The 72,089-nt window shown below is 43.2% G+C and overlaps 1 protein-coding gene and 1 long non-coding RNA gene across 29 annotated transcripts in view; both read left to right on the top strand.

Moving 5' to 3' along the window:
* The first annotated feature begins 12,839 nt into the window (after nucleotides 1-12,839).
* LOC135236264 (uncharacterized) lies at nucleotides 12,840-46,816 on the top strand. Its single transcript, XR_010324538.1, has 2 exons — nucleotides 12,840-13,727; nucleotides 41,856-46,816. It is a non-coding gene; the product is annotated as an uncharacterized LOC135236264 (long non-coding RNA).
* A 10,273-nt stretch (nucleotides 46,817-57,089) lies between these two features.
* LOC135236950 (latent-transforming growth factor beta-binding protein 4) overlaps nucleotides 57,090-72,089 on the top strand; it is a 135,546-nt gene continuing 120,546 nt past the window's right edge. For 27 of the 28 annotated variants that reach the window (XM_064303582.1, XM_064303574.1, XM_064303601.1 and 24 more), the window contains exons 1-2: nucleotides 57,091-57,705; nucleotides 71,331-71,401. In XM_064303582.1, the coding sequence (XP_064159652.1) occupies nucleotides 57,398-57,705; nucleotides 71,331-71,401 (379 nt within the window). In that variant the 5' untranslated portion in view covers nucleotides 57,091-57,397. Of the gene's footprint in view, nucleotides 57,706-71,330; nucleotides 71,402-72,089 lie in introns of all 28 variants that reach the window. The other variant, XM_064303596.1, reaches the window with a different exon arrangement.

The following is a 72,089-nucleotide window of genomic DNA, read 5'->3' as shown; positions in this document are numbered from 1 at the left end:
GTTGTGTGTCTGAATGAATGATGAGTGAATTTGCATCACGTCAGCTGGAGAAAGGAACCGAGGTTTGCATCCTACCACAAGGCTCTCAAATTTATACGGCTTTAGTATTGATTTCATTTCCAGGTACCTCCCAGGAGATCCCTGGCTTTAGCTGAACTTCGACCCTTACTCCCAGAAAATCCCAATTTGCCATTTTATGGATGTAAAAAAAGATTTTATGCTGTGATTGTGTGTGTGTGTGTGTGTGTGTGTGTGTGTGTGTGTGTGTGTGTGTGTGTGTGTATGTGTGCGTACATATGTGTGTATGTCTGTGTGTTGTGTGGGGGGTTGCTACAATTTTGGAGATTTAGTTATCCGTACAGTTGAGAAATCTGGAGGAGAAAACCCCACACAAATGAATAACCTCCCATCCCCCAGCTCTGATTAGTTGTTGTGGTTAGGAATTTGTATCGCCAAGGCATGGGCATGTTGACTAGCACGAATGCATGTGAACTCCACTGTACGCCTTGGTTTCAAACAAATAGGTGAGTGTCAAAAACACACTTTTTCTGAAACACCCTTTCAGAAAGGGAGTCTTGGCTGCCAGAGAATTAGCCATCCCATGGTGAAATTGTATGTAAACAAAGACCTTGTCTTTTTAAAATGAAAATTACAGAAAACCAAAGCGGAGATCCCAGATTTACTGTTCTTTACACCATTTATTAAGGTCCTGTTTGTTTTTTTCCAGTGGAGGTTCCCTTCATAACAAATTAGGACTCAGAAGCTCAGCCAAGAAGCTCAGCCAAGCTGAGGGTCAGGCCTCATATCTGTGTCACATGATGTCATTATCCAAATTAGGAAAATTATGGATAACTTCAGGAAATTATGCCCAGTTGTGTGAAAATCTCTAGAAGATAGAATGAATTTGAATATTTGATAGGGGTGTAAATAACTTGATTGGGCAGTTAAGCTACAACTGCACATTTCACATTTCCCCGTTCTATTTCCTAGTAGTGCTTCTTCTTAAAACGGTAAATAGGTACCCCATGCATTCAAAAGAAGTCAGGGAAATGCATCCAGCATTGTCTGATAATGGACTTGTGAGAAAAATAATTGTCTACAAGGCCTACACAGCAAAATCCTTAATTGGTGACCTTTCTGTGTATCTAAGCATGTCAAGACCAAGGAAGATGCAGTTTTTCTTTCCAGGAGAGCCTCCTCTGACTATAATGCCTATTATGTCTCCAGAGATTTTAATTGGCTAAAAGTGTGGGCTTACAGGTGTATGACCTCACAGACACATTGAAAACACATATATGACCTCACAGGTGTGCGGGCTTACAGTTATCAGATTGCATCCTGAGCTAGATGTCTCCAAGAGTCTTCCTCAATGAGAGTGCCCTACTACTGAAAATGAACTGTAAAGGGGTTTTGAAAGACGGTCAGCAGTTCTCTAGTTTGATTTATGTGAATAGAGAACTTTACAGACCATTAGGCAGTACGCAATGGTGTCTGAAAACGTCAGTGTGCATGTAAATGTCTACTACAGGATATGACATCATGCCGTAGAGCACCAATAAGACAAATCGGTTCCCTCAACTGAATGACGTTGGTGCTTAGCTCAGCAAGACAAAGGATTAACAGCTCCAAGCTCCCAGCACACCTTCTCCCATTCCACAGAAGCCACTGAGAATCCAGGGCCTGGACTATTGATTATGTTCAATAGATCTACATTCAGCAATGTAATTTAGAAACATATCAACAACCTGAGCAATCAGCACGGTCATTTCATCTTTACCCTCCAAAGCTCTGGGGTAATTCTTATAAACTGGCCTGTACTCTAAGCCCTGGCAGTTATTGCCAGTCTCCACCATTTATTCTGAGGAAGCTTCTGGAAGGAGTGAGAGCTGATCCATTTCCGTCGGCGGGTCTGCACCAGAGGAGAAAATAACGGGGCCTTGCGTCCCTCAGAGTGGACGTCCTGCAGACAGATACCGTATTGACCTTCAGAGCGCTCTGCATCTGGGAAATCAAGCTCAGCTGTGATCAGAGGGTCAGCCAAGCATCCACGCAGTGTCCCCCTGTGGAATGCAGAGGTCTCTCTATTTTTGGCCTTTATCTGATATATTTATCATAGGCAGAATTAATACAATTTGTGATAGGATTGTAGCTGCCTTCCTGATATACAGGATACTTTCCTGTAACCTTGGGGAAAATATTCCAATATTCCGTAATAATTAAGGATATTATTCCAGAGCACTAAATATCAGGACATTTTTGAGTATGTACTGCATATCTTTTATGTATGTAATGTATCTTCATAACATTTTGTTCTAAAATTAAAAATGAAACATACAGCAGAACCTTTTGAAATGTCAAAACAAATGCAATGTCCTGAGCAAACTACTGTACATTCAAGTACATTCTATCTTTGAAACGACACATGACTCCACACTATCAATCTGCAAAAAGCCTCTGATTCACAACTGCAGTGACTTGAAATATAACCGCAGGGTAGCTTGTCCTTGACACAGTGAAATTGAGAAATGGAAAACAATGTTTTTTTTTTTTTTCCAAGAACAAAAAGACTGTTTGGTTCTGAGTATGATCTCATCTCTGTGGATACTATCCTCCCTCTTCAAGGTTGGGGCGTAGGGGGGAAACCATGTTAGTGTTGCCTGCTTCAGCTGTTAGATGCTTACCGCAAAAGAACCTTTCTGAATGTGGAAGCTTACAGTACAGCTGCTTTCATCTCCCACTGAGCGCTCTCCATGGCAACAGCAGCCTCATCGCACCGGGTCATAAAAATCCATAAATGAAAGGAAGCTCTTCGATCAGGGATATGGCGGAGGGGGCAAGATTGGTTTCTATGATTGAGAGGGCAGCCAGCGATGCATTAGTCCTGGTACATGCTCTGCGCAAGAAATGAAAATGCTAGATATAGACATACGCAAGCTCTTTGCTAGCATACCATACAAGTGTATACAAGCTTCTTTTAGGCCTGTTTGAGGATATATACTCCTAATCCACAAGGTGGCAGCCTAGGCCAATCTCATTTTTCAAAGCAGTTTACAATGGAAATGATCACTTCTCTTTTTGCTGTTGTTCGTTGAACAAGTTTGTGCATGTACACATGGAATTGAACCACACTTTTGTGTCGCATTACAGAATTTGGACTGCACATTTTGTTGCGTAAGAACGCGAGAAACGCCCTTTGCATTGCTCGTCGCATGCGTTCCTTGCAAAGAGCACGTAACAGGCCTTATTCTGATGGTGCGTTCGGCTTCAGGTAGTGCAGACTCCTCCTCCAAACAAGCTTGAAGCCTTGTGTGGCTGCTCTCGCCTTCGTATGCTGGTGTGATTGAGCCACAGCCATCTGGGACTGCATCGGGTGCGTTCCCACTGGGGCATAACCATTTAACATGGTCCCAAAGTTAGCACAGCAGGGACTGGAAGCCTCAAAAAAGATCCCCGTCTGCACGGTACTGCAATGGGTAGCACTTCCAGCAATACCCGGGTTTGAATCCCAGCTGGGGCCTTTGTGTGTGGAGTTTGCATGTTCTCCGTGTGTCTGCGTGGGTTTCCTTCAGGTACTCTGGTTTCCTACGTGAATGGTGCGTGTGCCCTGTGATAGATTGACAGCCTGACCAGGGTGTATTCCTGCCTCTCGCCCGATGCACGCTGGGCAAAGGCTCCAGTAGGCTGAGTAATGGATGGATGAACGGACAGAAGCTCTAATTCACAGTGATGTGGAAACGCGAATGCAGAAGTACAGCAGAGGCGATCAGTGTCGCAGTGGAAGGAGTCATTAAAAACCCACATCGTCATGGTAAATTCCATTGCTTGGTCGAAGGAGTTTGAAGATAAGTAGATTTCAGTAGGAACAGGATTCCTGAGTGTAGCGTTACACGTAGCAGGAGTAGAGGTATTTGATGTAGAAGAAACGCTCTGAGCTGAGGGTTTGTTGGACCAAGATGCAGTAGATTTGTATTTAATGGGGGGATGACTTGGCTGGCTAGATGTTTTCATTATTATTGTTATATCATTGTACACTTTTTCATCTTGTCCTTATATCTTCCTGTTCTGGTGTAATAAAGTGAATACAACCCCTCATTTCATTCGCATGACTGGTCCCCATCAATGTCAAGCTTAGGTCTGGATGTCGTATGGATTGCTTGCTTGGGCCTATCATAGGAGAAAAAGATAATTTCCCCTCATTGAAAAAAGATGTGTTCACTTGAGTATATCTCCAAAACACAAGTGTCATTTCAGGAATACAATCATACAGTACATATCTAATCTTACAATAGATTGCACTCAATCTGCAGCTTTAAGAGCTTTAAGTGTTCACCTAACTTGATATTTTCAGTTATGGTGCTGGTTGTTCCAATCATGCATGTTGTGCAAAAAAAATTCTATTTCTCATCAACTCAACTTTAAAAAAATTTTCTCATCTTCTCATTCACATTTTATAGGGGGAAAGTTTTTTTAAAATATCAGTAAGGAAAATCTCATTGCAGATTAGCTTAGACCTCAGACACTCTCTTTAGTCACTTAGGAAGGCCAGATGTGGCATGGAAGGTCTGTTATCCTGGTTTTAACTTTGACTTTGCACTTTAACACATTTTTCACCACACTGCAATTCAAAATGAAACAAAAATTCTGCCAAAGACATGGTCTCTTTTGAGATATCAAACAGCTCCCTACGACCTTTTCTCACTATCATACATACTGGTAAAATAACTCTACAACATGCAATGTATCGTAAATGAATTCATACCGCAAATTTATCCCAGAAAAAGGCATTTTGAAATAACTCCAGCTGTTGTATATATTCCCTGTATGTATAGGCAATGCTATTGTGAGAAAACAGGAATCCATACTGCTATTGGTTGGGGCCTGAGGGAGCACCATTAACGTTACTGCCAGGGTCAGAGGTCACGTATTAAAAGAGGCCTACACAACGCTACGTTTTACGTGGAGACCTAGAGGCAGGACTGTGAGCATCACGCGCTTCCTTCACTGCCCTCCGCCTCCCCCGAAATCAATAAGGTGTCACATCGTCTGGAGGGTACAGGAGTACAGGAGACATCCATCACAGCCGTAATGGACAACAAATGAATACACCCCATCGCTGTTGGTTACTCTAATCACTATCGACAGCCCTGACCATTCCACACAATTAATGCAGATTGCCCATTTTAAAGGCTTAGCCTACTGGCCGACACGCACCTCCGGGCGGGTCAATAGGCCGGATGCCGAGGGTAAATTCTGAGGGAACTCTGCAGAAATGTTCATACGCAATACGAAGGTATCAGAATGAAATGGGATACTCGCTTCCTCTCATGCACGGATCCGAAGTCTGAAGGTCACCCGGAGTGGGGGGGAGACACTCGAGGTAGCTGAGCATCTCTCCCCTGCATTATGACCACTCATCCAATGGTTTCACTGCTGCACAAATGAACATCGCGTTTCCGATTTCAATTCAGTCAATTTGCGGTGTTAATCCTTGTGCTGCGTGTCATGTAGGCTGTGATTCCATCTTATCTAGCCACAGTGGCGCTCGTTGTCTGACACTGTATGGGAAGAAAATCATTGGAAATCTGCCAAGGGAGCCCATGGTGGTGGAAGCCTACAGTCGGGTTAGCCTACAAAAATATGTCATCAGTGTACCGCTCTGTTGAATAACCATAGCAACAAACGATTGCATCTCTTTTGTTAAAAAGACAGTGTGTACCGCAGGTTTCCGTAGACAGTAGAAAAAGATACCCAGCACCGTTCTGTAACAGGGATAACTGCTTTCTGAGAAAACTCTGGTGCACACGACATTCTGAGGGGGTAAAGACGACTTTAGGGTGAACTTTGATCACCTTGGATTTCACCCAGATTATTCCACCATTAGACCTAATTAATTGTGATAAAATGGAAGTCAGTACCTCCTTAAAGGTGTGACACTGCATTTTAAATTAGGCCACTTGTTTGAATCCTCTCTGTGTGTCTGTTAGCATAGGTATGTGCATCACGCTGGAGAAATACAGCATCAAACAAACACTCACGGTATCGCCATAGTGCTTGATACTATGAGGAATCATATCAGATTTGATCCCAGCCCGTGGGGCTCATCCATACACTTCAGCTGGTGCCTTAACTGAGAGAGCCACCCGAACAGCCCCCGCCCTTTGGGTACTTTATTATTATTATTGCCAGTTTATTAAAGTGTTACAGAGAGTTCAGAGAGAGTGTCTGAACATCAACAGACACGATCAGCTTCGCGAGATCTATGGAAGATCAACTAAGACAAACTGGACGAGTTATGAATGAGGTTGCAGCCAGGCCATTAGGCTGTGCTGTGCTGCCTGAACGCAGTGGTGTTGGGAAAACAAGGGAGCACCTGCAGCATGCTGCCCGGTGTGCAAACGCAGCAAGCGTGCCGGTTTCAGAGCGCGCAGCCGCGTGCAGACGTCCCGCCCCCCGCAGTCCCCCCGCTGCACCTTTGCGTCCTCTGCGCAGGCCGGACGCGAGACCTTCTGCCCGCTCGCCAAGCTTTCTCATTACGCTCACAAAGAGGAGCGCCGCTCATGAGCGTCCTGGCTCTGCTGGCCGTGTACATTTTTTATCATCCCTGTGGCGGGCTCAGTCTCGCCCCCAAAGGGGAGGCTCGGTGTGCGCCCCGAGTTCCGCGGGAGGGCAAACAGATTTAAGCTGTGTCAGTGGCAGAGAGCGATACTCACCAGGTCACTGCTCCAGGGGACCTGGGCGCGCAGAACCTTCTAGAAGAAGCAGCAGGCCACAGCTGCGGACGGTGAACTGGTGCCAGACCTGCTCTGTGTGAGGGTACGCGGCCAGCACACGATGCTCCAGACACTGTATCGCTGCTCTGTCCATGCAGGAGACCCAGCACTGCGGGTGTGCCTGTTTCAAACCCACCCATGTCCTCTATCTCCACATAGTCCAATCATGTGTTTCCACAGGAGAGCCTATCCTCGCCACCTTAGATAGTTGAATGCCTTTAACTCCTTCATAGGAGCGTCTTATCTACGCCAGATTTCAAAGAGCGATTTAACTTCAGCTTCAAGAACTCTTCATGATAATGCTACCATATGCTACTATAATGTTCCCAGAGGTAAAATATAAATCTTCATGTTGAGTGTGTGTCTGTGTGTGAGAGTGTATGTATGTTGTGTGTGAGTGTGTGTGTGTGTGTTTGTTTGCACATTTGTAAACGTGTGTTTGTTTTTGTGTGCTGTCCCAATCACATTATTCCAAGAAGTAGTAGACAGGATACAAACTTGACCTGTGTCAATCAAATGCCCTTTTACACTGTTGAATTTTAGGCAGTCGAACCACAACAAAAATTCAATCTTTGTTCTGTGGTTTCCTTTTTGTACTATGTTTTATTTATTTATTTATTATTATTATTATTATTATTATTATTATTATTATTATTATCATTCAGTCTAATTAGTTTCATTTCATTACAGTGTTTTAATTATCCTCCCTGCTGCACAGGGTACGCTTGTGAAAGAGACCTTGATCTCAAGTTCATTTCCTGTATAAATATAAAGGGTTTAAAAAAGAAAAGTCAGCAACCTCTCTGAACACACGGTGTGAGATGAACCTCTCTGTGAGATGAGAACCGCTCAGAAATGGTATGGGATGCTGACCAATCATTCAGTATGTGCTCTTATGCTCTGTGACTACCACCAAAACATAGTCCAGCCACTATATAGTTACTGCTGTTCATAAAGAAAAAGTGCTTATGATTACACAAATTACTGAAATATCATTTTTACATGGATGGATGAGTTTGAGCGTGCAAGTGTGCGTGTGAGTGTGTGTGTGTGGGCGTATATGTGTGTGATTGTCTTTTGACTGCCTTTGGAGTCATGCATTTGTCACGGGGGCAACTACAGCTGTGCCAATGAAGGTGAAGGAAGCCATTATGAGGCTGAGAAATAAGAAAACATGTCATAGACATAAGCCAAATCTTAGGCTTACCAAAATCAACTGTTTGGAACATCATTAAGAAGAAAGAGAGCTCTGGAGAGCTCAGTCATTGCAAACGGTCTGGCAAACCAAGGAAGGTCTACAGTTGATGGACAAAGAATTCTCATCATAATGAAGTAAAACCCCCAAACACCAGGCTGACAGGTCAGAGACAGTCTTCAGGGGGCAGGCGTGGATGTGTCAGTGACTATTCTTCACTGAAGTCTTCATGAACAGAACTAGAAAGACTACACTGCAAGATGCAAACCACTAGTTAGCTGCAAAAACAGGATGGTCAGGTTACAGTTAGCTAATAATAAGTGCCTAAAAGAGCCTGCAGAATTGTGGGAAAAGGTCTTGTGGACAGATTAGTCCAAGATTCACTCGTATCAGAGTGATGGCCAGAGCAAAGGAACTACCCAAGATCCAAAGCACCCCCATCATCTGTGGAATGTGGTGGTGGGGTTGCTATGGTTTGGGCACGGCTGTCACAGGTACTGGTTCATTTCACTGATGATGTGATAACAGCAGCAGTATGAATTCTAATGTGTACAGAAGCATCTTTTCTGCTCAAGTTCAAGCAAAACCCTGCAAGCTCGCGCCTATCTAAGTCTTCTTCTTTGCCGTATTTCTTGCAGCTTTAGTGCCTATTTTACTTGCACTGCAAGCCAATGGTATTAGGCTAACTGTGGCTTTTAAAAAAACTAAATGTAGAAAAGATTTCAGTCAACTTAACTACCCCTCAATCTCCCTCCCACCCTCCATTTGCAAAATGATCGGATAGACTTCCAATAATTTGTTTAATTGTAATTAAAGCCAAAGGAGGCTGTTTTGAGGAAAGCTCTGTCTAAGATTGCTTTTCATTAATGGCAAAAAATCCAATATGTTGGTCTAATGGGTCTTTGAGGCAAATTTGTCCTTTGTGAAGAGGGATATCTACTGACATTGATTGCAAGTCTTTAGGTAAAACAGTGCAGGAGTCGCTGCTTAAAAATCATAATTTCAGGTGACTATTACAGCACCATCAAGTGGCTCATCGGAACCAAATTTGGGACTGTATTGTTGGGTGTCACCCTCTAGCAAAACCAAGTTTCATGAGAATCAGAAAAAGAGGATAAACTACTGAGCAAATAAATGAATAATAAATAAATAAATTAATGCACAGACAATTGGGAGAAAATGTAATATTTAATACCTTTTAAGAAGAGGGCTCAAATCCAAATTTGTATGCACAGTCAATGAAACTGGGAGAGCATTGGTGGCTCAGTGGTAGAGCTCTTGCTGCCATGCTGGAGGCCCGGGTTTGTTTCCCGGCCAATGCTCCAACCCAGCCACTGAGGATGCGCAAGCCAGTGCATTCGCAGTGCCGGTCCCAAGCCCAGATAAATGGGGAGGGTTGCGTCAGGAAGGGCATCCGGTGTAAAACATATGCCAAATCAAATACGTGGTTCGGATGATCTGCTGTGGCGACCCCTAATGGGAACAGCCGAGAGAGAGAGAGAGAGAGAGAGAGAGAGAGAGAATGAAACTGGGATCTCTGTTGATTCCAGCGCACCTGTATTGTATTACTGTGAGAACAGCAGATTTGACTACTGCATGGCTGTTTGACTCAAACAGGAAATCAAATGCGGATGGAATTAAGGAAGCCCTTCTCACATTCCCGCTGAAATCCCAGCACCACCTCCCCATCTCCATCTGTGACTCCTCTTCCAACACAGTGACCCCTCCCTTCCCTTTTCCGCGGTCTAACTCACATGTCATCAGCGGGCTTGCTTGTAATGCAGGAAGGGTGTCCCTAGAGGCTGTTGCCTAGCAACCGCCTGCTGCTTGATTATGGGTTAAGTCAGACGCAAGGAGATCCAGCCAGGGGTGGAGGAGGGGCTGTCTGTGTGTGTGTGTATGTGTGTGTGCACGCGTGCGCTTGTGTGCATGTTCATGTGTGTCTGTACGCATGTGTGTGTGTATGTTAGTGTGTGTGCACGCACGCGTGTGTGCATGTGTTAGTGTGTGTCTGTATGTGTGTGTGTGTGTGTTAGTGTTTGTGCATGCATGCGTGTGTGCATGTGTGTCCATTTCTGCTTTTTTTGTATGTTTGTTTAAGCATGCTTGTGTGTGGTGTGTCTGTTTCTGCGTGTTTGTGCGCGTGTGTCCGTCTGTTTCTATGTGTCTGTCAGTCTGCAGGGGGGAGCAGGGGAGAGCGTCCCTCACTGAGAGGACGCGTTTTAAGACCTCAGGGATTCTTTTCTTCATTGTTTCAGGGGAAAGAAAGGGAGACTGGACAGCTAATCCCACCATGACGTCACGCCCCCTCCTACGCCAACAGCTTCCAATTCTTTCTCTCCCTTCCTGAAGCCCCGTCTCTATCTTTAATGGAGCCATAACGTGTGAGAGTGGAAGGTGCCGCACTACCTGCTGTTGCTGCTCGTAATGGGCAGGGGGACGTGACTTCACTGGGTACAACATTTTTGCTGGGGGGTGCGGAGGCTCTTGATATAAATGCGAGGAGGAAGGAGCTCCGTCTGCGTGATTTAAGCGTAGAGGCGTAAGACGTCGTTAAACCGCGTATTCTTTGGCCTCTAACCGCACTGCGTGGATTCAGAAGCTGTCTTTTCACGGGCAAGCTTTTCATTTTCATTGCACGGCAACCGGAATGACAGCAACAAGGGCGGGTTACTCCCCGTGCATTAATGCTCATGAATCCACCTGGGGGGATTTGCCATTTACAGCCCTTTGCAATTGTCCGTCCTCTGTCCCCTTCCACTCTGTCCCCATCGTGGAAGGGGACAGAGATCATAAACGTGCTGTGTGGCGTCTGTCATTCAAGTTTGCTTGACATTTTGCGCTGCCCCCTTAACCAATAGAAGGCAGTGCAGCTTGACCAGGCAACATAAACACATATCTGCGGTCCGCTGCACCAGCCCTGCCCCACGTACCGGTGTCAACCGCTGGCAGACCCCCCTAGCCATGCCAATTCTCATGCTCTGCCATGGGTTAGGGTTAGGGTTAGGGTTAGGGTTAGTGCCAGATCACTTTTATAAAATATATATCTATATTATAATAATTCATCATAGAAAGGGAACGCAACAAATTTAAAAAGCAATGTTTGTAATAGATTGTGCAGTGTGTCCTTCCACTGAGTTCACCTGGTTACTGAGCAACAATAATTTCTTTTTTGGATCTATTTTACCTGGCTACATATAGTGTGTGTGTGTGTGTGTGTGTGTGTGTGGGCGTGTGTGTGTGGGTTTGTGTGTGTGTGTGCATGGGCGTGTGTGTGTGGGTGTGTGTGTGGGGCGTGTGTGTGTGTGTGTGTGTGATGGACATATGATAGGAAAAGCAACATGCTTGTGCATTTGCTATGAAAGAGGACACTCTCTGAAACACCTGCATCCCTGATGCTTGCTCTATCACAGGGATACCTTAAAGGCCCTTATTACCACGGTATTACTGTTTAAATTTAACACCGGGTCAAGTCCCATCTTAAACTAGGTGCAGAATGGAGAGGAAATGGCTTCCGAGGTATTTATAATTATCACTTACTTGTTGGAGAGCTTCAAGGTAACTGCTCAGCTTTCATAGCCATGTTGTGCCTGTAAGGTGCATAAGACAGCGGCTAGCATTAGCCTGTGCTGCAGCCACAGCTGTGCACTCAATCACATCTTTGCAGGCTCAACACTGGTCCACCGAACGGTACATCAAATGGATGGATTGAGCGAGCATGGCAATTATTAGACTGTCACATCCATGTTATGTAAGGATTTGCCGATTTGTGCTGCGCCTGTTGAGAACTGGTGCCAGTGAACTAATGGATTTTTGCTTGTGCTGTGTCCATTCAAATTGACTGCGTAGTTTTCACTATTTCTGACAAAACACCCGGTCTGTTTGCCTCTCCTTTCGTAGTGAAATGAATTTTTCTGGATTCTACATTTTGGAAAAGCATTTTGCCTTTTCCCTAAGTAAAACAATTTCCTTTTGCATACCTACTGATTGCCTAGAAGCTATAGACGTTTTTATATGATAACAACAGTCATTTATGAAGGCCAAGCCTTTATTATATCGAGCTTATAAATGCCATGCTAATAATGAGAGTCCTCACACAGAGTATCATTGGTCATTATGAAAATGACAGTCCGCACAATGAGCTCCCCTCTGTATGTGTGCACATGCACTTGGAAAAGCGATGCTGTTAGGTGATCGTTCGACCCGGCTGTTCAGAAAGGAGCGCTGCCACGCCTGTGCATCCGTGAGCTACGGGAACATGTGTAATTCATACGCCAGCTCCATGAATGAAATACAACCACAGCATGCCAGCCAGTGAGAGGCTGCTGTTCTAGGAGCTTCGAAGGGATGCGGGAGGGAGAGGGAGGGAGGGAGGGAGGGAGGGAGGGAGGGAGCAAGAGGGAGACATTCCGAGATACAGACAGAGAAAGAGAACAACAGCATAAGGAGAAATGAACGTGGGCTTCAGCACGAGTAGAGATTAAAGACGGAGAGAGGGAGGGGTCTTACGCTGAGGAGGAGTAGGAGTAAGAGAAGGAGGGAGAGAAGCGGACGAGTGCAGGCATAAGGCTAAGCCACACCTTCCCGCCCGTCTCTGGCCAGGGATGCGTGGAGGCTGACGGTCACCTGGGCAACGGCGGGGGGAGGCGGAGGGATGGGGCCGGCAGCAGCAGGTATCTGGCAGTCTCTCTCTCTCTCTCGGTGAAGAGGGAAGCGGGGGGCCAGGGACGTGCCGCCAATGAGCCAGAGCGCTAACCGCCGCCACTCGCCGGAGCTCGCCGGGATCACCGCGGGCGTCGCCAGGGACCCGAGGTCAGGCAGGGACTCGACCTGACCCCGGAGCCCGTCCCGGCCTCTCCCTCTGATCTCCCACCCACCCCCCCCCCACCTGAGTTTCCTCCACCTCCTGCTCTCTGGAGCAGACTCTAGTTATTCTCACGCTCCAGCTCTGCTTCGCGTGTACCGCTCACCACAGCCCCCCCTTCCCCTTCCCCCACCACCCAATTTTCCGAGCGTCTTCCCAGGTGACGGCAGCAGCAGCGGTGGCTGTGGAAAGCGCGAGGGAGGCTCCTGGGCATTTCTGAGGCGCGCGGGGAGACGTTGGAGTGCGTGACAGGCGGGGGACGAGTCCGGACCTCCTGGCGATGTGACGCGGAGAGGAGCCGTTAACATCGCCCGCCACCGGCACAGAGGGAGGGACCATGCCCCGCTCGAATCCGCGGCGACGCCAGGACCGTGCGAGCGGCGCTCCCGACGCGAGACTCCTGATTAAAAATTCACCCTGCCAGGCATGTTCCAGAGACCGACACCAGCCACCGGCTCCCAGCGCGGTGAAAACAAACTGAACGCAGCCGGGTCCCCGGGGGGCCACAGGAAACCAGGACTACTCCTGCAGTCGCGACAAAAACGTGCAAGGGCTGAGAGCGTTTCCATGGGAGACGCCATGCACTGAAACGTCCTGTTGCTGCGAAAAAAAAAAAAACTGCACATTTTCATTTTGAGATAAAAACAGTACAAGTCGAACCCCTACGGATACACAGACCCCAGGATACCCTGCCAGGTGTCTTCTTACTACAGACGGAAGGAGGAGGGAATCGAGCAGAAGAGGCACTTAAATACCCAGGGGGAGAAGGGACAGTGGTGTGCAGGGGTTGGGGAGGGGGGGTGGGGGGGGGATTGTTCTGAGGCGGCATACATGGAGTGGGATCTGGAATAGAGAAGAGAGAAAGAGAATCTCTGCTCCTCTCCTGGTGCAATGTGTGGTAAGTACTAGTGTGTGTCTGCGTGTGTGTGTGTGTGCGTGAGTATGTGTATGTGTGTATTGTGTGTGTGTGTGTGTGTGTGTTTGTGTTTGTGTGAGTGTGTGTGTGTTTGTGTACATGTGTGTGTTTGTGTGCATGTGTTTGTTCGTGTGAATGTATTGTGTGTGTGTGTGTGTGTGTGTGTATGCAAAGATTCCTAAGGCAGTCCCCGTCACAATTAAGTCTCAATGTGCCTTTGTGAGCACAGAATATGAAAATTGTGTGTGTGTGTGGGTGTTTGTGTGCGTGCGTGTATGTGTGTGTGTTTGTGTGAATGTGAATGTGTGTGTGTTTCTTGGTTGCATATTAATTTATTCTTAATCATGCACCTCCTGTCTGCAAAGCAAATGTTCCATATGTGAATTTAAAGGTATTGATTGATTGATTGATTGATTGACTGATTGATTGACCATATATGATCAAATACAGTATATACTGACCAAATATCAAAGCATATGGAAGTTCTTGTCCAGTCAATGGAATGAACGCTATAGGCTATTTCTGAAAATCCTGTATATCAGAAAGGTACAGGTAGGAAGTGCAGAGGTAATTATCACTAGAGAACATTGTGGTTGTGAGCAGTGAGGATGGAAGGATGAGGTAATGATGTGGGGAGAGGTAGGCACTGAGGGGCCATTCCTATCTTACACGTGTCCGTTCTGGGGTGGGCCGTCCCAGAAAATGAGCAGCGTGTTCTGATTGGTCGACCCGTAACGCAAAGTGACCGAAGCGAAGCAGCCGCTCGGTTGGCTTGTTTTGGAAGTGTCTGGTCGTCTGAATGGTCGTCTGAGTGCCTATAAGATGTTCTGGTCAGTGTTCCACTGAACGTTGTTCTGGTCGTCAGACTCAGTGTTCCTCTGAATGTTGTTTTGGTCATTGGTCTCAGTGTTCCTCTAAATATTGTTCCGGTCGTTGGTCTCAGTGTTCCTCTGAACGTTGTTCTGGTCATTGGTCTTAGTGTTCCTCTAAATGTTGTTCTGGTCATTGGTCTCAGTGTTCCTCTGAACGTTGTTCTGGTCATTGGTCTCAGTGTTCCTCTAAATGTTGTTCTGGTCGTTGGTCTCAGTGTTCCTCTGAATGTTGTTCTGGTCGTTAGACTGAGTGTTCCTCTAAATGTTGTTCTGGTCATTGGTCTCAGTGTTCCTCTAAATGTTGTTCTGGTCGTCGGACTGAGTGTTCCTCTAAATGTTGTTCTGGTCATTGGTCTCAGTGTTCCTCTGAAAGTTGTTCTGGTCGTCGGACTCAGTGTTCCTCTAAATGTTGTTCTGGTCGTCGGACTCTGTGCTCCTCTGAATGTTGTTCTGGTCGTCGGACTCAGTGCTCCTCTGAACGTTGTTCTGGTCGTCGGACTCAGTGTTCCTCTGAATGTTGTTCTGGTTGGCTTGTTTTGCAAGTGTCTGGTAGTTGGACTCAGTGTTCCTCTAAATGTTGTTCTGGTTGGCTTGTTTTGCAAGTGTCTGGTAGTTGGACTCAGTGTTCCTCTGAATGTTGTTCTGGTTGGCTTGTTTTGCAAGTGTCTGGTAGTTGGACTCAGTGTTCCTCTAAATGTTGTTCTGGTTGGCTTGTTTTGCAAGTGTCTGGTAGTTGGACTCAGTGTTCCTCTGAATGTTGTTCTAAATTGGCTGCGCCTCAGCGGATTACCCAGGTTTCTGAAATTCACCAGCGCTCTCTCAGCTGGGGTGTGCAAGTGGACCTGTCCAATGAGGGGGAGCAGGACGAATGACGAGTATGTGTGCTCTGCAGGCCCTGTAAGCCCAGACCTGAAGGGGGTGGGGCCAGGGGGGGTCAATAAGCTATCCAGCTAAAATGAAGACTTTATTCCTATTTATAATTTAACCTTGGGGTGTCATTCATGTTGCATGGCTTTTGTTTCATTAAGATGAAATAGGTGCATGGTAACATCCCTGGGCTTCCATGGACAGAATAACTCAAATGTATAACGTGATATGTAATGATATGATATGATATTATAAGAATCTAGGGAATTCCACATTGAGCTTTAAAAATCTGTGTTCTATATGGAAAGCACAGAACCTTCCTCCTCCAGCCAATGGAACAAGCTGTCCCAGACACCAGCCATAGCTTACTGTAAGAGATGGGAATAAATTAACGAACCTGTGTCATACAGGTTATGAATAGCAGGATCTAAAATACCAGGAGACATGTATGTTCATGTGCCATGTATCCTCAGTAGTAACTGCAGTGCCTATAAATTGAATACAAAGCTACACTATTGAACCATAAGAATAAAACAAGATAATGGGTTTCGAGTATATAATCTTGATTGGTCCATTTCCGTAGACTAATTTTTGCCTCTTGTTTTTTTCTCTCATTTACGGACCGCCATGGACAGGCAGTCCCTGCAGCAGGCTTCCCTTGTTTCCTGATTATGCCGGTACATCCCTTCAGAAGAGAACACTTTGCAAAAAGTAACCACAGACCATAAACTTCATTATTATGCAGTGAAATTGTCATTGTGCGCAATTTGACATGATATTGAATAGACTTTTATTCCAGGAAAGGTTTGCTTTTTCAGACAGGATTTTGTTTTTCTCAGTTGGCTTGTTAACACAGTGTTTATCCGTTTACAATGTGGATTATGTTTCTAGGTAAGCATGGCTAGCTCTTAGTGTTTCAGTGATGTAGCATTTATACTCACTGGTCTGGGAATTCTGTTGCTCTGTATAACGGCATCAGCTGAACATAATATAATTTATATTTAATTAATCACAGGCTAGTCTGTGATTAATCATGATGAATTACAAGATCAAAAAGTATTAAGGTTTACCTCCAATAATTCAAAATTTGCCTCTATTCTGATTGAATGCAGTTGTTTTTTGGGGGGGAAGGACTGAGGCATTGTTCTTGAAGTGGGCCAGTGCTCTCCCTGGTGCACAGTACACAGTACCGGAACTACTTTTTGCTCTTTTGAGTACTGACTTATTTTAAACTCTGGGTACCCTTGTCTGCCTCTGTCAGTGCTTGTATTGGGCTGATACTCACTTGATTTTTGCCCACATGGACATCGTCACTTGCATTCTGCCACTTGGTACTGGATCTAGGTACACAAGCTAAAGTTATTTACCTCAATAAGACTATCAGTTATAGACTGCCAGTTTGTATCTGAAAACATTTACTATTAAAGGGAGTTCTTATTGCGCTGGCTAAGAGATTAGCATTCTGATGCTTCCTGATACATTTACAGAATTTAGAATTCTGAGAGTATCTACTAGAGGTGCTTTCCAAACTTCTTGTACAACTGCAGATTAGCTCTTGTGAAATGACTTGTACTTTATTGACCCAACAGTATATTTTTGTAAACAGAATGTGTCTCTTCAACGTTAGCATAGCTGAAAAATGGGATATTCTAGAGCGGACTGTAGGCTGCACCATGCTGGGACCTTTAGATTTTGCTCATATGAATACTGCCACTTATATTTTTCCACTTCAAGCACTGTGCTTCACTCGACTATGAAAGGACGTAGGGGGGCCGCATATGCAAGGGGTGGGGGGGGCAGGACCGAGTTTGAGAACCATTGTTCAAGGGAACCACTGCACATTGATCCCAGATGTGTGTCATTGTTTTTCCACTGTATGTCATTCTGGAGAAGAAGGACTGCTAAATGCCTGTAATGTAAATACATCCCTGTGTAGCTGCTATTTTTTAAAATCAGAATTTACCTATATTCACTGGTGCTTTTACAGTCCCCTCTGCAGCCTAAATCCAGCTCTCCCCAAAAAGTGTCGTCCTAATGAGGCAGCCAATGTCTCCCCAAGCCCCAGAGAGAGAGGAGAGGAGAGGAGAAGGGGCAGAAACAGTCCCCAGACATCACATAAAGACATCCTCAGAAAGGAGGTCAGAGTCTGAACAGTGGCAGGAGGTAAAATAGGACGGAGAGGTCGTCTGTCGGACAGGTGAATCTGTGTCAGTGTGCCCGCACGGCCAGACCATCATAAGTCACGGGGGGAGGGGGGGAGAGCGAGCGCAGGAGGGTTTGACAGTTTTCACTCCAAGGTCTTCCTTCCCAGGGGGCAAAAACCTCAATATAGACCTCTAGAGGGGTGGAAATCTAGGCTGAGAGACGTTTTGGCATAGACGGACTAGGTTAACCCCTTATATAGGTCATATCAGCTTTTACCCGGATATAGCCGGTCTATGTCCTAGTTGGCTAGAAAACTTACTTTTCAACTGAGCGTAGACCGGTGTTTCACTGACTTTTCGGTTACTTTTCACCACAAAAATGCTTGGTTGCCCGCCACCCGTCCGGGCCTGGTACATAATGACTCAGCCGTCCATGCTACAATCATTCCCTCCCTCGCTGAGGAACATCTGCGCTTCTCTGGGCTCCTGCCAGAACACAGGCATCTCCCCATATGGCAGCTCCAGGCACGACCTAGGCCAGTGGGTAGATGCAGTAGATTTGGTTGCATCTGCTGTGTATTACAGCATAGCTTCCTGTGTGATATGGTGTTCTGAGTAGATGCACTACCAATAATACCACAGATGCACGTACATTCGCTTTTAATATGTAACAATCCCTATCACTTCTCTCTCTGTCACTCATACACACAAAAACACACACTCTATGTTTTAATCACCAAATACACTCCCCTATTTGAGGATAAATTAGTCAATCAATCATCATTCTACCAATGCAGAGAGTCAGCATCAATTGCTAATCTTCAGCTGCATTCAATATCACGATATCTGATTATGTTGAGCTTTGGGTAGTACTCTGTTAAAAAAGTCAATGCTCTTGGTATGATCCCAACTCAAGCAAGACTGAGTTTTTACAGCGTGGCTTCTACAAGAGAAGGTCCAGGTCTCGGTCTGCACCAGCAGACAAAGCCATGACAAAACATGCATTTCCAGTGGTGATTGGGTACCTTCTGGTGCCGTCCCCCTTTGTTCTGGAACTTTCCACACAGTCCAGAATGTGGAAATCCAGGAATACAAACAGCCTGTCATTGCTTCGCCCATTGCTGTCACCGCTGTTTAGCTGATCATAATCTTCAACTTCCATTTGGAATCTTAGGAAGCAACCACAACCACCCACAAAAGGTGCACGTTCTGTCATTAAACCTGCCAAATGTATCTCAGCTTATTGTGTCAGAGGAGTGAAATAGTGATTTCACACAAAATGTAAAGCTATTCATTTAAAGGGCTTCTCCTTTTAGACCGGATACACTGACACCAGGACAGAAAGCTAGTGAGACCGATATTAAAAAGACGACGTAGCCAGTATGATAGCATAAAGGTAAGGAGAGGTGTGTTAAGAGATTTGATTGTCGTTTGCGGAGCAGCAGTGAAACAGATTCCCCCAGGGTAAACTGAATGAGATGACGAATCCGCTTTGTGGCGTACATTTGTTTTCAGCCATTAGTCACATTTTAATTTAGAAAACCAGGGAAAGCCTGCTTTAATCTCCCCTAACGTGCTTCAAACTTCTGATGTGGGGAATACTGTAGGTATAAAGAGTACATGCAAACATAAGCATCTCTGTTCAATCAGATGAACAGGCTGGAGGCATCCAGCATAATCCATTCTCATGAGTGTTGCCTTATGAGCCTGCTGCAGATTCATTATGCACAGAATAAATGTCATGATGTACGTAGCGCCAATTAAACGCATTACAAGAAAACTGTGAGAAACAGAGATCAAAAAGTAATTTTGATTAACTACAGAGACAATGTATACATTTTTTACATGTCAAATGTTGCTGACTGCTCACACTTGCCATGTGAAAATGCAGTGGCTCCACTGAAGCATGTTAGCTCGGAACACATTTTATTGCTTGCAATACTGAACAATGATTGCAAGCAACGTAGGTATTGGAACAATATATAGTTGCTAGATTTATTTTTAGTTCATCTACAAGGACACAACAGTCAGAACTCTAAATCACCATTTAGCCTGTTCTGGGGCCTTCAAAGGTCTAGGCCAGATCAGCCTCGAAATAAGAGACAGAGAGCAGGATCCGGGGGGTAGCCATTGGACGTATAAACGTGTGTGTGTGTGTGTGTGTGAGTGAGTGTGTGTGTGTTAATAAGTTTCCCTTATTACACAATGGCATACCTCATACTTTTAGAATTCCATACCTTATAATTGGTTAATACACCTGTGTTAATACAGGGCCCTATGTTGGACGTTCTGGGTTGAGCCTGTCATGACCCCTGTCGTAAGTTTGTCGTTGTTACGTATTTCGTCCTTTCGGTTCGTCAACTGATTGGTCGTTTTCGTCTGCAGTTACTCGGCTTGAAAAAGCCGCCGTTTGCCAATTACCAGTTGAGAGTAGCTCTTCAAACTTGTACTTAGTGTGTTGTGTATAGTGATTGCTTTGTTTGGCTTTGCTCTTTTTTGGTTTGATTCCGATTCACTTCTAGCCCTTCTGGTTTGTTTGCTGATTTGATCTTGTGTATGACCACTGACTTGTTCCCTTCGACTCCGATTCTTGCCTTTGCCCTTCTAGTTGTTTATCCCATGATTTTGTGTGTATGACCATTTGCTCTTGTATTCAATTCCGATTCTCGCTAAACTGCTTTTACTTTGTTTGCAGATTGGATTTTGTGTTTAATCATTGGCTCATTCTTGACCACGACTCTCATGTTTCCCTCTGCTCTCCGTATAGTGCTACAGTTAATTAGTGTGTTCCCAGCTGGACTACTTTCCTTCCTTCCATTGGGACACAATTTTGTTATTTTTCCTTTATTATTTTTGGACGTTCTCTGGGTGGAGTTTTAACTCAATGGTGGGGGCCGCCCCATGCCCAGTACCCTTCGAAGACTAGCCAGCAACCAGTTAGATTTGGAAAGGCAGATAGGGCCTGGAGTTACTGGTCGGTTTTCTGTACATTTCCCTAATCCATTCCCAGTGGTTAAATTGGGGGTGGAAGCGGGTGGACGGCGTCCACCCACCTTTGGTAAATAAGTAAATAATTTTGACCGGCAGTTTTACAAATGACTATGACAATTCAGTCCATTTTTCGTATGCTCCAGTCCGTGTGTTCCCTCTAGCCAGTTACTCGCTCAACCAATCAAAAATCCGAAGAAAAAAAACTCAGGAAGAACAGTCGTTTATATAGACAGGCACAGAAAGAAAAATATCGTTGATTGTCTTGATTGTTCGGAAGCGGACGCGGTAGGTAATTTTATTAACATGTAATTTCATCTATGCAACACTTTAAAGACAGATGAATAAACAGCTCCCACGAACGCCGGCTATTATTAACAGCAACTTTGATTGCTTGAGCAAAATCAGCTGGTTGCTGGTCAGCAGCTAAAATAGGATTGAATATTTAACGTTTTATTCAGCGGCGACTGGTGAGCTGAAAATTGGTGGGGCACAAAACTTTCCTTTAAACTAATCATCGATCTCAACCTGTTTTCATTAGTAATTTTCCTTTATTATCAAGCGTGCCAACGATCGGACTAATCAAATGGCAAGTAGCCTAACACACAGCGTCTTCATACCGTGTTAGGGGGATTAAATCATAAATTCAATTTATCCATTAAAAATCTGTTTTAATCACCAAGTAGTCTACACTTAACAAACAAGATACACCAGTCTGTTATCTACCGTGTTAGCTTTCAGAATAACCAGCGAAAACAAAACTTGCACTTCAATTTTGTTTACAATCTACACACTGCAGATATGCCATGAATACGAGTGCGGAGAAAGAAGTGCATGTATCCGCAAATAATGTTGATTACAAATGTGCACAATTTTGTATGGCAAATTAAAATAAATGTAGGCTATAAGGTCTAGGCTTGTCATGGTTCTGTGTTTTCCTGTCTGTGTTTCCCTTGTTGGGCGGCACTTCTGTTTTGTGTCCTGCTCCCCCCTGTTAATTGTATTATTGTTGTCTCGTTATTCTATCATTGTTCCCACCTGTGTCTTGTTATCCCCTCCTTTTCTGGGTTGATTGTTTTTTGAGTTCACCTGTGTCTTGTTACCCCCTGTCTATTTAAGTTCTTTGTTCCCTTGACTCAGGTGCTGGTTCCTTGTGTTTGTTTGACTTACATGTATCTGCCTGCCTGTGTTTGTTTCCTACTTGTGTTTGATCTGTTTGAATGTACCTGCCCTTGTACTCTGCCTGCCTGTGTTCTGTTTTATTAGATATTTTTTGAGTTCGTGTTTTTGCCCATCGTGGCCTTTTCTGTTCCCTGCTTGTTTGCCTGTCGTGTAAGTAAAGTCTTTGTTAATTTTCCCTTTTTGAGTTTGTGTTTTTTTTTTTCCCTCTGCGTTTGGGTCCCCCCTACCCGTTACGTGACAAGGCTACTCGCTAAAACTGCCTATTTGGGGAGAGCTGGCTATATATGATAGTATTGAGTAGCCTATTTTGTGGATTAATTGTATTGATACTCAAGGAATATCAGGGGAACATTCCGCCACTGCTTAGTGATTAAAACAGATTTTTCTAAATCGTATTTAGGCTATCATTTAATCTCCCTAGCACAATGTGAAGAAGCTGTGTGTCCCTTTCCAACCGATTAGTCAGATCGTTTGCATGCTTGTATGTGCACAATACATTAAAGATACAACTATTTTGAGCTGAGACATTCATTGGTTTGTACCTTTTTTCACCCACCTCCCACAGGGTCCACCCGCCTCCCAAATCCCAATTTAACCCCTGCCCATTCCCCACTCATTTCCATTATTATTCATCCTGTTACAGTCTGATCTTCAGTGAGGTTTGGTCAGGTTTCTTCAGAGCAACATAGTTCAACTACTTGAAATCAGAATTCTGTACGTCTGTACAGAAGTGAAATAACATCAACAATGGTTCGGAAATAAACAATATATATTTACTGGCTATGATAACGAATACATGAATAAGCTGAAAACTGAAAACAATTATTTGCATAATACAAGGAATAATATATGATTTGTAATCAGAGGAAATGATAATTATGCAATGGTTAAATATTGAAGTTAACAGTAACTTAACAAATGTTAATTTGTGTGATGGGTTAGTGACGCGCTACTCTATATTACGGGGTTAATTTGTTTAATCAGTCTCATAATATGAAATTTTATCAATGTAAAACAACAAGGACAGGGAATTTGCTATTCCAGACAAACATACGCAAAGCAAACCAAACACAACAAACAGCAGTTAATTGCCAGCTGTTCAAATGGCTTTGTCGGTTAACTTATCACTTATGGTGGCGCCTGGCAGAGATCTGCATTCTACTGAGTGCACTCTTCTAGTTCTGAAATGTGTTTGTCTCATTCTTTTCTGTGTGGGAAAGGGTGGGCGTGGCTACAGAGCCTGTGATTTGGGATCAGATTCCAACAAAGTGTTGCTAGTTTGCTGCAATGGCAGATACTAAGAAGCCTAGATACAGCGAAGCAAAAAGACAAGCCGGCAGGACTCATTCAAAAACTAGAGTCAAACTTGGAATTGCTTTCTTTGGTGATGTCAGCTGGAGTTTGCCAAGGGGATGAAAAGCAACATGGAGTTGGCATTTTTTTTTCTGTTGGACCTGTAAGTAACATTACTTTTAGCTAGTTATCTTATGCAGCTAGATGACCATGGTTGGTTAGTATTCGTATCTAATTCTGTTCTTCTCAAATTCTGTTCTTCCCCCCAATGGGAAGAGCTGTTACTGTTTGTAGTTTGCAACTTAGCTAGCTCGGTAATTCACCTGCCTGGGAAATGAATGAATGGCGAAATGAATTTGATACTGCATGCTTGCTATCTAGCTAACTTTACATGTAGCCAACTTTACTAACAAAGCTGAAAAGGCAATGGATAACTTTATGATATAGTCATTCACTTTACAAGTATATTAGCTAGCTATGATGGACCTTTGGCCTGCTAATGTTACTTAATCCACACGCAATTCTGTGTTTACATCCCAATTCTAACTAAATGTCCAGGGGGGTAATTCAGGAAGCAGGATTACGGAGTTAGCTGGATAACTGCATGGAGTAAAACCCAGAACAGCTCTTTTTCAGTCCATGTTCCATGGGGACGGTGTTGAGTTTTACAAAATGCAGTTATGGTAAATGGACTGCATTTATATAGCGCTTTTATCCAAAGCGCTTTACAATTGATGCCTCTCATTCACCCATTCACACACACACCAACGGTGAAAGGCTGCCATGCAAGGTACCACTCAGCTCATTGGGGTTAGGTGTCTTGCTCAGGGACACGTCGACACACCCAGGGCAGGGGATCGAACCGGCAACCCTCCGACAGCCAGACAACCACTATTACCTCCTGAGCTATGTCGCCCAATGCATTTTAGAAATAATTTAAAACTCTGTCTAGATTGGCTGTGATTAAAGTTTGAAAATTAATGGAATATTATAATAAAACAAATATTATAATACATTTTATGAATACATTAAACTTCACAATAAATAATACATTTTAGAAGTAGCTTAACCTTTAAAACTCCCTTTAAAGGACAGACAGCATGGAACAGGCGAGTGTCTTAAGTATCTTTCTTCTGGCATAGGGCGTTTGATGGTACTGGCTCTCTGGCAGTGTTGGGACAGTGAAGGCCAGGGGTGCAGGTTGCTCAGCTTATTTTGTTCTCTATAAAAAGTATTGCACGGATGTGTTCAAGATGCTCGAGGGGCTTCCAGTTGGTCTGTCCTTCTTATTGTTGTTGTTGATTAGCCTTCCAGCTGCACAATCTCTTTATGGTGTTACTGGAGTCCAGTAGTAAATTATTGCACTTTACAATGGTCATTCTCTTTTGGCATCAAGATGATGAATCCACTGAGCTGGCTTTCTTTCCATCTGAGTTCCATCTGCATGCCAAAAAATGGCTGAAGCATCCCGAGTCCTCTGTGCACTGCCTGCACTATCATCTAGTATCAGTATAACAATGGTCAACACGAGTGGTACCATAAGTAACCAGTAGTGATGTCTCGTGTTGTAGTCTTGTCTTGGTGCAGCCCGGTCCCATATCTTCCCATCCGATTTGACCAGTAGTTAAAGATTTCCGAAATGGACTTCACAGCTATACGATGCCTCAGTGCTGTTAGAGATGCCCAAACTCTTTCTCAACTGGCAGGTCCTATCCCTGTTTGGTCTGATCCCAGAGGATAAAAGGACATCTTCTTCAGTGATGATGTCATCATCCCGATAAACGTCCACCGTTGTGTCACTGCAATGAAATCCTGAAACTAGGCAGGTCAGAATAATCTTCCCAGGGTTCAGGGATCTCTTAGCGAATACGGCAACCGTGGGCTGAGCTGTCTCTTGGCTCTCCTTTGCATCAAAGGACAAACTTGTCTTCAGGTGATACACACAGATGTAATCAATGTAGTCCTTAGTTTTCATGGTGATGTCTTAGTCTCTGTTCCACTTCCTTGTAATGGGGACTGCAGATCCTGTTGAAGCCACCCACTGAAGCCTGCTGAGGTTGAAGGACAGGAAGTCTTCTCCGTTCCATCCGTACTGAGCAAAGGCCCTCGTAAGTCTTAGACCAGAGTCAGGGTTTTGCTCAATCTCACAGCCAAACCTCCCCTGCAGGATGGCAGCACCAGTCATGTTAAGTCCTGTGTACTTGTTTAAGATATCAGTTCTGCCTCTGTTCCAGTGCTCCATATTAATTTGTTTGACAGACTTCCACAGAGAGCGGCCTCGCTTTTCACGCATCCATGCCATTGCTGTTGTAGGAGTCGACTGGTTTTCCATCAAGCCACAGAACAGAAGTAAACTCATCAGTAGTCACTGTAGTGTAGGTACCTAAAAGGGAGTGACTAACTGCCTGAGTGTGCCAAACGAGCCACGAACCCAATAATATAAATAAATATATTTTTAAAAATAAACATCAGGCTACGTCCTCGCAATCAGCTGCTCAACAAACTTAGAAGGAGTGGTCCACTATCGTCACGACATACTCAGTAATCCTGCTGCGGGCCTATCCTATCTAATCTATGGGAGCTATCCTATTTGATTGATATTCTTGCTTGAGAGAATTTTTCCCTGCAAAACATCAGATTTTGCTCAGTAAAAATTGATTTGAACTAGGGTATAGTTTTGCTGTAGATGCAAGATACTCTTCTAACAGTAGTGAAAACTGTAAAATTCAAAGCCAGATACAGTAGTTGTAGGCAAGATGAAAATGAAATAAAACTTCTGCAGATGCAAAAGTTTTACATATAAAACTAATCAGATTGTCATTTTCTAGGCAGTGGTTCTTGCTACTCTAGCAGAACATTCACTCCCTTTCACCATGGCAACAGTGATCATGGAGCTAGCCCAGGCTCTGACTGCAGACAGAGCAGCACTGAGTGGAATGAAGCTGCTGCACACATCAGCAGCTTGCAAAATACTGCACAGACTGGGGTGTACATTTTCAGAGTGGACCTTCAGTAATACACTAAAGCATCCATTTGGTGTGAGTATGACAAATTGTCATAAGAAAGTGCTTTCCATCTTGGTTAGCAGTTTCAACCTAGACCAAAAGGCAGCTAATGTGGAGTACCTTTGTTCTTTAGAAGTATTACAAGTCACCTCATTCAGTTTGGAAAAGCTGCTGGTTAAGTTTGTTGAAGATAACAACATCCCATGGGCCAATCTTGTGGCCATGATGGTGGATTCAGGTGGTGTAATGAGAGGCAGCAAGATGGGGTTAGAAACGAGAGTTTCTCGAAACCTCTGCCAAAACCTACTTGACATTAGCGATGCTTTTTGCCCCCATATCCACAATGCTGCAATGATTTCTGCAACTCATTTCAGTAACCATCTCAAACAGCAACCTGCATGCAGACCATCAGTGGGCTTCCGACCAAGTGAATTAATAATATTCGATTATGAATTCTCAAACCTACTTGATGTACATGTTACAAATAAAAAGGTGGGTAAACTGAGTTCAGGTGGGTCTTTTTAGTCACTAAATCCCTCACTATGAAGTATCATATGCCATATCTGACACAAATGTGTTCCATTGTCTCCCTCTTTTTGTCAGTTGATGTACCTCAAAGAGACATGCTAGTACATGAACGTTGCTGCTTCCGTGCCCTAGAGGTTTGTTCAGCATCGCTGGTGTTGGCTTATGATGTTAGCATCAGCACCCAGAGACTGCTTCCTGCCTGGACCACCGATGTCTAGGAGAGAGAAAAAGACTCCGGGGAGCTTCTTTATAAAGGCTGCATCCTGAACCCCTCTGTCACAGAGGTAGGTCACTGAAAGTCTGCCAGTGGAATGAGTGGCACAAATCCTCTTCATAAAAAAAGTATCCCAAAACTTAGCAGACTACCCAAGAAATTACTTTGTGTACCAGTGACCAGTTCTCCCTCTGTGGGGGTATTTAGTATCAATGGCAACATTGTGTCATGCCAGATTTGAGAATTAATTATCATCAAGATATATATTGTATATCGCCAAAAGACTTTAAAATATTAAGATATTATGTTTGAGCCATATTGCCCTGTGTTAATATTTGTCACAATGAATGGTTTCAGATCTTTAGACATTGGCTTGATTACAGCCAGCCCTGTTAAATCGAAACATCCCTCATATCGAACCTTACCATCAGTGTGAATTAGTCACCACAAAGTTTCTACAATCACACTATGCCACGATCAAAGGAAATGTCAGAAGAAGTGAGAGCAAAAGTTGTTGAAGTATATCAGTCTGGAAAGGATTACAAACCCATTTTTATAACTCTGGGACTCCACTGAACCACAGTGAGAGCCATTATCTACAAACAGGGAACACTAGGAACAGTGTTGAACCTCCCCAGGAGTGGCTTTTCTGTTGACCTGTGTTTCAGCTGCTTAAGCTATTCTTTCAACAAGTGTCCAATCATACAGATACATGCAGAGAAATATGCCGTTGCAGAGCAAGACCCAACTGTCCTTGTCTGCCGTGGACCCAGTTGTGAGAGGGCACTCAGACTGGGTTTAATCTTAATAAGCTAACACTAATAATTAGTCACCTGCTATCATTTGATGCTCACCCTCACCAGGAGATCCTTCTATGCAGTCTTGACCAGATCCTGTCCACTTTTAGGGAGGGAAATGACATTGTGAGCTTGCAGGCTTCAGTCTTTGAAAGGGGGAAATATCCAAGCCTGTGCCCATCTATAAAAGCTGCCCTGTCCTCCATGGTGCTGTGGTAGAATCATCATTCAAATTAATGGGTGACATCATAAACCCGAAAAGCACCAGCATGAACATTGCCACATTCAGTGCCATCCAGACAGTGATGTACAATTTGCAGGCCAGGACGCAGAGTGCCATAGAAATGTTAAGGAGGGATGACACTAAATTTAGGGCAGCAGACGATAGGCTGTGTGGAGACATCAGTTTGGTAGAGACAAGGCCCAGAGACTAGAGCGGTTGCTCAGATTAAGAGAGAGAAGGTGGGACATTGACTGTCATTCATTCTCAAGCGCTGCAGAGAGAAGAAGAGAAGGGGAAGAAGATGCGGCAAGTAGGAAGCATATGGCTAAGCAGAGAAAATCCTTCAAGCCAAAAGACAAGTAGGCCAATGATGCACTTCCACAGGATGCGCATGAAGTCTGTCTGCTCAGTGGGGTGGATGGGTTCACCATGAGTTATCTCTTTTGAACTTTTTACTGAGATAAAGTTTGTTATTTACATGAATGGCACCTCAAAGTGCACCAGAAATGTTCATGTTAAAATCACTAAAATTTTCACCTGGGGAAGGAGGCCCCTGGATCATCCTGTGGGTTTGGTTTCAGAACCTGTTACCTTTTTCACCCCTTATGAATTTGCAGGTCTGGCTCTAGCTACCTTGCTCAGAATGAGTAAATTAAAACAAACCGCTAATAGGGCTTTTAAAATATTATCGGCCTGTGTGGGAAAAAATGGTTTCGATCAGAACTTATGATTAACATTGTCTGTGGCTTATTTCATCTCGATACTTCTGCTGTTTTGTCCCACGTATGGTACAAATGTCATAATAAAATTATGAACATTCTCTGCAGATATTAAGATGAAAAACACAGGGCCAAGTTACAGGAAATTATTTAGGAAACATTGGGTACCATTGCTTTGGAATTCAGATCGTTTGCTAGCTTGCAACGAGTCGACCAAGTGAGTGTATAATGTTAGAGCAGACGGCACCGAAAATTAATTTGTGTGAGCTAAGAGAGCCAATATTTTTTGTTGTAACTAGGCCGTTTTGATATCAATACGCTTAACGGCACGTCTAGAAGTTTTAATCAATGGCTTATAGGCAGTGGTTTATATGCGTGAGCGACTTGGAATTTTTGTACCCTGGCATTTTGTACAAAAACATATTTTTAAAATATTTTAATGTGTGTGTGTGTGCATGCCGATGAATGTGGATGTACTTGTGTGTGGCTGTGTGCATTTATCTGAGAGAGAACAAACGCATCCTAATTGGTTGTGCGGCCCCACCCATTTTGAGCTTCATAAAATTCTACTCTCCCGTGATTAAATGAAGGGGCTTAGCCAAGTGATTGATAGTATAAGGGCTCATTCAGAGAAAGATACTGTACATGACCCAGCAAGAGCAGGAGATAGAGGACATGACATGCATGACACCCATCAATGTTTTGCTTTCACTTTTACAGTACATTGTACTTCTATCAAGTAGGCTACATCAAGTCAAGACAATTCTAGTTGCTTTATACTCTTCTGCTGAGTTTCCCACTATGTTTAAAGTGGTGAGTTCAATGGAATGTGTATATATTAATTTCATTTCGTAGTAAAATTGATCCTTGACTGCCTTAATAGGCATGACTGATTAAAGCACATAATGCTGCCAGCTAAGATTTGACAGACATCCAAAGTGGACTTTATATAGAGAGTCTGGGTGTGTCCCTGGGCTGTTCATCCAGATTCCCTAATGAAAGGCCCTTCAGGGTGCCTTGTGAAGGGGGGGCATGGTGAACATTCTATAACAACCATCACAAAAACATTTGCGATGGCATTTTTTTTTTTCTGAAAGTAATGGGCATTTCATTTGAAGAGGCCAACCATATACTGTAATAATAATAATAATAATAATAATAATAAAATAATTTTATATAAAGCTTTTCTTAGTCTCAAAGACGCTTTGCAATACATGACTTGTCAAAAAAAAAAAGATACAAATATACAATAAAAAAACATACAATGCAGAAAATGCAGTGGGATCAGTGGTGCAGAGGGGGGGTGATGGAGAGAGGGGGAAGACAGACATCAAGGGAAGGCTAGGGAAAAGAGGTGGGTTTTAAGGCGTGATTTGAAGGAGGTGAGTGAGTCAGAGGTACGGATGTCAGGGGGGAGGGCATTCCAGAGTTTGGGGGCGGCAACTGAGAAGGCGCAGTCGCCAAAAGTTGGGCGCTGAGAGGGGATGGTGGTGAGGAGGCCGGCAGTGGATGAGCGTAACTGTCTGGGTGGCTGGTAGGGGAGCAGGAGATCAGAGAGGTAAGTGGGTGCAAGGCCATTTAGGGATTTGTAAACTAGGAGGAGGAGTTTGAATGTGATGCATGATGTGATTGGGAGCCAGTGTAAATCTTTCAAGACGGGTGATGTGAGACCGGGAGGATGTGCGGGAGAGAATTCTTGCAGCCGAGTTCTGAACCAGTTGCAGTTTGTGTAGGAGGCGGGAAGGAAGACCAGTGAGGAATGTGTTGCAGTAGTCCAGTCTGCTGGAAATTAATGCGTGCATGAGTTTTTCTGCATCGGGATGGGTGAGAGAGGGTCTGAGTCTGGAGATATTGCGTAAATGGGAAAATGAAACCTAGACAGGGTTTTTTTTTAAATGTGCTTTTCAAAGGAGAGGGATGGATCGAGTATGACACCGAGGTTGTGGACCAGGGGGGAGGTGGAGACTGGGGTATCGTCTATGGTGAGGGAGAAGTTGTGTAGTTTTGTGAGCTGGGGTTTTGGTCCGATGAGAATGATTTCAGTTTTTTTCACAGTTGAGTTTAAGAAAATTGTGTTGCATCCAGGATTTGATGTGTGTCAGACAGTTTTCAATGATGGCAGTGGGTGGCTGATTAGTGGATGTAGAGCTGATATAGATTTGGGTGTCATCTGCATAGAATTGGAAATTGAGACCAAAGCTGCGGAGGATGGGGCCAAGGGGAAGCATATAGACGATGAAGAGGAGGGGACCAAGATCAGAACCTTGTGGGGCACCCTGTGTGACAGTGGCAAGATCTGAGGTGTGACCATGGATAGATATAAATTCTGACCTATTTGTGAGGTATGAGTGAAACCAGTTGAGAGATGGGCCAGTGATGCCTAGGTGAGACAGACGGGTGAGGAGGATGTTGTGGTTTACTGTGTCAAAAGCGGCAGAGAGGTCCAGGAGGATGAGTATGCTATATGCACCAGAGTCAGAGGATAGAAGGAGGCCATTTACCACTTTGGTGAGGGCTGTTTCTGTGCTGTGATGGGGTTGGAAGCCAGACTGAAGGGGCTCAAAGAGGTTATTGTCAGACATGTATGAACAGAGTTGGGAAGCAATAACTTTTTCCAAGAGTTTGCACATGAATGGGAGGTTGGAGATGGGGCGGTTGTTGGAGAGGGTTTTTGGGTCCAGGCCAGGTTTAAGGATTGGGGTGACAGCAGCAGTTTTGAAGATGGAGGGGACAGCACAGTGGGTCAGGGACAGGTTAATGCGCTTGGTGAAGTAAGGGCAGAGAGTAGGGAGGCAGGCTTTAATTAGGGCAGTGGGGGCGGGATCTAGGGAGCAGGTGGTGGATGTGGCAGAGGAAATGAGTTTGGTGAGTGAAGCACTGTCAATCTGGGTGAAGGTAAAACCAGGGAGGGAGAAGTTGCGGTGGCAGCAGTAGTACAGAGTAGTTAATCTAAAGGGGGTGTGGATGAGGTGAGAGTTTGGTGTATGTTGGTGATTTTGGTGTGGAAGAACTCTAGGAAGGAGTTGCAGAGTGATGGGGAACCAGATGTAGTATTATTTACAGGGGGGTTGAGAAGTTTGTTAACAGTGGAGAAGAGGGTGCTGGGGTTTCCGTAGTGAGAGGATCGGGCAGCGATAAGGGCATCTCTACATGTCTGAATGTGGAGTTGGTGGGCTTGGGCATGGACAGTGAGACCAGTTTTGTTGTGGAGGCGCTCTAGGCGAAGGCCGGGCTGCTTCATGGGGGGTAAACCAGGGGGATGGAGTGGAAAAGGTGACCAGCTGTACAATATATTTAATTGAATGTATTTTTAATCATTTAAACAGTAATAAACAGTATATTAACCATTTAATAAAGAGCCTGGACAGTCACACCATAATAAATGTGTAATTACAATGTAACTACAAGTGTAGATAGTACTGTTTGCATACATATAGTTGTACCTGTCAGAGAAAAATCAGCAAGTATGTCAATAATTATAAATGTATAAAAATCAGATTACCATAGCAAGCAGGAACAACTAACTGCCAAGTCACATCAACTCAACCTAACTTTGCCCTCCAGTTGCACTTGGATAACATATAGATCGCAATAAGAGTTTTTTTCTTCATTAGGGTGTTCTGTTCTGTGTCTAAGTAATGCTGTGAATTTTTAAGAAGCCCCAAATAGAATGGACCTAGCTTGAATCATATTGGCCATCATGCCAATACTAAACATTTACTGAATTTACTGAAAGAAACTGTCTACATGTGGTTTGTTGAGAATTCACACATTTTAATGTTTATAGATAGTTTATAGTGAAGTTTCGCCTTCCTTGCTTTTGGCGATTCCTGGCTGGAGTCGTGCAATTTTGCTCTGTAAAGCATTTTTGTGACAGATCTATGTAAAAATTGCTGTACAAATAAAATTGATTTGATTTGACCTTAAATTCAGCCAGTTGTTTTACAGTCTGTTATTAGGCTTTTCTGTAAGGTATTTCAACGTTCACTTTCCAGTTCTTTTATGGTGGTGGCACTGTTTGAGCAGAGTTTCAATCAAAAGTACAACTTTACCTTGATTAATGTTTGGGTTTTAAACCTTTCTTTAGTTTCTAGTGTGATCTGCCAATGCTCAGGTTGAAGTTACTACACTTGTTAAATCTCTGACTCTGCAGGTGGAATTATCAACAGATGCCACTGAGGGATCCTGCAAACCAGCAGCTCCTGTGAGGCTGATCTTGGGCATTGCTCCAGTTTGATTGTTAGGATACCCCAGACGAAAAGCAAGACATCCTTGCCTCAGACCCAGCACATCCCCTCTCCTGAATTAGGAATAAATCCAAGACCTGTCACCACTTTAAAGCTAAACTAAATTAAACCCCCAATAGAGAAAACTGCACACAAAGGGCATTTGATCACATAATTTCTCCTAAGATTTACTGTTCAATTTCCCCAACCCTGCCTGGTGATTCACCTAAAAAAGCAAGAAGCAATTGTCAAATGGTGAGATTACTTGAATAGAATTCATCCATCCTATTATCTATACCCGCTACACAATCTACCTTTGCATGATTTTTGAAAGTGCTCCTCTCAAAGTGCGGTATCGGTTGGGAATTGATGAAATAATACTTGTCTGACGATCAACATGGCTACCATGTGAATATGGCCAATCCAAGACCCAATATGCTTATTTTTGTCAGCTGTACTGACAAAACATTCATGTCAGCTGAACTGTTTGGAACAAGAGGAGGTACTGCATGGAAATTTAATTTGCAATACGAGGGCAGGCATGCCTCTTGACATTATGGAGAGAGGGTCACACTGGTTGTTTATGGGATGTTTCAAACAATAAATCTGTAGATATGCATAAATCATTCAGGTTATGAATACAAAGGGATGCCTGATGTGCGTTCAATACCGCTTTGGAGATTTTTTGTTACGTGGAAGGTTAGGCAGCGGCTGTCAATGTGATAAATGAACCATCTTGTTAGTCACAAATCAAAAGAACCCTCCATCTGTTCACAGAATGATGGAATAGTGGTATCACTGAGCTACTGTGCACACTTTGCAGAGCATTAGCGTGAATGCTGGATAAACCCCGGGGTTGTGGGGTTTGCATGGTGGAGGTGGCAGGCATGGTTGTTGTGTACAAACCCATTTGTGCAAGCAGATAAGGTGCAAGGACTGGCCTTGGGTGAGAGGGGGCCCACTGTACGATTAAATAACACGGCGAGCAATGTGACTTCTACAGGGCCAGGATGTCATCTGCACAAATTAGGGTCTATTTTTTAATCTCCATGACACAGGCAGAAGGCAGGGGGTGTGTGTGCAGGGGGGGGGGGGGGTCCTTCTACACGCCAACGCTCCTCCCCCGTCATCATCAGCACGTCTCCTGGGGGTTCCGCTCAATCATGCCCCCCCTCCCCCCGTTCCTTCTGCCACCCTGTGCAATGTGTGCACCAGAGGTTGGAGGAGGGCAGATCATTAAGGCGCATCCCAAAACACGAGAACACCCATGTGTATCCTAAAACACAAGAACACCCATGTGCATCCCAAAACACAAGAACACCCATCTGCATCCCAAAACACAAGAACACCCATCTGCATCCCAAAACGCAAGAACACCCATCTGCATCCCAAAACACAAGAACACCCATGTGCATCCCATAACGCAAGAACACCCATGTCCAATGAGGGCAATTTGCAGAATGTTTGCAGCTCAAAGAGAACAATTTAAAGTTATTTTTATGAGAGGAGAGAGGGTGCTTAGCAGAGACTTATTAGCTCATGAGGTGAAATGATCACGCCTTTTGTTAAGCCAGGGGACTAATGAGGTTTGGGAGGAGGGGGGGGAGCTGCTAACTAATAGTGCTAATAATTACTTTTTAGCACAAATGAGAATAAAGCAATTTCAGTAATTATTTCCCTAATTGCGGTTGTCCATTCCTAGTTCATTCATCCATTATCTATCTTGCTCATTCCTGATCAGGGTCACGGGGGGCTCGAGCCTATCCCAGCATGCATTGGGTAAGAGGAAGGAATACACCCTGGACAGGTTGCCAATCCATCGCAGGGCACTCAAACCATTCACTAACACACTCACCCCTATGGGCAATTTAGATTGCAGTTAACCTCACCTGAATGTCTTTGGACTGTGGGAGGAAAGCGAGGGGACCCAGAGGAAACCCACGCAGGCTTGGGGAGGACATGCAAACTTAGTCCCAGCCAGAGTTTGACCTTCTTGCTCTGAGGTGACAAGAGAAATTTATGTTTTGCAATATTTTGCAGAAGTGTAGGACTGTGTGGCTAAAATGATTTTGGGAAAGAATGAATGGGATTTCACTGGGACAGAGTTCTGTGTTGGTTCAGTCAGGCCTCAGAGCCCATCATTTATACATGCATCCTGAACTGAGTGTGCTCAGTGTTCCACTGTGCTCTTTGTATCGCTTATTAATGCATAAACTCCTGCCCAAATTGCTTGTGATTTCGACAAGATTTAACAGACACTGATCACGTGGATCTAAGGCATCAGAAGAGGTCATTTAACCTAAGCCTCTGAAAGCGACTCATTCCAACATTATATGCAGTAAAGCCAGGTGTATGAAAGTGAAGTTCAAGTTTGGTGCCAGATAATGATGATGAGGTGATGTGAATGTGTGGGGTTATTACCCTCCCTGGGCACTTTAGGGAGGGGCTGCTCAGTCTCCACTGCAGCCCTGCGGGCCGGCAGTACTGCCCTCGATATCCCTTCATCTGTTCGGGGAGATTACTGCTGAAAAGGTGATTAGGGATGGGGCCAGGCCATGAATTTAAAAATGTCCACAATGTTCTACAAGCATTGCTTACTGCTTGCATTTCAATTGAAATGGAAATGACCCCTTCCCTGGGGTCTTCAAGGCTTTAGCAGCCATAGGAGTCAAACGTGTGATGGCGACCCAGCTAGCATGCTAGGCTGGAACACCCTTACCACTGCACTCTGCAGCCTCACTGTAACCCTGTCTAAGAGGCCAGATGGGCCGCAGCAGGCTGTTAACAGAGTGATCTGCCACATCAGCTCGATGAATGGGGACGGCCATGGAATGAATAAGTCATGATAGGTGGCATTTTGCTGGCACAACCGACGGGCTCTCTCTCTTCCATGGTGGAGCGAGCCTTGCTTTCTTCGCCTGGCAGCTGTAGCAGGGGCGGGACATGACATCACACATGCTTCCAAGTTCTGTGGTTCACACAAAGATAGGCCATTTCCCAGTGGGAACGTCAGGCTATCATATACAACTACACATCCCTTACACATATGTACATCACATACACATCCCTTACACATATACACATCACATACACATTCATTTACACATATGCACTGTCATGGTTTTGGCTGATACCACCATTTCTTTTCCTTCCTGCGCCTTTTCTTCAGTTATTACGGCCATTGGGTTTTTCATGCGCCTTTTCTTCAGTTATTACGGCCTTTGAGTTGATTGAATTATACACGTGCAAATTTCTTTTTACAATTTGCACCTGTTGGCGTTCTATTTAAACCCCGAGCAAGCCGTTAAGCTTTGCTTCAGTGTCACTTATGTTGCACGAGAGCCGGTATTCTGTCAAGCGAGGTAAAGGTATAGGATTGAGTTGCGATATTGGATTGTTGTGGCTATAAAATTAGCACAACAGTCTTTAGCTTATTAGATTGTTGGCAACAAGTTAGTGCCACAATCTAAGCTCAGAATTCTTTCTTTAGGGTGTTACTTTTTCAGCCTCGGTTCGAGGTCTGTTTTCTTTGAGTTGCCCCGTTTTCTGCTCCGGCAGTTTTGTTTTATTTTCAGTTCATACTCCTTAAGCTTTAGTTTTTTTTACCCAGTACGTGGGTTGTGTAGAGCTTTTCTTTGGGATACTCTCCCTAAGGAGCATTGTTTTCCTTTCCCTTATTTTTCCGCTGTCCTTGTCTCTTGAGACTTTGTGGCTATTTTACCTCTGGTGAATAGCTTAAAGAACCCCCTGTTCAGTCGCGGTTGGTCTCCCAAAACCCCCACTCCCTCACATGCACATCACGTACACATCCCTTACACATATACACATCACGCACACATCCTTTACACATATACACATCACATACACATCCTTTACACATATACACATCACATACACATCCCTTCACAATGAGTCGTTTCTACCCTTTCACTTTTTGCTTATGTTCGCCTTGCACATGAACTGTGTTAAAATATAGCAGTCAAAACAGGATGTACGTCTGTTATGAAATTACATTCGTGATTGCATACTTACAATATTTAGGGGTGTGCCAAACAGAACATCCCTTGATATTGCCATAACAAATCTTTGAGGCATGCAGACGTGAGCTGGCATTCAGCTGAATTTGGACCGATCACTTTGAATCCTCCTTTAAAGACTGAGGTTGCGAAAGCCTCTGCTGCAGCTCAATACCATTTCAAAAAAAAGCTGATTAGTGTGATAATGGGACTTGACTAGAAGGCACACATAGGAAGGGAACATTTTAGGCAATTAGGGTTGCTTCCCTTTGAGGCTAATGTTCATAAAGTGATTAACAACAGAGCCCCTATTTATTTTCTAAATTATTTCACGAAGGCCATAAGACGAGAGCCAGTATTGCCAACTTTGGCCTCTAAAGATATAGGACAGATGTTAGTCGATGCCCCTTACTGTGTTCTGGAGCCGCTGACTGGAACAAGATACCTATAGGCATTAAAAACTCTGCCCATGCAGAGAGCTTTACAAGAAAAGTAAAAGCCTGGTTGCTAGGAAACGTGCAAATGTAATTGGTTCTGAAACATATAATGGATGTAATTGTTTTATGATATTATTTTGTAGTTGTTTTCAGACTGCACATTAGATTAGGTTAATATTGTTGTGTAATGAGTTTGTTGTGTTGCCATTCAGCGTTTGCCTGAATTTATACCGTTGTGAAGTCATCTTGCCTCCACTGCTACTGCTTACCATCAAGGACCACAATGTTTTTAACTTTACTGTGTTATCCTTGACATTGCAAGACTTTGTCTTTATCAAATTGTCAAATAAAACTAACTAACTGACTTCAAATGGGGAAATTGTCCCAAAACGTCATTCTTAATCACAGTATCCATGTGGATATGCACTAGGCATGCAATGAATTACTACCCTCTGCAACACTGTACGGAGCATGTGTGTGGGTGTGTGTGGGTGTGTGTGCGTGCGTGTGTGTGTGTGTGTGTTTGTGTTGTGGGACAAGCAAGGATTAATTAAAAATATATTTATTTTCTGAATCCAGTCAATGCCCTTGTTAAAATGTTCAGCACTTGGAATACTGAACCAAGCGATATTGCTTGCTAGATCCCCTCACTTAACCAACATGTAAAATATATTTTATGTGATTTACTTTAAAAATTATTATTTAAAATGAGAATTATGAATTAAACAGGCAAATTCATTAATAGGTCAGTCTACAGTGCACTGGTGGAATCAACCAACAAGTCAAAACAAGCTCTATACCAGATTTTAAGATTAAATAATTAAATTCATTAGATTAATGAATTGGAATGATGCCCAAGTTTCCTCGTTGTATGAACATCTGCTGGATTCTGCATTTTGTCTTACATGTTCCGTCTCCCAACCGGAAAAAAAACACATGTATAAGGTTGAGCGTGGAACCTTGGTTTCCCTTCTTGGCGATATCAATGGCTTAAAGAAATTGTGTCCGATTGTCGCCATTGACTTAGTCCCCCTAATTTGTCTGATGACTAGGGATGCCCACTGCGGCCCATTTATAAATGAGGACCAGTTCTAAATGAGTAAAACTCGGAGTATTGATGAGGTCCAACGTTATCGGTTCTGCTGTCGGTACTGGAGAACTTATGGAGTTATGGATGAACTCCCTTCACACTTGCAGCAACTGGGAGTGGTAGGCAGGCAGAGTATTTTTACTTCTGCATTCTATTCGTTTGAACTTCTAGCATTCTGCTGTAAAGAATACTGCTTATTTCATTCATTTATTTTACATGTGTTGCTGTCAGCGAGATATTAGAGAGCCAATAATTGTGACTTATTAAAAACATTGCTGTTGATGCTGCTGATGGATTATAAAACATGCAGTTTGAAGGGGACGGTTACATCTTCTCAGCACCAGGGGCTTTCTGATCCAGGACAACAGGAACAGAGGTCCAGGGACTCTCTGTCACTCAGCATCATGGTGAACAGTCCATGAGAATCATACTTTCAGGTCGTTCCAAAAGCAAAAGACACTTTATTCTCTTCTTGATCTCTTCTCCATTTGAAGTTCATTTTTTCCCTTCTAAAACTGTCATGCTTCTGTGTTCCTACAGCATGAAGAGCACATTGGCATTGGTTCCTGTGGAGATATTCATGAAGTAAAAATACCACAGGATATCATTTGACAGGGGCTGTTTACTATACATTGTCAGCCACATTCCTTTGTCTTGCTTCAATATCAAGTATGTTGTTTCCAAGGCTAGTTTTAACAGTTCTACAGTAATTGCATTAGGTTGTATGTTTTGTTAGAATAATTATTTTCATAATCAGAAGACAACAGCAACTTTCTTTTGTCCAAGATGATAGTCCTTTGCAGGGCAGTAGTGTAGTATAACGGTTTGGGAACTGATATTACAACGATGGCGAGGCACTGCCACAGCTCACTGAGGACATCCCAGATAAGGCAAGGGAACAGTGCAATGCAGGCACAGCGTGGTGCTTTGTATAGTCCCTGTGGTTCAAAAGCATGACTTTTACTATAACTGCAAAAATAATTAATATTACCCAGACAAATGTTTGATCAAGAGGATCATTTGTTCATTGGATAGCAAAATTGAATACCAAAAAGAAATTACATTTTCACCATTAGTAATACTTTTAGGTCAAACATTTACATGTACAGAAACTTATAACATTTCAATGCAGTGTTTCATAACTCATTTTCTAAACTAAACCTGAAGAATGACCATTAACATTTAATTTATTTCCTAGTAGTACCATGAAAGATATTTCTTACATCACAAAGAAAATTTCAGGATTTCTACATGACCACATGCATAGCACATTTCCCTGTAAGTGTGCTATAAGATTTTTGAGCATGTAAGAAAACCCCCAGATACACCAAACGGTGGAAGTATCTGAGTGGCGAAGAAACGCATGTACTGTAGTCTTACCCAGTGCTACTGGAATGGGATTATTTTAATGTTATCTGACTCCAAAATTGTGTTTTAACTTTTCCTCTGTGCTAACAGTTATGCATAGACAATGGAGACTGCTGTCTTTAGTAGTGTGGCTCAATACGGATCGCTGTCTATCTTGTCTCTAGTGTGTAGCCTGCATTAATACAGTTGTGTATCCTGCTATGCTATGACATTAGCGTATAGGCGAGTCACTACAGGGTGCAGATATTAGGACCTTAAAACTGCTAGGCGTGCAGCGGAGTCAAAGAGGAATGCCAGGGTAAAATGAATGCAGTTTATTGTTCAGGGTGTTCAGTAACAATAACAATATGCAATGGTGCGAAATGTGAGTGGTGAAATGGCCATAAGCGTAAATGGCTTATATGCGCAGGAGACCGTGTTGACGAGTCTCCCTGAACCATTGCACTTCTCTGCTTATATACAAGGAAAAACCACAAATCACCAAATAAAGACACAATCATGACAAATCAAAAAATGCTAAAGTTTTTCAACAAACCTTGTCTACGTGTGATGACAGCATGTAAAACACAACAGACTTATTAGTAAATTAATGTCATTACATTGGAGTCATTTTTCTTCTAAATCTTATTTTCTATGGGGTTGTGCAAGTATGAAATTCTTCTGGGAGCTGAAAACAGCAGACCGCCAGGGCAAACACTTTAAAATTCCTTTCAGGATTCAAAAATAGGCATGGGCATGAGTGAGCAGTGCAGACCCAGGGAACCTGCTGAGTGTGTGTCAGTCATTAGAATGTGCTGAGCAGGGCTGGGATGGCCTGATGGATTCTGACAAGCTCTTTTAGTGTGTATGTGTGTGTGTGTGTGTGTTAAAGTGACTGAATTTCTGAGTGAATTTCTCTTGACCTGGGAAAAACACTGGCAGAGTTCCAGGTCACATCAGATCAGTCCGTGGGGTTACAGTCTTTTGGAGTGTGTTCCATAAATATACTGTTTGTGATTAGGTCCAGTATACGAAAGCTTGGTATCTGTGCACCATTACTGTATTCCTTCAGCTTCAATTCTTCAGTCAATCAGTTACAATTACACTGCAATTTAGATTTGCATAGTGCCATTAACAAGAATGTTGCACACAGCTTCAAAGTTAGCCTTTTAGACTTGGGATAAACAGCCCACGTGGAAAATCATTGTTGATGAGTCAGTCCTAAAGAAAATGCCTTGCTTTTAAAAATAATGATATATTCTGAAAGTCTACAGATCTGGGAAATATGGGTGCCGTAGGGATCCTCATAACTGAGTTGAGCAGCATGCAGTTCTATAATAGATTAATACAAATAATAATAGTACAATGTATGGCATTAAATAATAAATAATATTATTAAATGATACAATTTGTAAGAAATCCAACTAAAATAGGTAGATGTCAGCCAGTCAGCCTCCCTGTGCACTTAAACATCAGAATCAGAACAGGTCTAAAAACTAAAAAAAAAAATTTAAAAAAGGAAATATCCATATCAGTAAATCTACAAAATAATTATGTAAAATGTTTGTATCCACCCAGTTGTGTAATTGTAACCCCAGCTCTGAAGTTGCTTGTGCTATTTTATTGTTAAATAAACCATATTTTTTATTTTTTTTAAGAATGGCTGTGAGAGAAAATGGGTGAATAAAGTGTTCAGATTGTAAGACATGAACTGACAAGAACAAGAAAAATATTCATTACTCGTGAATATGCAAATAGGTTTTTTAAATTGTGCATCTTGTCTTTGACACCCACCCACTCTCTCTGATAGGGCTAAATATCGCTGGTATTTCAAGACACCAAGGAGATTATTCAGTCACCTGAGTTTTGAAACACTTTTCATTTCGTATTTCAGGTGAATTCGCCTGAATTGTTAGCTTAGATATTAGTGTTGGTGTTTACTTTTTAACCGCGTACTTAAGAGTGTTAAGAGTGATTTTATGGTGCCAGAAAACGACAACTTTTTATACGCAATGTGTGTGTGTGTGTGTGTGTGTGTGTGTTCCTGACGTTTCCCTGAGGTTTTCTTGAATCAAAAGCCTATGACCTATGATAACGCATTGGCAATTGTACTCTAATTCTCAATGATAATAATAGCTTCCTGTCTTCCCACTCATCCCCAGCAGGTGGCGCTCCATGTGAGGGTGAAGCTCACTGACGTCAGCATGCTCCGTTCAAGGCAATATGTCCGCTCGAGGCAGTATGAGGACGAGGATTCCGATGAGCAGGAGGAGAGGATCCTGGCCTTGCTGGGCATCATCGGGACTGTCCTTAACCTGCTGGTGGTCATCGTCGTCTACATCTACACCACCATCTGAGGACCGTCAGAGACGGGCTCGGTCATGGTCGCTGCCCGTCCTCAACCTGCCCAAATTCAAGCAGTGTCCGTCGACGCATCCACCCCCTGCCCAGAGGAAGAAGGGACGGATAATGACCACGAACCGTCGATGACGCGGGACTGCTCTTCCTGTTGAACGCCCCTCTTTTTGTACATATATTTTCACAGTTACTTCTAATGTATTCTTCCACAGTTTTTGTGTTTTGCTTTGCATCGTTCAACTAGTCTTCCGCAACATCTCCTATCGCTTGCAGTTCACAATCTAATGAATTGCATTTATTGGTTTATTTTACGGGGATAATGCACATTAATAATGACATTTCTGTAAATGTATCAGAGCCATGGAGGCGGATTGTTCATTCACAGCCCCTGGGCAACACGTCTTTGGGAGGAAACTGGATTACCCGGAGGAAACCCACACAAACACGGGGAGAACCCTAACTCTACGCAGAGGGGATCCAGGCCAGCCGGGACTCAATCCCAAAACCAGAACAGTGCACCACTGTGCCGCCCTTCTCACAGTAATTTCTCCACCAGCGGGGGTGTTCTGTTGATAAGCACAACCAGGTTATGTCTTAAGAGGAAGTGATGGAAACTTGCTTCCAGGTCAAAAATGCACCCGCTGTGGGATCTTGCCATTTGAAAGTGCAATGGAATGCTAATGCTGGTGAACCTCTGACCAATGGGGTGGAAAAAAAGGACTTCCTAACCCACCCCACAAACTTCAAGGACAGAGGCGGCAGCCTCGATACACACTGCATTCTCAATATATTGTTTTCTACCAAAAGGCTCAAATCGGAGAAAACATGATACAAGAGGAGTTATTTGGGAAATTGTTTATTTCTTACCTCTTTTACAGTATTAGCTATTTCTTCTGGTCATTGATTTATGTCTGCTAGAGGTTTCTGCTTCATAACTTGAATTGAAAATCAAACAGTATTAACAAAATATGTCATCCAGTAAGCCAGTGGTGTGGGCCATGTAAATAACTGTGAAACAGATCATGGGCCAGAAGTGTAGCACTATGATGGAATGTGACCAGGTGGATGAGGGGGCGGTGTTCCCAGCTGTGGCTACAGTGGTTTCTCACATCCTGTGAGAATCAATAGACCTTTCTCGTGTACGCACTGCCAACCCACAAGTTTACAAATAGTAGCGTAGCAACACAAGTCCTGCCAGCTCTTAACGATAACTGACAACAATCAATGTCTGTTCTAATCGATATATCGATACAAACAGCAAAAAACTTATTAACTCACGTTTAACATGCTTGTTAGCTAGCTAGCCTGTTCTGATCATTACAAAGATTAAAATATAAATGATTCCTCTATTTTTACAAACATACCTTATACAAACACATATTAAACAAATGAAAAAGTCACTCCTATGCTGTTTGTTGCAGAGGAGGAAGTGACAAATGTCACAATTAACAAAAATGAAAAACGTGTTTACAAAAGTGTGAAAGCTCAAAACACAGATGTTTTAATTTGCTAGATGAGCATAATGATACATTACAAAAATCGGCCCTTAACGTAAGCTTCCAGAGCGTGTTGAGATGTTGAACAATGTTCAAACTGGAATGAGGATGAAGACATTGAGGAGGTTACGTTAAGATTACAAGTTAAAATTAGCTAAATATTCTTTTAGAAAGTATGACTGTGTCAGGCTTATTTTTTAAATGTGTATCGAGCTACCACTGGTGTATTATCAACTGGCTTTTTGTTGCTAATGCTAGCCAACTGAGCATAATTTAGCATGTGTCGTGAGCTAAGAGTTGGAGCAGCAGCCATTACAAGGGACAAATGACCATGTTCGTGTGACAGGTCACATTAGCCAATCAAAGAAAAAAATATGGGCCTTGGGAAAAGTGCAATTTTGGAAAAGGGAGTTTCTGGTTTTTATACAGTCCTGTGGTTTAGCCTGGTGATTTTTTCTTATCCACAACAAAAAAATGTGAAGCAGAACCAAATTCATATTTTATCAGCACATAAGTACCATGCCACACTACATAATCAGTGCCAAAACTAGGTAGACAACTATTTCTCGAATATGAGACCTTTAGCAGCTGGCTGAGGTGTTGCTATGCTAGTTTTTGTAAACTTTGAAATAAGGTTTTTCTGTCCACAGTTTTGGGATTGGGTTGTATGCTCCTGTTTTATTTCTTTTCTCATTTATATGAGCTGATAGACTATTTGGAACTTGCAATCATTCCAGAAGTTAAGGTGTACCAAGCTTCCACTGAAATCACGTGACTTCCAAGCAAACTGCCGCACTGTACCAGTAGTTTTTCCAAGATTTTTCTAGCTTGATGTGTTCTCAGCCTGCCTTGTTGACTAATCAGGTAGAGCTCCCTGTGCTTCCAGTGCTTCCGAAACGTACTTGAGCGTGAATGCGGAGACATGCTCTGCGTGTCAAAGAGGGCTCGTCCGCCTTATTCCTGTGCAAACACACGGCAAAGACACGGCTCTCTGATTCCAAAATTCCAAAAGTTTTGGAAAATGCAACCTATTCCTAGGGGAGAAAGGAAACAAAACACATTATACATGAAAGTATATGACGCCTGTGTGTTGTTTCTGAGAGATCATGGGCTGGTTGGCAATTCTGAGGTAACTAAACGAGCATTGTCATATCAGTCAGTCACGATCAAACTGGACCTCTGTGATACAATTTGAACACATTTCTGAAAATGTGAATATTTTACATTTGTGGCAAGGTTAGCAAAAAAAAGGCACACATTTGGAACAATATGAAATTCTTAACTCCAAAGAAAATGAACTGTTCTTCGCTGCGTATTCAGCCCAAACGATGGCCCTCCCTGTTGGGCCTGGGTCTCCAGGCTCAGTGAGCTGACACGCTGAAGCTCTGCCTGTAAAGGCACAGAATGTTCTGTCTCTCCTTTAATGGCCCAGGTCTGCTTTGCCAGCAGCACTGCTCCAAACTGTTGCTAGGCTGCGTTTCTGTGGCGCTGAGTGCGCGTGACCAGACGACCCGCTACGTTGCCGACGACGCGTCTGCATGTGTGCTGAACAAGAGCTGCAGGAAACCATGGGAACCGGATCAGTAGCAGTGCCAGAGGTCCAATCGCTGGTGTCCAGGCGGGAGACTGCAATCGCAGAGGGTGGGGGGGGGGGTGCAGAGAGACTGGGTTGGGGGATTTTTGGAGGTACGAATCAAAGATGGGTGTGCCTAGGACACAGGACACAGTGTGTGGCCGCCAGCTAACGGGATCCGGCCTTAGGGTTCCGTGTGCTGTGTGCCAGCTGGGGACTGGCCTGCCCGCAGCCTCACAACCATCTGCTGCCCTTCAGACAGCTCTGCGCGCCGTCGTCTCCCGCTTCCCCACACAAAGAGCCTGACTTAGCAATATCGCAGGGTAAAATGGCTTATCTTCATTGTATGCAAGAGTATCTGCATTCGAGTGCGTCATGCACCGTCCATACCAAGTCTATGAGCAATGTGTGGCCACTCAAAAGGACGGTCACGCTTCCAGAGTAGAGATGGCAGCTTTTGAGCCCTAGTACACAGTTTAGTGACGTTTTCACAGCCCTGCGAGACAATTTAACATCAAACGAACGAGGAAAAAAAGTGAATAATTCTTTGGACTTGCGATGAGGCGAGACGCTCGTCCCAGCCGCCCGAACAGACAGACGCTGGCTTGCAGTGAAACGTGTCGTCCGTGAGGTTACACAACGCCGCCATTTTTAACCCTGCCTCTCGCCTCACAGACCAGACTGTCAGGAGTGTGTTCCCCACTGAGTGTGAGGAGGACGGTGTGTTTGGCTTACACTGTACGCCAGAGCGCCATGCTTACACAACATGTCTTCAATGGAGGAATCACTAGCTAGCTGTTTTTAATCAAACAAACCACTTCCTGTTTGTTTGGTTTTTTGTTTTCAGACTGTAGAGCAGCAGTGATTACGTTTTGCTCTAAAACACTAAACGTTTCTGTCTGGCTATGGGCGATCGACAGGTTTGCTTTACAAGAAGTATGTTGCCGTCTTCTTTCGTTTGTGGAAGTCAACTTTTTCAACTTATTTTGCAGGACTTGAGGCCAGAATCTGCTGTTTATGCATTTTGTATCGTCTGTTTGCATCCAAGACGTACAAATTCACTGCATTCTTTCCAAGAAGATTTCAGCCAGAAATCTATCATGTCATCTTCTTTCTTGATGATAGCTCTGATTGAGCATAAAAAGAATCTGAAAAAAAATAAATAAAATAATGTAAAGGAATATTTTTTTAAAACTCCATTGCATGTGCATTTACCTGTACGTGTCCACATCAGAATTCACTGCTTTAAATTTCTGCCACAAAACATGTTTTCTTCCCCAAGAGTTAGAGAATTATGTAGAGTGAGCTAGTCATAGCCCACTTTTGGCTGACAGTTAAATTTCAGTTTCACTATCAATATCACTCTCAATCCTAGATTATAACTATACATACATAACATGTAGCAGGTCCAAGATTCAGCTTGTGTTCTCAATGAATTTTGCCTTGTTTATTAATTCATAAAAGCTAATGTGTTGCCCAGCAAAATAAGGAATGTTTGCCTTTCAAAACTTTGTGTGTGTTGCCAAATATCAGTTGTTCTTTCAAAGATTATTCTGTTGCCAGGAAGCAACTGCAAATCTCTCCAGTTTACTGTGTCCTGAAAATGACAATGTACTACTGCCATGAAATCAAATGTATTTTTAATGTAACATTTATATTATGAAATTATGTGATAATAAAATAAGAAAATATGCTACATGGGTGAATGAGCAGCATTTCTTTTTCAGTACTCGTTTATGTTGTTGAAACAGTTGTTACAGATTAAACAGATGACACCCATGATGTCAACTAGAAATAAGATTGAACATTTTAAACACAAAAAGGTATTTCAAATAAGTCAGGATTTTGCCGGTGAGGATATTGCATGGTAACAGTGTCAAACTCATATCCTGCCAACTTGTTGGTTGCAGGTATGATGCCCAGGTGGGACACCCAGGTGAGTGCCCAGAACTTTGTGACCTTGAAGAGTAACATATCCTCCTCCAAATGAATCATATGCAAAGAAGATGTGTACATTGCTTTGGATAAGAGCATCTAAAAAATGCTTAAATGCAGGGGCACAAGAAGATAGCTTGGGCAGGAAAATGCTAAATCATTATGTCACTATTTAAATATTAGTTGCTTTAATTATATATGTTGAACTAGCAGCGAGGGGCTTGAAACTAGATAGTTTACTACTCGATTACTTTTTAACTTCATTCAGATGATCACATAACTATGCAAAACACAGATCTATACTTTATAAAGTTTCCAAAAATGCAATGTATAACACTCCTCCACAATACAAAATAAACTAAAGTTGATACACATACCTCTGCACCTTCTGGTGACCAGCAAGCTAACCAGTTGGCGACAATCTTCTCGAAATGGAGCATTTGTTTCTCTCCTGTTACCTCCAAGTCTGTCGCCCAGTGGCGCTGGGCATTTCCATCATTACAGCAGCCATTTCTGCACCCACAGCGACCTCAGTTTATGAAACCATAACTACTTTCTTTAAATTATAGAGTACACAACTGAATCAATTTCAGCATTTTTATTTATAAAATATAGCATTAGCATAGCATATAGGCTAAGGGAAAAAAAGTATCGTTGCATACAGGCACACTGAGAGAAGAGCTAAAATACAGTCATTTTCCACCTAGAGTGCCACTTAGAGTGTTATGGGTGTCATGCATGATAGACTGGCAGCCATACCGGGCACGCCAGCCAATGAGATTTTGAGCATGGGAAAGGAGAGTTATTTCAGCGAGAGGCAAAGAAATATAAGAAGAAGAATCCTAGCAAAAAACAACAGTGGTCCTAAGCACCCTAGGTATTTGGTCCCTAATAATAATAATAATAATTGCATTTTGTAGACTTACATGTTTATGGCTTATACATTTGAAAAACAGGCTTCAGTGGCAAAACATCCATTCGTAGCATGTAAAAATGCATAGGCCTACCCAATCCTTCAGTCAAACTATCAACACAATTAGAAAAAACACGATAAACCCCAGAAGGTCAGTGAACACCACTTGCAACTGCTGTAAATTAATGACTAATTAAATAGTCATTAATTTACAATGAAGTAGTAGAAAAACATAATAAATCCAATTAAGCAATTAACATCCTATTATGTTCTGTGGCATGTATAAAAATGGTGGGTAGGCCCAGATGACCTTGATTTTAGATCAAGATGGGAAGAGGAAAATATATTCAAAGTGACTTTGAAAGAGGGTTCATTACTGGGGCAGGGATGGCAGGAACCTCGGTCACAAAGACTGCTCAACTGGCTAGTGTTTCTATAGGAACTAAAGTGACATTGGCTTTTAGATCTATGGGAAAGACATTAGAAAATAGGGTCGGAAATTGTGCATTTGATGATCGTGATGCTCGTACATTAGTGCAGTATGTGAGGAAAAACAGAAGAGCAACTCTTCTTCAGGTGACTTCAGAATGTCAATGCAGGACGTGATGAGAGTGTGTCAGCAAGAACAGTCCGTCGACAACTATATAGAGAGGGATATTATAGTAGGGTTGCAGTGCATAAACCCCACAATACAAAGATGAATGCACATTGGAGAGTTTGGTGGTGCAAACCCCAATTGGCGCTGGTCTACAAAGATGTAGATGAGTCATCCTTCACCATATTCTTGACAAGTGGGCGAGTGCATGTGTGGCGTACACCAAGAGAACAGTACAGGCCTGAATGCTTGCCCCCCACAGTGAGGGGGTCTGGTGACTCTGTTATGCTGTGGTGTAGGTGTTCTGAAAGTATGTGCATCTTTTAGCCAGCTAGCTACAATAAAACAGGTAAGTTTTCAAGTTGAACTTAAAAAGGTAGCTATAACATTTATAGTTTTGACTGCTAGCTAAAGGGTAACGTTTTTTTTAAGCTGGTTTCATCTTGCAACCTGCCAAAAGCTGCTCGTTTGTGTAGCTTGTAATTTTGAGAATGCAGTGGTAATCCTTGTTAGTAATACTGGTGATCGTCACTAGTTATTAGCTAAGTAGCAACTTTATGCAGTTAGCCATATACAACTTATCTGGAAAACCTATAGATAGCATTATGCAGAGATTTAGTTGATGCTTATTGCGAGACTTGCAGTAACTAGAGTGATGCTGATATCTTCTTATGTGATGCAATGGGAAAGTACGAAGCCCCATGCTGTCTGTCTGTACGGACTAACGCAAACCTTTTCATACTGTCCTGCCTTCCAACTGCGTATCATCAGTAGCATCCTGGATCCAAACCTGAGTCTGCTGTCCTTCCTGCCTCAGCTCAATGCCCCCACCAGTGACTGCCTGAAAGTGCCTCTGTCCAGCAAATGAGTGCCCAACAGAGGGCAACAGAGGAGCTTGTAGCTAATGTCACCAGCCACTGCCAGCGCTCGTTTAGGAACATCCTGGGCGAGCTGGTCAAGCTGGAGATGGCAGAGGAGCTCTTCGTGCACAGGTGCATTACCTCACAGCTGGTCATCCGGGACGACGAGGCGCTCGAGTGTCTGTGCTGCCTGTGTCTGTGCTTTTCCACAGACTGCGTTGCTGCTGTTCTCGTTTGTGTTAGTGTTAAACAGTTTAACCTTCAGGGTCCAAGTTGAACTATGTGGTTGTTCCCTGCACTTGGACCGGTACTTCTCTCTAGGTTTTTGTCATACTTGTTCCTGGTTATGGTTATACACTTTGTTGTACGTCGCTCTGGATAAGAGCGTCTGCCAAATGCCTGTAATGCAATGTAATGCTGTCTGCTGTCCACCATCGGCAGTAACCTGGACTGTGATAAAGCCAAGGTACTACAGAGCATGGCTGTATCTCTCTCAGAAATGAAATCTGCACACACACACACACACACAGACTGTTCCTCTCTATGTCTGTAGTGCCATACTGACAAGTACTCGTGTCAGATGGAACAGATCCTGAAGGAAGGTAAGACCTCATCCGGAGACAGTACATATTTTGAGGACACAGTAGTTAGGAGGCTGATTCAGACACCGATTCAGGACTTTCTACCTCTGGTAATCAAACAGCATGAGAGGTCAAAGGTCAGCTCTTATACAGTCAGGCAGCTGGGCAAGGTGGTGTGGGAACCTGAAACAGGTCAACCTTATCAAGACTGAAGCACGGTTCACTGCATCAGACGTTCTGCAAGGATTATTTTTGCAGTCATCAGATTTTGGGCCATGGCTGCATTTTATGTCACACTGGCCTGTGTGTTGCAAATCTGAACAGACACGGACTACCAAAGACATCCATTCAGAGTCAGCTTCTGTCTTCAGTCCCAAGGGCTTTTCTCTCCGCTTTTTCAACCAAAATCAACCACGTACAACAGAACTTTAACTGACAGAACAGATGCCCACTCAGCCACTTTTATGATGAAAAAAAGGAAAATGAATTGAAGTCAAATTTAAGGAAATATTGACTAAATATTAAATCCAGGCCACAGTTATGGACGAATGTTGGTTGAATGCAGGCCTAAAGTGGGTGGAGCTCTGCGGACGGGTGCACACACCTTGGCCCCCCTGCCACGTGAGGCAGCTTGCGTAGCCAGGGGCACATCTGCTCTGGGGGTCGCACCGCACACCCCTGGGGAGGGCGGGGCTGGCCCAGGCTGGCCCGGGCTCACGTCCCGGTTAGCCAGGGGAGCGTCGTGCGTCCCTTGCCTGTCGTGGGTGTGCCCAGCGGGGGCGGCAACGGCCTCCGTCCACACAGCACGCTGCTGGGAAAAAACCACGACGCGCCTTTGACCTTTCACCCCCGCGCACGCACAGAGAGACGCCCCCACATGCTGAACACACGCCCCCCGCCCTGAGACAGCAAGAGCGCCCTGTGGGCTGCCAGGGGGTGGTGTCAGGTGACCTGAAATTGAGAACCCCTGCATATTCACAATCCACCACGAGATTGAGTGCCATACCACCTTCATAAACACTGTCTATATCTTATGACAGTTCACCAAAAAAAGATTTTAAAAGATTGTGCGGTGTGCCCTGCTGATTTCATTAAATTACTAAGCGATGATAATTTTTTTGTTTGGATCTAGCATTGCTTTAACTGACTCCACAGAAATTAAGTTCGCTGTTTGGCTATTTAATTGGACACTGGATAGCTCTTACAAAACCACACACTCTGATTAGAAGACTCAATGTAGAATATGGATTCCCATGATGGGAAAAACAATTCACCTAGGGTGCCTAGGGGGTCTCCGTAATTGTGTGTTCACACAGCTGAAGTTTTTTTATTGTTGCTGTTTACCGCTGTTGGCCATGGACAATTTCATGCCCACTATGTGAGCCCTGTTTCCCTCAGGCTATCTTTCCCGTGCCTTAGACATCGGCGTGGAACCCAGTGTCCTGTTTCGTAGTGGCAGAGCTTGCAGGAGCTCTTATCCAAGCCCCCTCACGTTCTTTCTGATTTCGGCCTGTCGTGCGTTTACACAGCGGCCTGTTTTCGGCAGCTAGCTCGGCTGCTTGACGTCCAGTACAACGGTCCTGTCACTCAAACCTCCCGCTCAAACCACTCGGCTCCCTGAACGCTGTGCAATTAGCTGTCAATGGCTTGGTGTCTATTGGGGAAATTAAGAAAAACTGCTTTACATATGGGAGAAAAGTAGCACCCCTACTGGGACTGGAACCACACATTTCTAGAATCTGGCACACAAAATCTACCTATTCCAAAGTTTCCCAATTCTACTTACAAGTTAATTCAAACCATGAAATAGAATGCCCTTGTTTTTATCTAAGCTTTATTAAACCTGGTAGGTTTAATGTCAAATGACAACTCTCTCTTTTGTAGTGTAGACCTGAAGAATCAAACTGGGTAGGGAAGGCAAGGGATTGTCTCGCCAGTCAGATATAAAGAGAGAGAGAGAGCCAGTATAATGAGAATATAACCAGGACACTGGGTTTTAAACCCCTACTCTTTCAAAATGAGCCATGAGATCTTTAGTAATCACAGGACATCATTTCATGTTGCATCAGAAGGAACATCCTTGTCTTGTGAGGCCAGATTGGGGTAGGCCAACGGTGTGTTGAAATTGTACATACATGATATTCACCAGGAGAGCAGGATTCCATGATTTCCTAAGGAGTGGCAGATCTATTTTCTAAGCATTCTACCTGTGCTTACATCAGCACATTTGATTGGCCCCAAAGGCAGCAGCCTTGCATAGAAATCCCCACAGAGAGAGTATCTCGGGCATAAGGAGCCATTACTGGCCTATAATGGAGGTATACTGGGGAGCTGGAGCCAGTTTTGATTGCACAAGTCAATATTAAAGGGGGGTTGGGGGGGGGCTAGACTAATTGGAGCAAGAGCCCCTCTAGGGACACCTTGGGAGATAATGAGCCCCCTCCCTCACTCCAGTCGATAATCTTCTCACTAGCAATGTTTTCATCTTCTGGCTTCTACGCCGCGCCCCATCCTGCCCTCTGCTCCGTTGGTCCTGTGCCAGCTCTCCAGGATAACTACCAATCGTGAGGTCACAGGAGGTCTTCCGTCAATGCACCCGAAAAAGAAAAAAAGATTTCCACCGAGAGACACCTCATGGCTAATCTGTAAAACACCCGTAAATCTAATTGGTAGCAGTTCTGGATGTCGTCTGAGCAGAGTCCACCCAGTCAGTTGGCTCTCCAGAAGACATTATATCCCAAATGCAGTAGAACCTTGATTTGGGCTTGGGAAGTAAAACAGGATATCCTGGATTTCTTGAGACACTACTACAGTGCTATGGGGAATCACTCCGGGTTGGTCTTCTGGGCTTTCTGTCCTCAGTGTCAGGACTCAATCTGATGATGACTGATGGAGTTATAAATAACTCCTAATTGACTCCAAAGGGTCAGGGCTGGAAATTTTGCGACCCTCTGAAATCCCAGGTGCAAGCTCCTGCTAAAGTTTTCGGTGTGACCATTGGAGGATGCGACAGCTGACTGGCAGGTAGTCCGCCCCCCAGTATGGGCCCAAACATGTTCCATCCCTTGGGTTTCAAGAAGCCTGCATAAAAAGGATGGACAGGGAGCCACTCAGCACATTTTAGGATAAAAGGTCAGTGATCCCACCATTGCAGTCACAACCCTTTCTTGGACCTGTAGAGAACTACGTGCTTCAGTTGGACAGCTCTTTGTAGCTTAGTCCTACCTGACCTCATGTGGTCCAGCGATTTAGAAGAACAGAGTGATCAGATATGGCTGGACAGCATGTGAGAACTCAAGCGAAAACCAGCTCTTTGGAGAAGAGGACCACCGTGGGTTCACACAAAATAAATGAGGTAACATTTGCCTGTATTCGAGAAGAGGTTCTAAGGCTAAAGCTTCTTTTAAGAGCTCTCATTCAATTGTTCTACATCTTCAATGTCATTGTAGTTATTTTTCTAAATAAGCATCACATTCTACTTGTTTTTTTTTTTGTTTTTTTTTGAGTAGACTGCAGAACATTCTATTTTTGTATTGGAAAGAATGCATTCAGGTGGCATATTGCCCACAAAACACAATTATTTACTTCCCAGTACAGAGGATTACAGCAGTAGCTGGCCTGTTGTTCCTGTGACATCTGCAGTAGAACTGATGGGTAGGGGAGGCTTTTGTACCTTGGGGCAAATTTCCTTGTTTTGTTCATCGCCCTGTGAGGTCTACTTATTTTACTTACTCCTGCCATCTAGTGGGCAAATTGAAAACCTGTCTCTCTTCCGTACGCATAAAATTTTATTTTTTAATTTTTTTTGCATAAACTTGTCGCGTTCACGTTTGGAACAGTTAAGATATGATTTTCTGTGATAAAGGTAAAATGGAGAGGGGTGTGTCTTACAGCAATTTCAGTTTTTTTATTTTTTCAACAAACCGTGCTTTTGATCACTTACTGTAGTCTTCTATCTACAAAGTGGATCTCATTTAAGTGTCACCCCATATGAAACTGATAGCTCACTGGAATTGAAGGGTAAAATTATTTGAAAACATTCATGAAAATTTGATAGGATTACATACTGACTGAAATGATGAATTACATAATCTTGCCGATGTGATGTCGAAAACCTTTTTAACAAAGAAAAATAATATTATTGATGAAATAAATCTTAATTTAAACAAATTTTTGTACTGTATATTACTGCATGCAAGAAAAGAAATGCATTAACAACCATAAAAGGCCTTCTCCTGAAAAAGGGATTTAACCGGAAATTTAACTGAATGCATCTGGAATTGAACCTCCAAAGATTTTGAAAGGCAGTTATTCAGAGAGGAATGACAGCAACTGATGAGGGGCGACATAGCTCAGGAGGTAAGACCGATTGTCTGGCAGTCGGAGGGTTGCCGGTTCAAACCCCGCCCTGGGCGTGTCGAAGTGTCCTTGAGCAAGACACCTAACCCCTAACCCCTAACTGCTCTGGCGAATGAGAGGCATCAATTGTAAAGCGCTTTGGATAAAAGCGCTATATAAATGCAGTCCATTTACCAGTCTATTGATGAAATATGTAAAGGCTGACAGAGTATTCTAGCACGCATTTTCAACGCCATATATATACAGACGCAAGGGAATTACATTACGCAAATGAGCTCACAACTGGGCCCGCAGTGAACCCAGAACCCCGAGGCTGCAGTGTCCGTGTCCTGACCGGTACTCATTTTTTACTGTCCGTTGTTCCCCCCAGCCAGTGAGTGAGGACACGGAGGGAAGCGCAGCCCCGCCCGGGGGCATCAACAGCCCCTGCCTCAGCCACGAGTCCGCCCGGGACAGGGAGGAGAGCATTGCAGGCACCCTGGGAATCGCAGCGTCCGTCCTCAACCTGCTCGTGGTGCTGCTGGTTTACGCCCTCACCCCTGTCTGAAACCCGGGGCTAGTGCTTGGTGGGCCCTGACCAGCAGAGCAGGACCCTGTTCCATTACATTACAGGCATTTAGCAGACGCTCTTATCCCGAGCGACTTACACAACGTTTCACGTTACATTGAGTCCACTCATGCAGCTGGATATATACTGAAGCAATGCGGGTTAAGGGCACAGCGGCAGTGTCTAGCCTGGAAATCCACACCAGCTCCTTACCCATTATACCACACAGACGCATCGCCGAAACAGGCCAGGGTCATTTGTGGTGCATCGTATCAAATTATCTCATTAGTTAAATTTGGGCTTACTCCATTTCAGGAATGTGATTTACAGTTTGATTATTTAACCTGGCACTGAATCATCTCTGATAGCTGCGTGCACCTGCTCTGCTATAAAGGGGAGATGAATCGCACACCGAAAACAGGATCACACTCCACACTCCAGCGAGGTGACGCTGCCCTTTGCAGGATCACATGACATAACAATTGAACAACTGAAATTGACAAAAGCAATATTTTTCAAACTCTCATAATATAACCCATTTTTTTTATTTTGGGGTTGTAGATCACTAGGTTATTATTATTACTCACGATTATGTAAATTCTACCATTTTCAAACTCTTCAGCAAATGATTTTACCCGCAACTGTACAGAAAACTTCCTTAATAGTGTTCACCCTTGCATGGCCAGGAAATCTGAGCACACTGACATGCCTTTTGAATGCAGAGTAGGATACGCTTTCATGATTCCTTTGCATGCTGTGGCTTTGCTAATATTTTCTTTTCTGTGGCTTTAATGTTGTTTCTCATTTTATTTATTCTAAATATTTCTTTGTCTTTGCCCTGTTTTCATTTTCTCATTTTTAGTGCTGTATGCACTGTGTAATCTTTCATGATGTTTTCTTTGCTCTTATTTTGTTTGCTTTTATTCTTTCAAACTGTGAAGCACTTTGCTTTGCATTTTATTGGTGAAAGGTGTTATACAAATAAAATGTATCATTATTGTATTTTTTAATAAATAATAATAAATTCAAAGTCAATATTAGTTACATGAAATAAGTACAGTGATAGAGCACATGGTAATGAGGCATGGCACTCGGTACAGGATAATTTAGCAGATGAAGTGCAGTGTAAGATAGCCTACTGGTCAATGCAAAATATCTTGACACTCTTCTGTTAAAATTGACTTCACAGACTATTTAAAAGAATGTATAGAAATGAGTGCATCCAATCGTAAATGTTCTTGAATTTATGCCAATTTGCAGCTGCAGAATACATGAATGAAGAGCCCCCTTTCTGATAACTCTGAGGGAGGATAAGGATCTGATACTGAGATTATACTGGGGGGTTGATTGATGTATAGGCTGGGGTGAGACTGAGGATGGTTTTGTAAATGAATGTGTACCAGTGTGCTAGTCGTCTGTTACGAAGTTGTTGGTCTGTCCTTCGCTGAAATAGCTCCAGTATTAATGACTATTGAAGCCAAGCACCTGCATACAAGTTAACTGCCCTTTCAAAAATTAATATTTTATTATGAGACATAGGCCTATTCATGTGGAGGTCTTCAGATCCACTTAAATCTGTATTATTCTATCTGCGCATGGACTTGTAAATGAAGTAATCATTGTGACATAACTGAATGGTATGCTTTCTTTTGCTGCTGTAATTCACAGAATGTCCACAGACCGGCGACTAAAGACTCCCCAAATCCGCCTCTATCATTCGCTTTAACTGCGTTTAAACCAAGAAACAACATTCTATTGTAAATGAAGCAAACTTTGCAAGGTTGGCTGGGAATATATTAAGATGTGTGCTGAATATGGCTTTTGTAGTTTACAAATTAACTCTCATGAGTTTTAACACTTTAACGTCCTCTTCACGATAAAGTCTGACTCATTCAAATACGAGAATCAGGAGACGGCAAGCCTCTCGACAGCATATCATATTTTTTATTAATCATTGAAACAATTTAATTTTGGCACTGCATACGTTTAAGTATTGAAGCCGCACTCCATCCTGTTCCTGAATTTGGTGAATTTCAATGAACCCTTTTCTCTCACCCATCCTCCTAGTCCTCCCACATTGCAATCCGATTGGATGTTATGGTCAAAGAACCTCAGCAGCCTACCCTATTGGTCCAAAGTTTTTAAGCCGAACTTTAAACCCATTTCAGTGTTCACAAATTTCTATAAACTTCAAAAAGACACTGACAAAAGCACGGACTCGCTTAAAATAACACAAACCATTCAGCACACATTGTTATGGAGTGAAATTTTATTTATTTAACTTTATTTAATCATGCAATGAGCTGAAAATATATCAGTAAGCACTGTTACAAGCAAACAATAAGCATATTGTTCCAGCAATCATTGTCCTTTTCTCGGCAGCTTCAGATTTATGTTTCCCAATCTTGCGGAACAGAATCTCTGTATTTGGATCAATTCTGGAAACTGTGGAGTTCTTGAGATGCTAGACTAAATCTCAAACAGAACATGGTAAACCGGAGGACGGCACGTCTTGATTTGCTCGCATTGACATTTGTGGTGTTTTTAACACTTTCGAAAGGATTTGATACCACAACTGGAAGGCATGTCAGCCGCACCGCAGTGTACGAGATACAGCGCGTGCATTGGAAAACGGAGACTAAGAACCAGCGCGCGACTGCGGATTTGCAGGTTTATCACCCGCAGCGGAGTGCGCCTGTCAAGTCAACGCTAAAACGCAAGTCACTGAAATCAAAACTGCTAGCAAAAGCGAATAAGCTGGGAACAAATACGACAATAACTATTGATTTAAATGGGTGAGTATTTGCAAACTTTTTTATGTAGGCCTAAAGGTGAATTTTTGTTCGGAGTACTATTCAATTTATTTTGCATGACACCCGTCGTTTCCACAGCAAATATAGGTTTATTTTAACAATTCTTTTGTAGTGCTTCTGACAACAGATAGTATTTGAATTTCCCGGACAACAATACGATTAATACTTTTCTGCACCGAATTTCTTCCACATAGTATTATATCTTCCATACAGAACATTTTTTAAAAATGCGCATCAGAATCAATCACAGAGAGCCATGTTATGTATTTAGATTTTAGATAACCCAGGAAAGTAAAGGGCGGAATTACGTGTAACTCTGAAGAGCATACATTAAACCCTTTATGACAAACGACTGGGAAGGATCGCGTTCATCATTAAATTGAAATGGGAGGACGTTGTAAGATATACTGTCTGTCTCCTTAACCTGCTTGTTGATCTGTTCACAAATACGCATTGCGTGTGTAGTGCCTCGTTAAACATTAGGTCTCCATAAATCTGGTATTATTAACTGAATTAGATTGTAAATGGTTCATAAATGCATTAAGACAAACAGTGTGGAATTGGTCAGTTTTCATATGTCGGTTTGTTCGTATGATCCGCACAGATTTCACGAGTGTTCTAAATTGTTTGCATTGCCTTTGTAAATGGAAGGAAAGAAAGAAAGCAGTCGTAAAAAATGTATTTTAATAATTCTACGCCAAATGAATATTATAATTGCTCAAATTATTATATAAAAATCACATTTGGATTCAACGTGACAACAGGTGATGCTTCAATTGCGTAATCCTGGTTAATCTAAGGCTTTATTGCAATTGAGTACTAACTCCATAGGACACTTTAATGAAGTCTGCTATGAATAGGGTGCAGAAGTCATAGCTCAGGCCTTCATTAGGCTACGGCTGACCTTACTTTATTAGAAGGATAATCTCTTATAGACCAATTATATGGCAGCGTCTAAAAATAGCATTCTCGTAAATTATTGGTTTTATCGGTCACTGATTCAAGGTGCACTGCTGTAACACCTACACCATCGTAAAGATTAGACTCTACGCAGTTTGATGGGGGGAAAAACAATTCTTTATCGGTAAAACCACTACAGATAACAAAAGAAATAAGACAGTGCTCTGTTATACACCGGAACATACGAGTACGAGAAAGACTGAGAAATCATAGAATGCTGTAAATGGCTTTTGATAGTCCTTGGCTTATTGGGGACCAGTTTTAATAACGTCATCACATGAGGAACTACGTGATTTAGTTTTAATAATAAATTTCTGTAGTAACACATTACATAAGAGGTCACATTTATGTTCAGCATGCATTTGATATTTTGTAATGAGTAAATGAACAATTTGGAAGTTTTATATATTTAGTATATATTTATAAGTTTTATATATTTGGCTTTTGGTCTGCAAACAAGAATTTCTGTTTATCAATAAGATGGGTATCTTCCTTGTAGCTGTTTCCCACATTGGTTACCCTAATGTACCCTAACCTTCAGGTATGGCTTTCACTCTTACAAACTGTGTTAGGAGCACATCAGCAGACATGCTGGCTGCCTTTCATTGCAATACTGTATTTGAGCTCTCGCCATTCAGAAAAGAGGCATATCTCTCACTGAGAATGACTGCTCACCTGTGAACACTCTCCAATGGAATCGGAATTTCCCTGGCCAGTCTGTTAAATAAGAATGTGCACCAGCGTTGTTCATATGGTTTAGAGGTTTGACACGTTAAGACTTTACTGGGTAGGTCTGCACGGAAGGCATGAGAAGTAAAAGGCTTTGGGGAAACCAGGGGCACTATGTATTCACACATGTAGGTCTTGTATTCAGAAAGAGGAAAACACTGATTTCTGAATCAGCACAGACAATACATTTATTTGATATGCAAGTCTGTGGAGAAACAACATTGGACAACACTTTTGATGTAAGACCATTTTTGAACGCCTTCATAATGACTACATAGCACGTTCATAAGCTGTACGTGGACATTCATAAATCCTTATGTCAATAACCAAAATATGTGTTTGTGTTACTTTGTGCATTAGTATTACATCACTTTATGCATCAGTGGGGACATTCCTGCAGTATAGGAATGGTTTTTGACATAAGCCTTTAATAATGTTTATGCAGTGCTTACGAAGGTATAATTTTGTTTTGTTTTGTCTTTTGTTTTACTTATTCACACTAGGAAAACATACAAACAGGGAGACACAACAGTAGCTAGATACTGATGCAGGTGAGAAAAAATCTCAAAGGGGCTTGTAGTACTCTCACCTAGGACTAATCAATCAATTGAAACAATAAATAATAACAACAAAGAAATGAAAGATTAAATAACTCTTGTGGAAGACGTTTATTGTAAGTGTTTTTGGATGTCCAAAAATGACCAGCGATGCTTTATGGACAGCTATATCAGTGGTGTCAAACTCCATGGAGGGCCGTGTGTATGCAGGTTTTCATTCCAGCCTCAGATCTTGATTATATAATTAGTTAAATTATTTGCTGAATTAGGGATGCAGGTTTGTGCACAATGGTGACCCGACGTCTATGGTGACCCGCATTGTCTAAATAAAAATTTTCTTATATTCTGTGCTTCAATGCAGTTAAACGCATATGGCTGAATGAGTAATTGGACTCAATTAAGGCAGCATTAATTGGTTGGAATGAAAACCTGCATACACACGGCCCTCCATGGCAACGAGTTTGACACCACTGAGCTATATGAAGAAATATCGAGTGAAGAAAATGGAAAGGCGTGTTGGCTTGTGTGTTCACATGTGTATCAATGACATATTCCTTTAGACAAGAAGGATGAGCTGAGGTCTGGGTGGGTCTGAAATAGTTGGGTGTTCTGAGGAATGACGTTCAGTGGTTGGTTCCCTGGAGCTTTCATTACTGTGGTGTAAAGCTTGATCATTCATCTTTCTTGAACTAAAGGATTCTTCTAATCTGGATTGGAGATGCTGATCCTTTAAAAAACGAGAGTAATTTTGTTGACCCCCCACGGTAAGAGTAAATAAAGTCCGCTCTCACCCTGACAACAGCAGTTCTTTCCACAGGCCTCTCCGGCCTCCTGAGGAGGCCAGACGGTGAAAGAGTGTTGGTTTTCATCCTCCTTTTTCTTCAGAATTTATGGCCGACTCACTCGAATAACTACGTAACTGTCACTTCCGTCGCGCTGCAGTACAAATCGTGGTTGTGCTCGGACGATTTGCCTGAAAGTAAGGAACAAGCCAGGCCTGGTCCTCCTTCAGAGCCACTCTTTCCTATCCAGTAAAGATGTTTCTCTGGCCAAATAAATGAATCCTACAGACGAAGAACCATATGAGTCCATTGTTTCAATTTCTGGATAATCAAACCTTTCTTATTTTAGGCCTATGTACATCACATTATTAACATTTTGTATTGAAGATATAGAACACACACTTCTTTCTTACTGTTAGATTTGTTTTTATTTTGCTAAATGAAAAAAAAATGGAAGTCGCCTTCATGTTTGTCAGGAAATCTAGGGTAAATGCAATACAATACTGACTTCTAGATTAAAATCGCCTCTCATATGAAACAGCATAAAACTCGGTGAAGAGCTTCAGTTTCCTTTCCTCCGTTAGTTTGGAGCATTCCCTCGCACACATAAGGGCACACACCTTCATCCTTGACTGCAAACAGAAAAAAATGTAACGTTAGCTACACAAGATACTGATAGCTAGCAACATTGACATATTGTAGATAGAATTACAGGTTTATTAAGGTTGCTAGCTAGCTAACTATATCATAATTTGATACAACAGCTAACATGATCACTGAATTTCATCAGGCAACAACCGTCGTTAGCGAGTTAGCTAGCTTGTTACAGTGTTTCATATACGGTTCTTCCACGTATCTCTTTGGGTGGACTTTTCTCTCTTTCGCCTCTCCTTTTCTGTTTACATATGGTTTCCCCGCATCCCTCAAGGTCTTGTGTTTTCGGTCCATCCATTCATTCACTATTGTTTTTCTTTTCTTTCCTACATTTCGCCTATCAAGGTCCGTGGCAGACATGCATACGGCTTATACTTCCATTTTGGCTTCTGGACATATACGGTTTTTCAGCGTGAGACTATTTTAAAGTTTAACATAAAGAGTATCAATCGCGTGAAAACATCCATATAACAGCCCCAATATGCAAAGTGGGCATCACACGATCATGTGACAGGGCTATCTCGACTTTTTATTTTTTGGACTTATACGGTTGTTCATCGTAAGGACTCAAATGTATTGATGTGGGGTTATTATTTTCCAAATGCAAAATAAATACCCATGTAAGGCCTTGATGACTGGACTGTTACATTTGTAACTGGCCTAAAGAGCACAACAATCTACTATCTAGCTTTTAGGTAAACTAAGCATTAAGTACAGTTTAGTGGTAGGAATAGATGAGCAGTGTTGGGCTGAATGGCCTGTTCTTGTCTTACGGTATGTTATGTTAATGATATTGCTTTTATATTTAATCGAATGACCTCAAATGGCTCAAGTGCAGGGAGGCAACCTTATTTCAACAACCGAGAATGTGCAGCGCCCCGTTCCCCCCATCACTCATTTAAATCTTAGATACATTTAGGAACAGTGCTCTAACATCCTGCTCAAGACAAGTAGCTGAAGGCCTGCCCATCTGGAAGACTCAGTCCACCCACAGTTGGCCCGCGATGTAGAATCACGGATGTGTCACATCACTCCCGTTGACTTTAATGAGCTGAAGTGATTGGCAGGCCGAAAGTAAACATCCCACGGGGATTTGTTCCGGGAGTGTGTGTCTGAGGGAACACTATCGCGGCCACTGAAGAGCGGAGGAGGATGTTTACATTGAGGTTTGTCACACTGGACCGTTGAGGAGGTGGAGCCAAGCTGCTGGGTCAGCAGTTCACAAAGCCTTTTGGGAGGAATTCAGGCTCAGTCACTTGAAGCTCAGAAGTTGGCGCCTCTTTAAATCCCATCCAACCAATCTTTTACATTGTGCAAATTTACACAGAGGGAAAGGCATTAATGTTTCCCCTCAGGAGAGCATAGGGGGAAGGTCTCTTGGAGTCTTCTGTCTGGGATGTGGGAGGTTTTGACAGGAATATAAACACACATATTCTTTGAGATCCAGTGGTGTGATTGGGAGAATTTTCTATTGATGGAGCATTTTGCTTAGCCCCTGTGACTCAGCCTAAAAAACCATCTGCAAAGAGGACACTATGTGCAATCAGGGAAGGTCAGGGGGATACTATTTCATTTGCTAGTCTGGAATGGAATGGCACTGAGCCGCAGGGAGGAACATCTCTTTTGGTTAAGCATTCTCACCCTGTCTTCATAAATCCTGTTTGGCAGTGCTAGAGAGGTGGCTACATTGGGCACCCAGAAGGGTGCACTCTTTTTTCCATTCGCCTATTCATAATGCAGTGGGGGAGAATATTCTTTTACCAAATAGGTTTTTCATCGTTTTTGTGAACGCCCATGTTGGGGGGTTTGGGGGGAGTCTGGGTTAGGGGGGTAGTCTCACATTCGTGGGATATTAAGTATGTGGTGCTTAAAGACCCTGTGCAGTCAAAATCATGATTTTAAAATGCTTATATTATAACCAAAGACTATAAGGTTACTTACACATTGATTTAAAAAGTATTTCATACATGTATGTAATGAATTAGATTTTTTTTCCTAAAAACTATACAATGCTGCCTGGCGGAGTATTTGGTATTGGTGGTTTTGAGACCAAATTTGTGACGTCGCAAATGTTTCTAATTTGCATTGACCAATGTATGGTGGCCAAAACACACACCCAGTATGAATATTTATGTAGTGTGCGCTCCAAAGTTCAAAGCCGGTTGAACGGGCTGGTTCCGGTAAGCATCCGTTCGGGCTCCATGACGTTCTGCTAATAATCGAATCAAGTCTACCAACTATAATGTTACCGTTAATCTCATCTCCCCAATTTACTTGCTGTCTGGCTATCGATAATTTTGCTAATGTAGCAAGGAGCTGGACTTATCTTGTCTAAATATAGCTAACGTTAGCTGGCGAGTGTAACGTTACATTATTCTCCAGACTGTTATAATGTTACTGCCACAAAAAAAAACAATCGATAATGTTATGTGCTAACGTAAGTTATCCTATAACGTTAGGGTCCTATATTGTAGGCTGTAAGCGATGGGCTCATACATATACACCTCAATATTTCTAATGCTGTTATTACTGTACTCGTTATCCATTATTACGGTCGTATGATAACTAGCTAACGTTATCTAACAACTGACGTTACATGGAGTGAGCGCTGATCCAGGTCAGTGGGACTGAGCGGCCCGGGCTGTCAATCAAAAGTGAATGCATAAATAATTAGGACAGAACTGACACGCCCAGCCAGTCTTGAGTCTGCTATATTAAGAAATTCAGGTTTTACATCAAAGCAGGTTTTTTATCTTTTCAAAGTCTAATACGTAGAAAAAATAAATATATATTGTAATTTAGTAACTAAAGGAACAATTTAAATGTAAGAAAAGGGAGGCTGCACAGGGACTTTAAATGTCTTCCACTGCATTGCATGGCACTGCAATCACTTAGCTCTTATCAAGAGTGACATAGAAAAGTGGGGAACCTTAGTGTTAGCCCCTGGATACAGCCGTGCTTCCGTGCAATCCTCAAAGCCTGCTGATGAGAAAGTGAGGTGTCTGATTGTGCTAATGTGTTCACGGGCAGGCGAACAGTCAACACTTTGCCTCTTAAAAGTTACTTTCACTCTTTTATTTACTCCAGTCGTTAAAATGTGGCATACCAAACGTTCCATCGCTGCCACCCCACTGCTGCTTTGCGTTAATCTGCCAGGTCCTTTTAGCCCCTTGAAAGATCCCTTTTACCACCCACAGAAAATTAAATAACCTTTCGTCTAAAGCTGTGTCTTGGCTTTTGTCATGAATTACTGTACTGTATTCAGGCACTTGAACTAATGAACAGCAGAGGCTAGGAAGGTAGCAATTGGATTCTATCCATCTACCCACTGTCAGTTAGCAGCAGGGAGCAGTTTGCAGCCCAAAGGTCCTGTGTGTTTCTTCTGAAAACACCGCATCTGGAATTCTCCACTGTGCGCTCTCCTGAAATTCACTGCCAGTTTCCACAAAGGTTGTGTGTTCCGCCAGTGAGCATGAACAGTGGGTCACTGGCAGCTCCGACCCCGTGTCCTCATCCTTCCTGCATTATGAAACTGCACCGGAGGTCATGGTCGTGATGTGGGTCAGCAGGGCAGGAGTCGTTACCCAATCAGTGCCCTGGACAAACAAATGAGCTTTAACAGAGCTGGAATTGAGGTGGGACCACGTCAGTCGTGCGGTTCTAAGAGCTGAATTGAGGTGGGACCGCGTCAGTCGTGCGGTTCTAAGAGCTGAATTGAGGTGGGACCGCGTCAGTCGTGCGGTTCTAAGAGCTGAATTGAGGTGGGACCCGTCAGTCGTGCGGTTCTAAGAGCTGAATTGAGGTGGGACCGCGCGTCATGTCGTGTGCGGTTCTAAGAGCTGAATTGAGGTGGGACCGCGTCAGTCGCGGTTCTAAGAGCTGAATTGAGGTGGGCCGCGTCAGTCGTGCGGTTCTAAGAGCTGAATTGAGGTGGGACGCGTCAGTCGTGCGGTTCTAAGAGCTGAATTGAGGTGGGACCGCGTCAGTCGTGCGGTTCTAAGAGCTGAATTGAGGTGGGACCGCGTCAGTCGTGCGGTTCTAAGAGCTGAATTGAGGTGGGACCACGTCAGTCGTGCGGTTCTAAGAGCTGGAACAAGTGCCGTGTGCATCACCACAGGCGCTTTTTAAAATGACTGGGGGTGCTCGTTTTAAAGAAAATGTACTGCCTTTATTTTATCAATCACAACAAATCACGATTACATTGTTTTTTTTTTTGCAATTCTTGCACAAAATGTCCACATTTAAAGAAAATTTGTATGTTCCGGAAATTAACATAGGTATTGTGATTAAAATATCAGTTTAGCCTTAAATTAACGTATTGTGAACAGCGATTGCACATATGGAATATTAATGTGATATATTGGCTGTTTTTGTGGATTTCACTAGGCATTCGATTGTTTACATTTATGGGGTTCTGATCAGTGACATCATAACTCTTACTGGTTGATTTTACGCGCTCATTTATGACAGTTGGCTCTCTCAGAATTCTGACTGATAGCCAGGTCAGTATTTTCACTGGACACTTGATACATCCCGCCTTATTACTTCGAAGTCCCAGGTCATTTGTGAATGTTTTAAATGGATTCTAATTTGAACTATTTTAAAATAGACACTTCCGACACTACCTTTTCTGTGAGAAATGTATTGTCGAGCTCGCGCACATACACTGCTGGCGACATTCTAAAGCTCCGTTTTGCCCTCCCTAATGTTAGCTTCTGCTCCGGCTTGTTCTGTAGGCACCGGCTGCGGCTGACTTGCATTAGCAAGTCGATCCTCCGTGCGGTGATCATCGTCGGTAGTTAGGTTAGCAGGTTGAACAGGTGGTGGTTTTGGTATTCTGACGACAAATTTATCCATTTTTGTTGTCCTTTTTAAAATGACATATACTTTTATTGCCAGCGCAGCGAGGCTACCTGGTGTTATTAACTAATTAGACGCCAGGTCATTTTTTGTTTACCTTTGCCGTCGTCACATGATTTACAGTCACGACAGCTGAGCTGACCAACCGAGAGTTAGGACAAGATACAGAAGATAACAGACCAAGAGCACCCACTCGCGTGGGCATTCCAGGGAGTCTTTTGGAAACAACACTATACATTTTATTTTAATATATATATATTTAATGGTAGCTCACTTTTAAATGTTGAACTCTGAAATATTAGGGGTGCTCGAGCTCTATGTGCATCATGATTGCCTTGATGTAGCATGACAAGCCTTGATGTGTTTTGAATTCTCTGTAGAAAAACTGGTTAGCTGTTATACATGAGCTAAAGGAAAATGAGCACTCATCTAATGTTAATGAAGGACAACGTCTGGTGTGCAATACCATGTACTATAAAGTCGTTTATTGAAGTTGTAAAGTTGATCAAAACCTAAAACCAAGCTTTAAGAGAATAGAAACAATAATGCAATATAAAGGCTGGGCAGCTAAATACATACATACCAATACAAATTGGACATATTAACGCAAATTCAATCAATCTTCACTCTTACAAACCCATCCACACATATGTTTCGCCTGTCCATGTATTGTATGCTTATACACACAGGGCCAAGTGACTTGAAACAATTGAGGAAACATTGGGTAGCATTGCTTTGGAATACAGTTTATTTAATTTCAGTGAGGCAAGATAGCCTATATTGTTTGTAGTTCAGTAACTTAGCTTCATTTTGATATCAATACTTTTAATGGCAGGCCTAGACTTGGTAACTTGGCATTTGTGTACATTGAAAACGTGAGATGAGATTACACATAACTGGGGGGTCAGAGCTGTCACGTGACCTTATGGTCATTGGGTCACCTTTCCCCCTTGTGGGTGGGTTCAGTGGTTCTTCAGAGGGGGCCTAAAGACATGCAGTGGGGCCCCTTGGCCCTGTCGCTGAGGGCCCCAGGCTCTATTTCACAGCCACACAATGAACCCCAAAACACTCTGAACTAACAAATCTCAGCAAAGGGCAAATTTGTGACCCGGTGACCATAAGGTCACGAAACACCTCAAATCCCAGTAAGGGGCAAATTTGTAAATGCTGGGCCTGCTAAGCAGTTACTTTGAAGCTGTGGGTTTGTCACTAACGTTTGTATTGACCCGCAAATTGCCTTTTCTCCCAGAAGCCCTACGCAAACTGCCGCCCGCCAGCAGGCCTCTGGGAGGAGCCTAATCCGGGTCTGTTTACCCATCTGGGAAGGGAAAAGACAGGCCTTTGCACAAGCAGTGTGGGAAACCAGCGTCTCCCATGCGCTGAGAGTGGCTGGGATAGGCCGGTCACCTTGCTCCACTGGGGCTTCTCTGCCCCACAGACCACAGCACAGCCAGCTGTTTCATACGGCTCTGTGCGCACATAGAGGTGTTACACTCTACCATATTCATTTCAAAGCTTAGAGATCAAAGCCTTTGAGTGGTTTTGAATTGAGTACACTAAGTATTGACTGTATGGTTTTGCCCTAATTGCTTTATTAGGGGGCCTAGGACCGAAGGTGTGAGACTCCAAGTTTCGTCAGTCTCAACGTAAATTGATGTAATTTGCTAGCCATATTGGCACTCGCATCAAGAGCCCAACCCTATAGAATTAGCCCTATATTGAATCATATGGTGGTGCTACGGAGGACAGTGAGCCGGCTGTATGTACATAAAACCTGTGGCCTGACAAGAGTATGTTGATGCGTTCACAGTCTGCCTAAAATGTAAGGTCTTATTCATTACGAGCACAGCTAATTACGCAATCATCGAATGGGACTGCCTACTAATCACATTTTACATAAGAAGCAGAGCTTAAAAGGGACAGTTCAAAAACTGCTTAGTGCACTGAATATCTTCACTGGATGTGAGGAAATGGATGTATCTGCTGGTGAGCCATTAGAACGTATCCAGCGTATCTACGGACATCACACAACAAAACTGGCTGATTGAAATGACTGGAATTATCCAGATCTGGGAGTGTAATTTTGCAAGGAGGCTGACTATTGCCTGGATGGAATGGGAATGTTGTGTGGGAGGTTCCAGGTCGTCTTTTATTTCTTCCTGGAAAGTAATTATTTTGATGGGTTGTGTTTGTCAGGGAAGTTGTCTGACTCCCTCATACAGTGGTGATGCTGTGCGCTTGTCCCGTTAGCTACAGTAATGTTGTCAGTGACAACAGCCACTCCATAAAACACTCAAAGCTCACAGTGTAGGCTGCAACATGCAACAAAACTAACTTTAAAACAATAACTAACACACAGGAACCCTGTTTTTTTCTTTTATTTCAGCATGCTCTGTTTTTAACAATGTTCTGTTTAAGGCAAAAAGCATGCCCTTTCTGTCACCAATTACTTGAGACTGGAGGTAGTTACGCAATTAAATATATCAGCCTATCAATGCATTTACTTGTATTTTTTACTGGGGGCAACTGAAGGCATTTGTTATTGTTTTTACGGTTGCGCATGTTATTTCCATTTCCCTCTGCTATGACTAAGATCTGCTGGTTAATTTAATAAATGAATGCTTTCTGTGATGTTTCACAACTTTGCCGTGACTGCTTCATAACTTCAGCCAATATTTTACATGACAAACATCCAGCCTTAATTATTGCATGTCTGCTTAATCTGTACTGTTTGATTTCTTGATTTTGAGGAGTTAAAATAGTCTGAATTGTAAAGATTCTCTCAGTGCGTCTTCAAGGTCTATACCTGGGTGTACTGTACATTTTGCTAGCGTCTTGATTTACACTTGCTCTTTAGAGGCGGATAAATTAAGCAAAATCGACCCTCGCTAATTGCGTGAACTTTAGTAAATTCTACGGAATGCAAAATCAGCCACAATTCCCTTAAATGCATATGCATTAAGGAGAGAAGCGCACCTTGCAATGAATCACATAGACGACATGCATACCGCGCTTCCAGCCCTGTGCCCCTGTTTGATCCATAACACGCATGTTTCTGGGGAAGAATGAGTCATATCTGCATATGAAACTAGTCACAAAAGGCTTTGTACATCTGGCCCAATATATATATATTTTAATTCATAAATTCATGAAATTCACTGCTGTCTTTTAGACATTTAAAACATGCTGTGGTGCTTAAATTCCTCATCTGGAACGTGATGAGGATCTGTCTGTCCCTTATGTGTTGCTGCCATCTTGCCACCATTTTGGCTATTAGTCATTTTCCTCTGTCCACAGTTTTGGCCTAACCACATAGGAACGTGGCACATTGTTAGATCGGACCACCATTTTGGTACTGATTGGCTACTTGGTGCTGCAACTGTGTTTTGAATTTGCAGTATTCAAACAATCATAACTCATGCCCCTTTTGAGATAGAGGCTTCAGTCCTACCTCAAGATGCCTGTGCTCATGTACAACTCAAATGCTTAGGAGGCATATTGTCCACCATTTTGTATTTTCCACCACTTTAACGTTGAAAAACCATTAACCTTTATATAAATATATACACATATATATACTGTATATTCTCGTATATTGTAGACTATCAAATATAAGGGGAAAATACCATTGTTCACCTTGCTAATGGGCTCAGACTGTGGGTCAGAACAACAACAGCATCCACATTTGCTGCAAGATGGCCCCCACTCCAGTGACTGCTCTTATTGACATGGGCTCCACCATTAGCCTGATACAAATGGGACTGTTAGCACATAGAGCTTTGTGGGTAGCTGGACTTAACCTGAAGCCAGTAACTGGGCATACAGCTAACGTGCTTGGTCACTCTGGGCTACCCCTGTACTTGGTGCCTGTCACCACTGAGCAATAGTAATATTGAGGATATCACTGACCCCTACGTCCTGGGCCTGTATGCCCTGGCCAGCGCCAGGGTGACTATCAACACAGCCAAGTGGCCCGCCTCCTCAGGGGTCAGTGCCTGCCCCAACCGCCCTCCAAATGCAGGAGCAAAAAGGGATTCCTACTGGCTCACTTGCATCGATGGTGAGCTGTACAACAGGGGGCTCTACCTGGTTCAGCTTGCTGTATCTCCACGGAGGCTACTGGCAGGTCCCTCCCACTGCTGCGGCATGCCCCATGTTGGCCTTCATAGTGGTGGCCTGTGGGAGATTAGCATATCATAGTCCGGCAACCTTTGAGCGACTAATGGAGTGGGTCCTGCAAGGCATCCTCCTCCACAGCCTGCATAGTGTGCCTGGACAACCTCTTAGTGCACGTATCCAGTTTTAATATAGCGCTAGCCAACTAGCTGCCAGTGCTGCACCGAACCAGCAGGGCTCCACCCTGCCAAGTGCCAACTCTTCTGGAGGGAGACCAGCTTCCTGGGCCATATCATGGAGAGAATTGCTGCTGATCCAGTCAAAGTGGAAGTGGTGAGAAGTTGACTCCGCCCCTCATCACAGAATGGGGTCTCTAGCTTCAAGAGCCTGGCATCATGCTACAGGTTCAGCACAGCTGCCCCCTTGCATGCCCTCATGGAAAAGTCCAGTCAGCTCCCGTGGTCACCTGAGACCCCGCAGTCCCTCCACCTCTGCACCACCCTGGGCACAGCTGCTGTTCTGTCCCCACCAAGCCCTTCGTCCTGGACACTGACGTACGCAACGTGGGTGTGTTCCTTGCAAAAGAAACCTGATGTCTTACAATTAGCCAATCAGCAGTTATACTGTTTAGAGGGCTGCCAATCAGAAGTGAACTGGAAGTGAATATCCATTACAGAACGGACACATTTTACTTTGAAAGTAAAGTCTTTATCTCATGGCTGTATTAGCATTTTAAACGTAAGATAAAGACACCCATTCACACAGTCTTTAGATCAGGTGTTGAAGAGGCTGTCTGCAGGTAGTGTGTCCTTCCGTGGCCTTAGCTGAGATTCCTTGGTCTTGGTGTGGCAAACAGATGTGTTTTTCAAAGAACAGTTTGTCCCTTATCAGTGTTTGAGGTCAGACTGGTCGCACCGGTTTCTAATAACTCCCTCTTACTCTTTTTCAGACCCAACGTGTGTGGAAACAGATGCTGCACCGGGTGGACTGCGGCTCTTAAGACAAAGAAATGTACCAAGCGTGAGTTCTGCTTTCCTGCCTGGAGTACCAGTGGGATATAAGGTTCATGGTGTTCAGTGCTCCAGTGCTAGTTTATGCTTCTCACATGCCTGCCTGTACAAACCTGTACAAGTTTAAAATTAAGTGCTCTACAACCTATGTGTGTAAGCCTTGTTCCCCAGCTAGATTCAAAGTCACAAGACTCAAATATGACTATGAAGCAGATTATTAAAATTGATTAAGTAATGGATGGACAATACAAATAATATGTAATACAAAAAGTGGCGAATGCATTGATTTGGCATGGCCTGACACAAGCCTGCGTTTGAAATACCAGCGCACCCTTTCTCCACTGCCATTCCGGAGATAAAACAGGCTTTATCTGCGTAGTCTGACACGTTCCCTCACCTCACTGCAGATGTTTCATCCACCAACGGCCACGGATGAGGTGGCAGTCTCAAACCATGTGACCCCCAAAGGCTGCTTGGTTGGAATGACTTTGCCTCCATGTCACTGGGTTGAGCTGGTGCAAAACCCCCACTGTTTGTACACAGACAGTATCTCGGGCAGAAGCCCTGGAGGCAAGATAACAGATACGGGGCTGTTGGTTTATTATATACAATGGAGAAAGAAAATTTGTGAACCATCAGAGAGGTGGGGGAGTGAGGAAAGGGGGTCGGGGGTCGAGTTGGGGGAAAAACTGAGCTTC

This window comes from Anguilla rostrata, chromosome 12 (assembly GCF_018555375.3).
Source record: "Anguilla rostrata isolate EN2019 chromosome 12, ASM1855537v3, whole genome shotgun sequence".
NCBI classification, from domain to species: Eukaryota; Metazoa; Chordata; class Actinopteri; order Anguilliformes; family Anguillidae; genus Anguilla; species Anguilla rostrata.
The sequence above is the reverse complement of the archived record's forward strand: the minus strand, read 5'-3'. Positions and strand labels throughout refer to the sequence as shown.